Below are 72,089 nucleotides of genomic sequence, written 5' to 3'. Positions count from 1 at the left end.
CTTACACGAGCCTACTGCTTATTTAATAGGATCTACTGACAGGGAAGGCAGCGGGATGTTGAGTTTGTCATGTTTGTAGGATCATTCCTGACCAGCCGAAGCCTTGTATGTGACATTATTCTGCTATAAAAGTGAGAGATGGATTCATTACTGCAGTTAAGTTTGCAGTGGACATTACATACCCATGCCGTCACTTTGGGTGAGTCATGGCCCGTTGTTAGCTTGAAAACAATGGGCTAAATTTAAGATTTCCCACCACAAAAAGAAATGAACAAATACAGAAACAGAAAATCAGCTGATGATATCCACTCATTGTTAGCAACTTACAATAGAGCATAGTGCAGATTCTGTGCCTTGCTAAAAGATAGGGTTTTTTTTATTCAACCTTTTTATTTATATAAAAGTTGTGGATTCATTGTACGCATTATGGATAAAATAAACATTGTCATATTGCATTATAAATCGAATGATAATTTTATTGTGAAATAAACCATTTGAGCTGAATTTCTAGTTATATTTTCATTGCCTTCCACAGGAAGTATGTAGTAAGCTGCCCTTGCCTCATGAGAACCCCATTTCCTGTAAACTGCTGTGGTGGCAGCAGGAAACTGAACCACTATTTTGAGTTGTGGAAAATGTGATTATGTTTGTTTTTTTTGTACGGGCTTTTTATGCCATTTGGAAAATTCCAAATATAAAAGAAAAAAAGAATATTGATTGTTAGTGCTAAGATAATTTACTACTTCAATATATCCTGTTGTGTATACTCAATATTAACAAGGTCACAATTGTTTAGAGACACTGCAGCGTAGCAATAGTAATGGCCAGTGCTGCTGAAACATTGGAAACCACAATTGGCCTTCTTCTGCAGTGACAGAGTGGGCTTATGATGGCCACTACTGATAAAATAACCCAAGGACAAGCCCTTGGGCAGGATCTGTGTAGCATGTGCTCATAGCTTGTTTCTGGAGTGATAGAGAAGCCATGGGAAAACTATTTAACGGTGATGGTTTGTTCAAGTTCAGTGATTTAAATAGCTCTACATCACAAACAAGACAGTCGGAAAGGATGTTGCAGAAACAAGACAGGAATAGAAGAAGAAAAAGAAGAAATCGAACAAGATTCAACAAAGCAATAACACAATGCAAACTAATAGGTCTCTCTTGTGAGGTGTACTGAACACTAGGCAAGTGGGTAACCTAATCTGCAATCACTCTGCTTTCTGCCACAAAACAAAATGAAACATTTTCAAAACAAGCTTTGATAGTTTTCTGAGATCATGCACACTTGACTCCAGAAGTAGCCTGGAGGTTAGAGAAACAGCATTCCGACTGAAAATGTGTCAGTTCTGGACTGACTACAAAAAGCTGAGTTAATAGGACTCTTACCCTCAACAGCTACCATCAAAGTTCAGTTGAGCAAGGCACTGGACCATCAGTTGTTCCAGAAGAGCGGCACAGTTGTAAGCAGAGAAAAAAACAAACATGTAAGGCTACAGGGCAAGTGTGAGTGTAAAACCCTGAGTGGGTGTCACACTCTCCACCTTTCAACTGCGTGCTGTAGCTGTTTGTGTGTAAAAAATACCTTCTACATCAACTTCTACAGCTGCATCATTTGGTATAAAGTTAACATTATAAAATCTGTTTTATTTTACAAAAAAAAACACTGAGCTCTCTCCTTGGAAATGTGTCTCTGAAAATATACTGTAACCATGAAAGTAAGTTTATTATTCATTACATCAACTAGCTAGCCTCGTTTCTTTGTATCATTGTGAGAGTGGCAGAGGACTGTGAGCTGACTACTAATTTACCTTCATTTTGCATTTGAAAGTCACAGTGGTTTGTGTTATTACGGCTCTGTCAGGCTGGTGGAGGCGGGATTGATGGGGCCGCTGAGCTGTTCCCGAATGTACGTATGAGAATAGAGGTTGCAGTCTTTTTTTCTCATCAACCCCTATGACACTGTGATGAGTGGAGGCTTGTAGTTTTGACTGACAACTAAATGCGGAGGCTTGTCACACACTTATATTTGGATAAGAGGCAGAATGGGACTCTAAGTTCAGGAAGCATAGCAAGCCGTGGTTATAGAGTTGTGTGAAAAGAGGGGTTATAAAGGGAGAGAAAGGGGAGAGAAATGAGAGAGAAGTTAAAAGTTAGCAAAAGGGTGAAGTCAAGAGGAGCAGAGACAAAAAACTAACAAAAAAGGAATAGGAAGGAATAGCTTGAGCTTGTATCACCAACAATGTGGTGCATAACTCTATTAGCTTACTAGGACCAGCCTCATTTTACACAACAGCAGGCAGAGTTCTATACTGAAGTTAGTTAAGTATGTTTTTGTGCTGTTTCTTGTTTATATTGTAATTGCTTCTATTGTTTCAGTTTTTACCATGTAAAGTGTCTTTGAGTACCCTTTAAAGCGATTTACCAATAAAATGTATTATTATTATTATTATTATTATACAGAAGCAAACAAAAGCATATCAAGTAAAAGCAAGAGCAGAAAACACTCATGGAACTCTTGTTCTATGCCGGCAGAGCTTGGCTGCTCAATTGACCCTTAGGAAAAGAAGTGGTAAAAAACATTAGGTGCAGGGAAAGGTATTGTCTGTAAGAACAGGGAAGTGATGGCTCAGCAGTGAGTACCAGTTAGGGAAAATTGGACTTTAGTTGCACTAAGGAGAGCTTAATTGGGTCCAGGACACATCCAGAACATTTTGTCTGCAGTTACCATTAATGATCACTACATTGGTAGTTAACCATGTTGGTCAAAAGTTATACCATTTTTTTTGTTTTTTACAGTGGGGCCAACATAGTTCGACCTTTTCAATGCCATGCTGTTGATCTGTCGTAGCATCTGTTCGTGAACAAAACGCCAAAGAGAGAAGCAAGCATTAGGACATGTGAGGGAGACTGGTTGATTTTCTGCCCTCTCTCTCCCTCCCCCTCCGTTTTGTTTACATAGTTGATTCATGATGATCTCTAAGGTAATCAAGAGGGAGAGGTAGAGGTCACTCCTGATGGTGTTATAGGCTAAGGCTCGGTCACCCTGATCCCACCGTCTCCCCTTAAACTCTACCTTTGTCTCGGTCTCAGTCTGGTTCATTCTTTTTGCAAGAGTGCTTGTATTACAGATCCCAGTCCCCTAAAAAGCAGACACTAGTTGGCAGTTTATCTTACTTCACAGCCCTCCTTCACCACAACAGACCTCCAGCTGCCATGGCAGACATCTTTCCAGCCACCACACAGAGGGAAGAAGAGGTTCAGTCCAACAGAGCTGCTCTGCTGCCTCTCCGACTGTCAAGTCCTCCTAGGAAGTAGGAAGCATGAGCAAAGGGAGATTTTTCTCTCTCCTGTGGCTCAGTGTGCAAAGCTAGTTATTATCACCAGGAGGAGGTGAGGGAGCTCCTTATGAAGCAACAAGTTGGCGAGTGAATGCATCTCTTTCTTCCTTTCCTTATTTTTTCTTTTTCCTATCTACCCAACAGAGCTTCTCCCTCGCTGTGCTTCTTTCACCTTTCCTCTCCCCATGCCTTCCTCTCTGCTCCTATTCCATATACAACTGACACCAACACAGGTAATTCTGACTAATGTGACAAATAAACTCTTCTAATCTCAACAAAGCGGCTGTTTCTTCCGACTGTGCATTCATCTGTGTTAAATCAAAGGTTTTATGCAAATAAAGGTTTTTACAGGGTCTTACTTTTCATCAAAATAAGCAGCCATATCAGGTTGTAAGCTGGACAGCTTTGAACTTACTACGTAAACAAGTGTCAGGCTTCATGCTGAAATGCAAACCTCCCCAACATTCACCTGTCAAAAGCAGACTTTTTCTTCTAAATTACACCTTTTCTAGCGAACCAACATCTCCCGTGGAGAGGTTTAATTTTAATCAGGTGTGTCTGGTGAGTGATTCACCTGCTCTACTATTTGAAACTCCTGTGACCTTAAAGAGCTTAGCACAAAATCATCACTTCCACCGCGGAGCCGTTCTGTATATGCAAAGCTTTACGCTGTCAGCTGTGCAAACTAGATAAATAATGTCGGTAAAGACGTCAGATTTGTAGGCCTGTGCAGTCTGGTCAATCATATTCCAACTTAAATCTCCAAATAAGCTTCACATACTCAATTTTTTCATTCAGCTTGTGGGGAAGTACATTACTGTGTTTAGGCATGGCAGTAAAGGCATTTAAACAATACATCAGCATTGTAGGGCCTGTCGGGTTGTATGCTGCTTACGGCTGGAAAGCACATTGCCAAAGCACAGCTGTCTTGTAAGCGAGGGTAGGTTCAGTGCAGCAGAAAGACAAAGCATCACCCTGCAGTATTCATGAACAATTTTTAGAGGGTTGGTTCTGAGTGCTCTTCTTTGTACTCGCCAGTCTACTTATCCTGACCTACATTATCTATGTGTGACAACAAGCAGTTGTCTGTTGAGTGCTGTCTGCTCTCCAAGGGAGGGTCATGTTTTACTCACAGCATCTTTTACTCGGTTGAATGTGCCAAACAATTGATTCATTAGAACAGGTGTGAATAGTGAAATCTGCAACTGAAGTCAATTTAACCAAATCCCTATTAAACATGTTTCCCCAGCTTCTCCAAGTGGTATCTAGCCGTGCAGATAGGTATGGTTGTTCTGCCAAAGTTTTTAAATCCCTGCCAGTGAGAATGATGCTACCACCCCAATACAATGAGGGTGAATAGAATTGTGTTGTGCTTAAAGCATTGAGAATTTAAAAAAATGATCAACTGCATGCATTTCCCGACTGCATTATATTCTAAGTAGCAGGGATTGTGTTTGGAATATCTTTAGAATCTTCAAAATGTACATTTTTCATATCTTCAAGGATAATACTAAGGACATTACTGCATTTTGTGATTACAATATTTCAAACCTAAAAGAAACATGTTCACCCCATGACCAACTGCCATGCAACATAGGAGTGTTGTCCAGTAGGCTATAACAGAAGGACTAATGACATCACTTGTCTCTTGATCCAACACACCCTTCAGACTGAATTAGGGAGACCAAACATGTCAAGTAGATCATTTTTCATATTCATTTTCTTTTCTTTGACATCATTTTGTATTTACTGAGTTTCTCAGTAGTATTATTGTGTACATTTGACCTGCACGTAAGCTTATAGAAATAGTTGATACTGAATATTTTAGTTATCTGAGAAAAAATTATCACTAATTCTCCGCGCAAAATAAAAAGGATAATAAATCGTGGGCTCGGGTATATCAATAAATGTAAAAAATGCATTAGGTTATTGTTCTCTGTTTTCATGTTTTGAACTCGTGATTTAATAATCAGTATCCCCTCATGATATTTAGTAGGCATGGGCAGTTCTTCATATGACCTTGCTAGTCATCAGTGGGCATCAGTTTGTGCCCCAGTGGTCCTGAATGATGCCATCAGGAATGGACGTGGTCTAGATACCACACAGGCCTCTCGATACCATGCCAGATGCAGCTTTGCCACCCGTGGCACCATCTCAACCTTTTGAAATTTAACGGTTCATGGACATCAGGGCTGAACCATCTGGCTTTTTCCATGTAAAGATGACTTTGGAGGTGATGAAATGGACAACATGATAAGTACAAAATATGCATTTTTAATTGTTTCGATCTTTGGTTTGTTGCCACATGAAAGTAGTTTATGTGCTTTTAGCGGTGTGTCATATTGTCGACTTTGATGTATCTTGGATGTCATTTTTCATTGGTTGTTCATCATTTTCCATAGGCTAAGACAGGTCTCTGATCTCTGTTCTTATTACAATATACTTATTTTCACTGAAGTTATCTTGGTGTAGAGAACCAATCTATGCTAGCTGTTGTTCCACTATAGCCTCATCCTAATAATGTAGTTTTACGTATCTAAGATCCTGAAACATAATATTGGTCTCTGTGGTTAAGATGCAGGACAGATCACTTTCTTAGGTAAATGTGCAAGACCCTTGATCGGGAGCATTTACATTTGCCTCTCAACGGCTCTCAAGACGTCAATGGCGAGCTGTCAGCAAGATGCTCCCAGGACATCGTAATGGGAACTGTGTACATTCTGTCAGCGCATTCATGTAAAATACGAGTGTGTGCTTACTGCTGGAACATGCATGTGCATTGGCTCAGACTGCTTCTAGAACTTTGAAAGTAGCACCGGTCCGGAGACTCCTCATCGAACTTGCGGAGCAAGGTGAACGCGCTGACGAAATAAACGTCACGCTAACTTAAGTACTTGAACTACTGGATTCCAATAATGCAAACCGAAATGACCACCATCAGTATTATTTTATGTGGCTCACGTTGTGGCGCTATCATGTAAGCTCGCAGCGTACTGCAGCATGGACCAACAGTTAAAATAAACATGTGTAAGTTAATGTTGGTGACTGTCTTTCTGGGTTGTCACTGTAGTCCAACGTTATAAAATTGAGTTTTTAGGTTATTTCACATCTCAAATACACTACAGAAAGTGATTGGGGCTACAGTTGGGTTGTGGAGGAACTGAGTAAAACAAAATGATGTGCAAACAAAAGAAGGGTCAACATACAGCAGCATACAAACAATATACGGTATTATACTCCGTGATAGCTCAGTGAGCATTTTTCCTTTGAAAAGACGTTTAAAAAAACAACTGTCACCGGTGAAAAGACGTTCAAAACTGGTTCAAAAATGAATTGTTTTTAATAATAACACGACTGGCTGCTGGGTGTCTTTGACAATGGAAACGGTTGTGTTACTATGACTACATATGTAATTGCTACATATTTAACCGTAAGCATTTTTAAGTTTAAAAGAAGTTTAAAATACCGTTATGGTAAAAAGATGTTCAAAAGTGGTTCAAAAGAGAAAGTTCTTTGCACGATTATTGGAAGACGTTGATTAAACGTTCACGTTTAGACCAATTTTGAACTTCTTTTCAACAGGAAAATGCTCACTGGGGAGGGGGAACCAGAGGGTGGGTGGTCCTGTTGGTGTTGTTAATAGGTTGATGTTGTGAGTGTGTTTCACTGGGTGGAAAATTTGAAAAGTGTTTTGATTAAAACAATTAACCTTTCTCAAAGAAAACAAGTGATTGATGCATCTACCCGCAGACTTTTAACTGGTTTCCACTCATTGACCAAACAACTTTTCCTTTTTCTCCTTTTATTTTGGTGTGTTCGGCAGTTTAGTTTGTTCATCAGTCATTAGGCAGTTGGCCAATAAGCAAATTAGCCAATAAGTTGAAAAACCTTGAAATTGAAAAAACATAAAGAAAAGAAAACTCATATATAGTCACTATTACAAATGAATGTAAACAGGCAAAGCGCATGCCATTAAGTTGTTTGAGACATTAAGCACCTGTGACATATTTCGTAATTTATACATGTTCACCTATTACATGCACATAAAGATAATGCCCACTGCCATAAATCTTAACACCAGGCAAACTCACACCGTCGTTTCTGCCCCGCCTAGAGGCAGCGGGATGAGAAGATAACACTAATATGTGCTATCAGAGGTGCTTCAGCAGCTCTGATAGCACATATTAGTGTGCCACACATGTCGTTCAGGTGACACTGAAAAGCCGTGATTTCACAGAAATATCAGTATGTACAAAATGAAGACCGTTTGTGTGGAAGTCTATGAGAAAATGACCCTACTATTTACTTGATTTATTACCCATACAGTCCAATAGAGAGATGATCTGCCTGTTCCGACCATGCTTGCTCTTTTGGACTTTGGATTTTCTGCCTGCCTCTTTTGGATTTGTTTTCCTGAGTGACTGATCTCCTAGTTTTGAACCTGCCTGATCACTAAGTAAACTGAACAATCCTTGTATCTCTGTCTCTTTGTCGTGCTTTTGGGTTCCAGTTTCCAGATGTTTTGTTGCAGAATACTATTGTTACGCTGCAGTTTATGATTTTAGCATTTATGGATTTTTTTAGTCCCACTTTTTTTGAATGAACATCCATTCCAGTTCTGATATGAAATATGGATATGTCTCATTGGACACCTTTGGTGCATGATACTGGTGAGAAGTAAATAAATTATTTTATCAATAGCTTAATCTTTTGAGCAGTCAGTTGATCGATACCTTAATAACTCAATCAAATAACATCTCCAACTGACTTTCCAAAAAAAAACCTGACTAATTTGCCTGTAGCCATATTATTTGATGTACATTGTGACACCCTATTGTAAACTTGTGTCAGGCGCATTCTGACACATTTGAGACAGCACTGTCACTGTCATTTTGCCACTCAACTGACACTTGAAAACACGGTGTTTAGATGTGCACTGGGCTGTGATGTGAGCTGTAACAAAAGCCCAGATTCACAACACACACACAGTTACACACTCACTCACACATACACTGTCGTCACTCGCTGTGATAGTCTGTGTGGTCCAGGGGAAGAGACAGACAAAGAGAGGCAGAGAAGGAGCAGTATGTCTGAAGGGGGAACATTAGAAGGGTATCTCTTATGGTTTCCATTAAGGTAACAGAGATGTGATGGCAGGAATGTTGGACCAGATAAGAACAGAAAGAGACACGAATGGAAATGGTACGCTTTTTTTTTTACTGCTGGCATGATTTCACAGGGATTTTCTATATAAGGTTGTATTACTGCACCGTACAGAGGACAAGCAAAATATAATGTAATACTAATGTATAATATGTAGTACTGATTTATTTGTGTAGTGGCAACTCAAATGGAGAAAGAGCGACAGCTTGTACCATTGTTGAGTGAAATTGAGAACCCTTAAAGATAATATCCCTGATGCTGGTTAGGTAAATGTCAGATAGTTGCATTCAAACAAATCAAACACCCAAACCAGGGAGTCTTTGTGGTATGTGGCACACATCTCTGGGGAGTGCCTGTTATTTACACCCTCTCATCCTGTCTAGGTTGGTGCTTTGCGGATGCATCACATTCTCACTTTGTTGTAGATCAGCTTTAGACTGCTTTAACTGTCAGCCGCAGCACTTTAAATCCCTCCAGGCCCATTCTATTTGCACTAGCCATTAGCCGAGGAAAAGGCCTCTGTATGTCGCTCAGCTTATTTAGCAACTCTTTGTTTGTTTTTTCCTTGCTGATTCCCATTTGATTGTTTCATTCCTCACTCCTCATTGATGTGGACTGCGTATTACTGTTTCGCTAGTGTTTAAGTTTATACGTTTGGGGAACGGTTGGGGATGGTGGTGGGGGTTCAAAGCGTGAACGAATGGTCTAATCACATGCAGGCATGCTGTCTGACGCTTTAATCGCCTTTGTCAGCCATGTCTCTGAGTTCTGAGAGGGGGCCGGCATCCCTATGATACCCACTGCTGTGTTCATACTGGAGACACATAAACTTTGAAAACAAAGGGAGGAAAGCAGAGGCACAAGTCTTTGATCTGACTAAAAGCTGCCAGTTGCCGTTGCTGGACGTTGTATACAAAAGTTTGGTGCGCCCAAGACTGAGTCTTTGAGACAGACAAATGTCTCACAGACTTTCGTTGTGGTCAATTGACTCTTAAATCCCAAGCCTTCAGCCCCAAAGTGAAGTATTATTCTGGTAGAGGTATTTCAATCAAGTAGCCTCTTTATGAGCCCTCATAACTTCACTACAGCTGATAGAAAATGTCGACACTTTCACCTTAAGTGTTCAACCCTTCTCAAAAAGTCAAACCTTTCATGAGCTGCAACAAACTACAATAAGTTTTCATATCTAAGTTTCTTCTAAAGGATTAAAAATCCTATTTTTAGAGGGAGAACTAGGGGAATAAAAGGAATATCTAATGCTTCATTTTTTTTCAAAAAAACATCAACAAATTTGAACATGCGATTATAAAGCATATTTGTTCCGTTTCTTTTTTTCTTTCTTTTTTAAAGTAGCAATTTCTGGCTTTTGGAAGAAAGACTTGTGTAGAATACTATGTATTAAATTATCTACAAAAACATCCATGATAGAATCAATGCATCCTTGTCTAATGTTGTGATACAGGTGTGTTGTTCTCTACCTCACTGGACACAACCTGTTAGACGACATCAGCACTGATGATGTGAAACCTAAACAGACAGAACTCCTGGCACTGAATCACATAATTGCTTGGAAATGTAATTTATGTTCTTATTTTAACAAAGAGAGTCAATATGCCAGATAAAGAGCACAAGCTATTAAGGTAAATTCAATTATCTGCCCCTCTAATTTACTTTTCCTATCATGAGATTTATCATGCAGCAAAAGTAATTGGTGATTGTGGGGGTGCATGTCTGCCTCTGTGTGTGTCTGCCTCTGTGTGTGTGTGTGTGTGTGTGTGTGTGTTCACATTTCTGCATGCATACTGATATGAGTGAAAATTATTTTAAAATAACAACACAATACACTGTTCATATTGAGTTGCATTGACCTCAGACTGGATAATGAATCTTTCAATTTGACATGTCATGCAAAGATGTCAAACTCTGCTTTAAGGCCTGACCTTGTTACAACACTTCCACACGCTTCCCTTTTCAAATCATTTTATATAGAGAGTAGACAAAATGGGTAGCTCAGGATATATCCCAAAGAGCATTTTCATAATGACATTGTAGTATCGCTCAGTTAATTATGGCAGAGCTAATTGATATGATACGATAGGGTCAATGGAGCAGCACTGACGAAGGAGAACAGGTTCAATGTAAGAAATCTGTCCCCAAGGTCATATCTGTTTCTGTAATATTGACCTTCCTGTTCCCTCTGTCCAAATAACATCCTGTTATTGTTGCACAGCCATTTAGGTATCTGTCTTCTCTTTTACACGCTCTCTCTGTGATGGTCTCTGTGACAAGTTATCAAAGTCTAACAATGAAATCACTTGTATGTTAAAACAACTTATAGCTGATAAACTAAATAAAAATGATTATGATGTCCACAAAATTACAAATCATTAATAGAAAAGGCAATCTCTGGAGAAAATGTGGTGTGAATGCTGGTTGTGGAAAGGCTGATGCTAAACTGGATTGCTGGCTTACATTTGGATAAGGCAGCAGATGAAGGAGTATGAAGGAGTGATATGGGTGGTTCAAATTAGGAAATCTCAATCAGCTGTGGTCAAAATTTCCAAAAAGTATATATGGCTAATATAAGTCATATAAAACTCCTTATCTATGAAATATGTGGAATTTTATTGTTTGAATGGAGTATAAATCAAATAAAAATCGAATTTATGCTTTTTCATGCATTTAAGAATGCATGAAAAAGCAGCTGAAGCAGTATCAATACATGGGAAAAGTAGGAAAGGGATGAAGGATGCAAAATATAGAAAATGCAATGAAAGAAGTTCAAATAGGAGTTTTAGAGCAATGATTTAAATGAGATTAAGTGTTCAGAAATATGTTTCCGTCAACACATTTTTTAAAATCATTATATATATATATATATATATATATATATATATATATATATATATATATATTATAAATGTGAACATAATTCCCTAATACAAAAATATCACAAATATATTTCTGATGCACATAATTTTTTCTTGTAATAAATAAATACAATAGAAATCCACAAATGTATGTGTTTAAAATATTTCAAAATTTCATCAGAAACATATTTGGATTTTGTTTCGTACATGTATAAACCTTTGAACCTGCTTATCAAGGAGTTATTTTAAGAATTATCAATATGAAATCTCCCCCATTTTTTACCAATCATATGAGTGTTACAGAATAGTATGTGGAAAAAAGAATCAGGAAAATGTAATTTTATAGTATATCAAACAAAATCGGAAAGTCATGAAATAGTATGTTGGAAAAAAAGTCGTAAAAAGATCATAGTACATGTCATTAAAACGTCATACTATACTTATAATACTTATAATAATGAAAAATTCATAAAAAATTCATAAAAAGTCACAGTATAGTATGTGACAAATACAGCAGTATATAATGGCAAAAAGTCATTAAAAAGACATAATATATGTCAGTAAAAGTCATAAAAATAGTCATAGTATAGTCTTGTGTGTCAAATATAGTTATAAATATGGAATATAATATAATATAATATAAAAAGTCATAGTATATTATTTTGAAAAGAAAATGTAAAAGTCAAAGTTTGGTATGTAAACAGTCATAAAAAAGTCATTGTATATTATATCAAAGAACTCATAGTCTAGTATGTCCAATAAATGTCCAAAAAAGTCACACTATAGAATATTGAAAAATAAATATTTACAAAGGAAAAGTATAGTATGTTGAAAAGGCCATAGTATATTATTTCGAAAAAGTCATTAAAAAGTTATAGTGTAGTGTGTCAAATATAGTCATAAATATCTAATTGAATAGGAGTCAAAAAAGTCATAGGTCAGTGTGTCAAAAAAGTAATGAAAAATCATTGTATAATCTGTCTAAAAACGTCACACTATAGTATATCGAAAAAAAAAAGTCGTAAAAAAATACAAATATAGTATGTTTAAAATGATTCATGAAAATCATAATGTGTTGAATAAAGTCATTAAAAAGACATTGTATACTGTGTCGAATATAAGTACTGGAAAAGTAATTAAAAAATCCCATAGTATAGTTTTTTGAAAAAAGTCATACTTAAAAATAGTCTTATGTCCTTTTCAATAGTTTGGGGGGGGGGGGGGGGGTGTTGGACATTGCTAAAATCAAGTTTCTGATGAGCTGCTGTTTGAATTGGTTTGAATGAACATCATAAGAGGAGGGGGGAGGGAATCGGAAGAAGACTGGGAGCAACCGTGGCTTTTTCAATCAGAGGATCGGCGGTTCGATTCCCGGCTCCGCTAGTCGCATGTCGATGTATCCTTGAGCAAGACACTCAACCCCAAAAATTGCTCCCATAGCTGTGCTATTACGGTGTGATAGAATCTGAATTGTAAGTCGCTTTGGATAAAAGCATCTGCTAAATGACTGTAATGTAATGTAATGATTTCTTATCTATAAATCTAAACCATGCGTGTCAATTGTTTGTGTACCATACCCACCATGTGTTCCACAGGTTAAAGGTGAAGGCACCCAACCATTTCATCTATTTATACACTGGATGATGTCATCAGTGATGTCATTTAGCCTCTCCCACTTTCATAACCCGTGAACAGTTTGTTGTGGGAGGCATCATTGCACTCAATGAAGAGTTCCTGTTTCATTGGTGTGGGTTATCCCACATCTGTCAGTACGCACGGGAAAGTGCGAGGAACCGTTCATCGCTTCTTGAACCTTTAATTGTGATCGATTCAGCAGTGTCAGTCATCCTTGCACTTTGCCAGGGCTTCTAATTCCTGTGATGGAATTTACTGTCTATTTTTCCAGTGTTGGTTATTTACCTTTTTATTATAGCGCTATCCCTCATGGTGTGAACTGGCTCCTTCACAGAAGCTGTCTAGAACCATTATTTCGGTGCTTTCTATTCTGCTACTTGAATAGTTAACACATTGCATCTCTTAAAGGTGACTGCAGAAAGGCTTGAACGTGAAATGAAAATCACAAACTTGTTGAATGGTTCAATATAATAAGCACATGCTTATTGTGTCTTCAGATGTCCTCAAAAGCTTACAACATACAAACAGTTTCCAGTTAATACAGGCTAAAGGATAGCTATCTCTTTCAAAAGAGTCTGGATGCACATTAACATAGAGAGGCAAAACAGTTCATATCACTACGGCACATTCATAGTGCCATGCATTATTATTTAAATGCCATCATTTCTTCCTCTGTTTGATGAAAAGTGTGTGTGTGTTGGTGGTGGAGGTTGGGGGCTAGCGTCAAATCAAAATTGTCACTTGTGACTCCTGAATCCCGTTGTGAGACATACGGTACATACATATTTCCAACCTCCGTGTCTCTTACGTCTCTTTTACACAACCATACACACACACACACGTTTTCAATTTGCCTACGTTGTTGAACACAACAAGTGGAGGGAGAACCCTTGTCCTTAACTACAACATGATGAATACCTTCTCTTTGTGCTGAAAAGATCTACTCTGTTTGCCTTTTAAGCAAAGTCAACATGGAACAGTACTTGATTAAATCTCAATAGCACTGGTATTTGAGTCAAGGACCTTGATAAAAATATGCAATGTTACTCTAAAATATGTAATTCAATTTGCTTGCAACTAAACAACTAAATGAAAAGTGGACTAAAGTATCCATCAGAACTATATGCAAATTATCTTCTGCTAGGTATTTTATAATTAACATATAAGATGTTGTCATAATGATGATCACATTTGTTTCTGTTGCATAAATATGTTGTCGATTCATGCATGGTGTCAAATTTGTGTCATATTTTGCCAGTCATATACAAATCGACTTTGATTATTATGTGTTCAGGTTGTGTGTTAGATCAGGTTAGGTCCTATTATGCACTTGTTGCTGCTCTTTACCTACCACACAGTCTAAAATACCATTCATATTTCACACTTTGTGACAGTTTCCCAGCTGTGTGATCGATCTGTTATGTTCAGAGAGACTATTGAATGTGATTGACACATACAAGAGGACAGCCTGTCATTTATTTGCAGGTATGATGTAGGTTTAATGGAAAATCTTACCAGTAGGCCAAACATTTATTTTTTAAGAGAAATCCTCTGCAATCTTTTTAATTAAAATCTGCCTTCAGGCGACTAGTTAGATACAAACAGAAAAAGCCTTGGTGCATACCAGTATGGGGTAAAACATTCCCTCCATGGTCAAAATAAAAATGAATTTGATTGAGTCCTCTTCAAATAATAATTCCACAAATAAGTTATCTTGACATATTCAAATGGGTTCTTTTGGTACTACATTTTTGTACACATAAAGCACTTATAATACCATCCCAGTTGATTTTGAAAATCCAAGTGTGTAAAGACGGGGCTTGAGACAACGACAGACATGAGTTATCCATCAAGATTATTTTAGTTTTTAATATTCTTTTTCATTTTCTTAAAAACAAATCTCTTCAGCACCAATAAACTATCCAGTTGCAGGTTGTAGGACGTCTTTGTGTAATTAGGATGTGATAGTCCTGAATGAGCATTTACAAGGACTGCAGTCTGGGAAATTAATTAACTTTAATGATTAGACAGCAGTATGCCGATTGATGGGTGGAGTCACGAGAGCATACAACCATATGTACTTCTGCAATCATGATGGAATAGTTGCCTGAAATAAATGTAATGGTGTTCCATTAGCTTCCATGGTCTGTCATTTTGTATTTGAAAACACTAAAAAGGACATTAAAACCCGTTCCAAAGCACTAATACTCTAAGCAGTCGTCCAAAAGGTTTGTTCACTATTCTTCATCAGGAACTAAACACCATCAGCGAGGTCACATCTGCCACTGCCAGTGTATGTTCCACTCTGAGCATCTAACACCTAATAACCATTAATTACAAATTAAGCAAACCACATTTCACTGAGCAAATGGGAAGCATATAGTTTATCTCTCTAACCACAGGCCAGTATTGAAGAGACTTCAAATTGGTCTCTGAATGCTTATCTAGCTGAAGGGTGAAGTGCAACATCTTATCTGAGAAACATTAGTACACATATTTTCAAGCACCAAATTGTTTGCCTCTGAGCAATCAGGAGGGGAAAAAAGCCATAGCAGTAATCTTTTGTGTGGCAAAAATGTGATCTAATGTAATGAATGAAGAATAATTTGCCAAAAGCAAGATTTGAAGTGTGTCTGTGTCTGGTTGGGTTCAAGGTGGATGCACACGTCCATTTAAAACCCTAAAACACAATTGAAAAAGCCATTTTTTTTAATCTTATCCAGGCACTGTGCGAAAGTAAACAGTAGAATCCTATTTGACAAGGCAAAATGGGAAAGAACAAAAAAAATCAGGTGCCGGAGGTTATCTCTTGGGAGAAGAGAAATTAAATCAAAGCCATGACTAGCCATTTCTCAACCAACTCATACAAGGACAAGAGCAAACATTATTAGTAATTGCTTTTTTATTTGATCTTTTCATCTTTTTTTCAGATTGATCACAATGAACACAGCCTTTAGACGATAGCAGTTGAAATAATCCATACAAATGAATGTCTCTGGTCTTTAAACCAGTTGCCCATTGTAGCATGGAGCCCTATGCTATGAGTGTGGGCTTGGGGGGTGAGGGGACGACACTGACAAACATTGGGTGCTTGTTTTAACTAACCAAAATGACATGTTGATTCTATATGTGTAAAGCAGTGGCTGTCTGTGTGCACCTGCATCACTCAGAGACCAGAGGCGGATAGCCACATTCAGCAAGGCCCTGTCCTAATCACTTGGTAAAATCAACAGTCTCAAGTGGGCAAAAATAACCAACTCTAGATTTGAGTAATGCACTGCAAACAGTGTATGATGCCAACAGTGTGTAATTAGACAATAATGAGAGGCCTTGCATTATGCTCAATCTCCAACTATGTGTTGACATGTTAGACAGCAAATAGCCTGAGAGAGGGGCCATGGCTTTAAAGAATACCTTCCATCCACTGGAACCAGCTCATTTCCTGCCCACAGTTTGCGAGGGTAGACAGCAGCTAGGCCAGGGGATCTCCATTCAAGGGGACAGCACTTTAAATGTGCCTGAAGTGTGACAGTGGCTGTTTGTGGCAGCCAGACTGAGCAAAAGACACAGTCCTGGGGTGACCGCTGCACTTTGTTTTAATTAATGGCCAAATAAGCCATGGCAATATCATTTCTGTGTGAGTTGGAATTGAATCTACAGTACATGTGTAACAGAATTTAAATAAGAAAAGAATCGTGTAGTCAAACAATAAGGGGCATGAAAGCGCATCAAGCACAAACACACACACACACACACAGTAGAGAATGCTTGATCCAGCATGAAGACTAAGCGCAATGAGATAAAAAAGAAAATAAACCATGAAGAAAAGTGTGTAAGTGTCACATTTGTTTGGGTAGTGTTTTGACCTCTCTTTCAGCCTTCACATTACCTTTAAGGGGCTATGCATTTAAATGAAAGGCAGTGTGCTGCTGAAGTGCCCAAGTGTTTGTGTGCATGTGCGTGTGCATGTGCACACATATAACAGCTTTGAAAAGCACATTTAAACTGATTGTATGACGTGAATGTCAGTCTTCCTTGATTTATCCAGATATTTGAGAGAGATAATAAAAAAAAAGTCGAATTCAAAAATTACCATAAATATTTTACTCCTCTGTCAATTGTTCCAAAGCCCTCTCTAAAAACAGCCTCTGCCATCTCCCAGGAAAAGAGCAAGGGTAAACCGAAACCAAATGCTTTGCAGACGGAAGAGAAGAGAAAAGCTAACAGTTGGCTTTGCTCCCTTAGAGGCGAGAAAGCAAACAGCAAAAGTAAGCAAATGAATAGTGAAATGAAAAAAAGATGGCAAGTAGGCAAAAGATACAGAAGAATGGCAGAATGACAGGAGAATGTCCAAACATGTATCTCGATTAAGAAAAAGAAGCGAGAACAGAAATACCAAAATACTCAGATGTGACATGTCTGCAAGATAGAATGCGTTCTATCTGCCGTCAGGATTCCAACTCAGCTCAGAAACACTGTACGATAAACACACCAGGGCCATATGAATGCTAGTCACTGTTCCCTCTCATGGCTGCATCTAACCATAGATTTGGTGATTGTAGTCATATTTTCCAAAACACATCTAGTCTAATAGCCTACTGTTCTGCTTTTTTTTTTTTTACTATCAGAGTATATTAGAAAAAGCACCTCCCTTATTTCAGAGAGTGGCCGAAATGTGCCAAAATTTTCAAAAATAAATGTCTGTATCATTTCTTTTAAGAAAGCCTGAATGTGAAGACACTTGGTTGTATAAACCGTGTACCTAAACAGCTAAGACATCAAATCCAAAGTAACTTTTGATTTTCAGATGTCAAGTTTCTCTGCAAAATATGAGAATTCTAACATGTATCGAGAAGGAAGGAGTACATACATAAACAACACAGACTACTGAAAAAGAACCTCTTTTAGTCCTTAATAGAAAATGCACATTCTGGTGGACCAGGGCTTTATAAGCAGTCACAAGCTCCACAGATACAACAAGCTCTCCGCAGAGACAGTAAGGCAGTTTTATGATCACCAAGGAAACCACTCCACTTTCAATATGGCAGGTTTCTTTTTTGGAAAAAAAAAAAGTAAAAACATATGGGACACAAGAGATACGCACACTAGTTATTGTTAAAGAAAATAGCTGCCCTGTAAAAATCTGCTCAGTAAAAATATTCAAACTGTTATGTTGCGTTTGTTGCTTTTTGTTGTTGGTTTGAATTGTATTCTAAATCAGCTGGCTCATTAAGCTTCAACAGTTATTGTATTCGATCCAGCTGGACCTTCGGGTAAAAAGAGGCGACATCTCAAAAGCACTGAAGCCAGCCTGCAAAGACGCAGAATAGAGAGGAAAAGAAACACCAACAGAAACCCAAACGAAAGCAAACTCACAGAGTTCGACAGCTACTAAGGCAACGTTTGCCAAATACAATATAAGCCCATGTATATTGCAACACAACTATATATTAATTTAATAAAATACACAATATAGCTTTTGTACACATAACAATTTGGCTCAAATGCACAGAAATTGCAGTAAAATCAATAAAAATATGTCAGTTTTTTGATGTAAACACATCTAAATTGAATACATTTACACATATAATGATATTATGTATAGTGATAATGTGAAGGGACAATTTCTTGTTATTTATATTTTTGGATATTTGTCTTCAAAACAATGGCAGTGTCCTTTGCAGTTCTTTGAGTTAATACCCCCCACTTGACCTTAACTCAAGGACACTTTTTACTGAGATTCCTCATTTATTTTTTTTCTTATAAAATGTATAAATATGTAGTTAATATTTGGACACTATACATGAATTCATACATATAGTCATCTATATAATCATATAGATTTCATCTTTTCACAGTTCAGGAAAGAATGTCCCTATTTATACAACCTGTGATTGCCTTAAGGCAGAGTCACACACATGATAATTCACTGTACACAAGGGACAGAAAGCTGATGATGTCCATGTATAAGACAATTACACAGATGGCCAGTTGTGTGTAAGCATTAGTGTGTGTGTGTGTGTCTGTAGGGCCATCAGTGCATGTGAGTGTGTCAGCATGTGTATGAGCAAAGTGTAGTGCACATGTGTAAAATGTGTGTACAATTGGTGAATGCAACTACACCAGTCAGCAACATGAATGTTTAAATAGAGGCGTGAGACAGACACAGCTTACACGTGTGGCTACAAATGACAAGTGAAACATGGTTACACTGTTAATAATTCTCCTTCAGCGTAACAATTAAGCCCCTCCGTCTCCAAGTCCATAACCAATCCCTGCGAACGCACACCTGATTAACCAATCATGTTCATGTTCAGATACAGTATCCATCACATATTAAACACCTATATTTAAGTCAAGGGAGATAAGGTTGTTTTGTGTATTTAGGTCTTTCGTTGTCCAAAACGGATTCAAATTTGTTTCACTGTTTTCGCATCGATTGTCATGTCTGACCATAAATAGTCCTTTTTCATTCAGTTTCTATGGCCATCACACATAACAGAAATCCACCTACACACACTTAGATATGTAGGATTTCACGAGAGACCATGAACAACACACTTATGAGCTGGTGGGCACTTAGATAATAGCTTGCGAGGTGCCAGAGGCATAAGCCTCTGCAATTTGCTTAAGAATCCAAAACAAAAAGAGTCTATAAATTCAGCAGAATTCAGATGTTTGTCACCCAGTTCCTTTTTGTTGGTAGGGATCCCAGCACCAAACTGGTGCCAAATGACCGACATAATAAATGTTCCCATCGTCCATCCAAAGTTGGTATTTTTCAACAACAAATACAGTGAAAAGAGCTCCTAACAGAAGAGCCGTTTAACCTTTTTCATTTGTTTTGGTAACAGTTTTGGCATGAGAGTTTTTAGAATAGCATTATATTCCTCTCTCTACCTCCATAATTATTTTTTTGCAGTCCTTTGTGTCACTTCCTGAGTGTTCCAGTGGCCTCACTTCCTCTGCAGTCCTGCAATAGTTTGTCGATGTCTCTCACCACCTGGTCAGCGTCCATTCTATCACGGCTCGCGTCGGGCTCGACCTGCTCCAGAACACGCTCCATTTCCCCTGTGGCCTCTTGGCTGATCCGAGAGCGGGCCTCTGCGAGCACCTTGGCCACTGGGTCTGAGGGAGGCAAGGGTGGGTAGACCCCCTGGTCTCTGCTTTGTTTGGTTGGTGACAGGTACTGACCATCGGGAGGCCCGTAGTGGCCGGAGCAGGTGGCAGGAGGCGGTTTGCCTTCAGCTCCGTCAGCTGGGCTTTTGACTGAAGAGCAGGGAGACATGGTGGAGCAGCCCTTGGTAGGACTGCTGGAGGCTGAAGGTACCTCTTGCAGCAGTGGACTGAGGGCTCGTTTCGCCTTCAAGTAGGGCTTGACATTGGCGACCAGGATGGTGTGGTCACGCCTCTCTTTTCCAAATGTACAGAACGTCTTCTTGCCATTGGGGTTGACGGTCTCGTAGGTCTCTGTCTCAGGCACAGTCTCCATGCCCGCTGGCACGAACATATTGTTGCGGTAGTCAACACCTTCTGCCTGGTTTCCTCCAGCGGGGAACTGGGGCATCCAGCAGCGGTCAGAATGACCCAGTACCCGGCACTCCTCCGTACAATTCACACAGTCCTCATCTGCAGATAGACAGAAAGGGAGGGGATGGATGGAGAAGAAAGAGATATTTAGGTCAGCAGTGTAGAATAGGAAAGTGTAAAACCACACAGCGAGAGGGTAATACAATCATAGTGCCATGATGAAACTGAACTGTACAAAGAGTTGGAGCCCAAAGTTAAGCGGAGCCAAATCTAATGAAATGATATAAAAAGGGAAGAGCCAGCTAAGGATGTCTCATTCCAAACACACATGCAAATGCATACACATGTACACGCACGCACACATACACACACACACCTTTCCAATGGACTGGGGGACACCTGCTAGCATTTTTCAAAGCTCTGATCAAGGGGATGGCAGAGCATACAGAAGGGTTGGGGAGGGAGCGAGAGAAAAACAACAACAGTTGAGGTTTGGCAAAGGCATAGTGGCGTTATCATAAATTCATGTCAGTGGGCTTTGAAGACCTCCCTAGACAGAGAGCCTGTGCCAAATGGCTTGTGCTTCCTCCCCATGTGTTTGTGCCTGTTTATTTGTGTGCTCCTGTTGTTGTTGTGTGTGCATGCATGTGTGTATAAGTGTGTGTTTGTGTTCCCCTCTTTCATCTCTATTCAGAGAGATGCAAACTCTGGCTGATTATTGGAGTGTTCATGCCTGTGTCAAACCGATCCCAAACTTGGATTAAAAAATTATAATTTAAAAAAAAAAAGAGAGTCGCCCGTTTATTTTCTCCTCTTGGGCGTGAAGTGAAGAAAAGAGAAAAGAAAAGGAGCATCTGTTGTCCCACAAATGGAATTCTTCCATCGGCCAGGTGGGATGAAACCAAGAAAAGAAAACCAAGAGAGCCCAAATAGACGGGATTCTAACAGTTGGGACTATACTAATGAAATTGCAACTAGTTCCTTGTTTCTCATTCTCATCCACATATCAGAGAGCGTGTTTGGCTCTGCAGTGGCGTGTGAGCATTTCAGTATGAAGCCTTTACAAACCTCCATCAATCATTCCTTCAAGTTAAAAAAAAAGTGTAAACTCAACAAGGTACAGGCTAGACAAACCCAAGAATGAAAGAAAACAGCAGCATTCAACAATGTTTTTTAGTAAAATCCAAAGGTTGCTTGCACAGTCTTCTAAACAAATGCAGCAGCTCAGGCCAATTTGCCTATTGGTTCTGAGATATGCTATGCAGATATGCCAGTTTGTGAAGACAAACACTTGTTTGTTTGCTAGAATACACTCTTTGGAACATTAACTGAGAGAAAACTGAGGCAGCTTTCTTTGTTAAGAGGAATTACGCAAGTCTATTCATAGGAGCTTAAATCTGGCATTGTCGATTTTCGACAGTAATATTTGAGCTAAAACAAAGTCGTATGTTTCGCAATTGCATGTTTTGTAATGAACAGAAAACAGCTTGTCACCTTTCTTCTCCCCTGCTGGTAATAGTTTAAACCTAGCTTCCTCATGATGAATCTTTGTCCTCGTGTATTGAGTGTAAGACCAACACCACATTTTAAATCAGTCTAATTTGTCTTCCTGTAACAAGCCTGTTTGAAGCCTGAAACCAAAGTCAGTGGGTGAAATTGTGAGTGGTATATTAATGCAAGGATTGAGGAATGAGGCTACTCAAAGCTGTATCCTCCAACTAAATGTGAGAAGACAACGACACGACTGGACCTTTACAGTATGGCGGGTGTGCCGCTGTAACGACCACAAACGCGGGACTAATACAATCTTTCATTGATGCAAATAAGCGGGCAGAGTGGTCCGTGCTTGAGTGCACTTGGCTCGGCTGTCTTTGCTGTGCTGCGGGTCGGCAGCCCAGATTCCTGAGAGACTGCCCTCCTAAGCTGTAGAGATGAGCTTAACACTTCACAAATGTTTGAAGAAGCCACACAGCGCCGGCAAAAGAGAGCCTGACATTTCCTATGTCGAGGCAGTCATCTGAAGAGGAAATAAGGTGAGCTGGAAAAGCGGACGCCGAACCACTTTGAGATGGACTACATTTCAATCTGCACACACTCAGAAGCACATTTGCGTGTGTGTGCCTGTGTTTGCGCACAAGTGATTCGAGATTTGAGTGAGAAAGAACGAACATGTCAAAAGCACAAAGATCGATGATTGGGAAGGAAGCTTGTACATGAATAATGCAAACCTGAATACACTTTCCGACCAGAGCACGCCATAATCCATCACCAAGCCACAAAATATAGACCCTACGTGTAACCAAGCTTAACAGCTCGACAACCACCGCCCCTCACACACCCATCTCGCATGCATTCCAGACACACACAATTAACTTGGCCCCAACAATGTCTTCATGCTCTCAGAGGTGATTGTCCATTCACCGTGTGCATATTAAAGCATAAATAATCCATGCAGACATATTTCCCTCTATTTAGTCGGAGGAAACCTCTGATAGATTATTTATGTCTCTGCTGCACGTTCAACCTTGAGGCGTTCTCGTATCTACGGTTAACAATATGACATATGAGAGCAAGGGTGACATTCATCTCCCTCCGTCCCTCCCTTTCTCTTTCTCTCTCTCCCTCCCTGTCTTTCTTCACAATGGTTCCACCAGCTCTCCGGGACGGGCAACAGAAGCTTCCACCAAGGACACATTTGCCTGTGATAATTTGGCTACCAGGGACGGGGCTCAGTTGCTTTGCTGTCCAGTTTCCCTTTCAGCTCTGTGTATGGTCCAAGATAAATTACACCGATGGCTACACTCAAATATGCAATCACGGTCAATGATTTGATATGGAACAATGATGAAGCACACTAATAATCAGCTTTATTCATTATATCTGAATAAGCAATAAATCATTGAGAAAAATAATCATATTACCATATAAACTATTGTCAAATAAGCATTACTATTTCTCCATCAGCTAAGAACTGCTTATACTGCAAATCTATTTCATGTTTGATGTTGATATCCTTTTAGTAGAAGCCCTCAATTTATCATTGCATTATTTTTTTACGACATTATTGCTTCTCATTTTTCACGTGAAATTATTTGTTCGTACTTGTTGTAAAATCAAAACATCAAGATACCTTGAACCACAAGATATCCATCTGTGTTTACAACAGACACGCAGTATTTGTTTTTTATCTTTCAGTGGTCACTTTTCTTTTTTTTTGAAATCATGTTTGCGATCTTGGGCAGTGATATTATACGGCGAAAGAAAAAGTTCTGCTTAAATCTATTCTTCCAAACAAGGCTTGAAAAGGACAGCACATATTTTAAGCACATTGGCCCTGGACCAAATAGGAACAAATGTAAACAACAGGGTAAGATGCAATGATATGCAGCAAGAATTTTGAATTAATCCATACAAATTGTGATCAAAACATCCGAGGCAAGATTCTGCTTCATTTACAAGTCGAGTGTCACTGAAATTCTGACTGAATTGCCCGGTCAGGAGTTTGTATCGTTGAATTTCTATTGCAGACACTTGACCTGGACCCCTGATTAAAATCAGATATTTATTACACCTCTACTGACAACCAAAAAGTGTAATTAACTCCACACACTCTTTTGTACTTATAGATACTTCTTTTCAGCGAGCAACCCGAGATATCTTACCACCTCTCTGGCAGGGTTAATTGCCTTGCTTTAGGGCAGAATAGCAAGACTGGGTAACAATGAGTTAGATAGCATGGCTATGTAGCTGCCAGTTATCTTTACTGCTAAGAGCACATGAAACAGATATATAAAAGTAGTTACACTGCTCTAAGAAGTCTGTGCGAAATAGCAAAAGGACACACGGTTTCAAAGAAATCTTGACAGATCCAGAAAGTCCCTTAATACAGCAACATTGCAAAAAGAAGGACAAAAAGTAAATGATCTGGGTTCACCGTGTTATTTGTCAACATCAGATGCTGCCGCACCTCGTAACAGCACCCGGGGTGAGATAGACTAGTGAAAACTAAAGATAGATGAATGAAGGATTTGTTAATTACTTTCTGAACCAATGAGGTGCCTCATTAAAATGCAAAAAAAAAAAACAGCCCCGACATGTATCTCTTTTAAGTGACTATGACATTTTTAGAGGTAGTTCTTGCAGAATAAACTCTGCATAATTTGAATAAAGAATTTGAATAAAGAATTCCATTTCAAAGCAGAGTAGAGCATCTAACATGTAGTGTGAGATGGCTTTCCCAAGGCAAAGACTAAACAACAGAAAGCTACATCTATTGTGAATTTAAATTGTATCTGTAAGCATGACACCGGATGTGTATGTATGAGTTAATTTATGGAAATATATATAGTTTTTCTTTTGTTTAAAAAAAAAAGAAGGTCAGATTCACAATGTTGTCGTCTCCGCTTTCTCTTAGTTGAATGCCCTGATCTTTAGCACCTGGAGCAGTGAGCCTTTGTTATAGTTGGTTGATTTACAAGAACAGGAATCCCATGCAAGTGCAGATGCAAGAGAAAAATGCACAACACACACACACACACACACACACACACACACAGATACACACACTCAATATCCACTATCACAACTCCACTTGATATGAGTCAAAACCCAGCGTCCACTGTAAAATGTCAAGATGGAATGAGGTTGATATTAAAAAACTCCAATAACCCAAAGAGGTCAGGAATAAATGCTGAAAAAAACCCAAACACTTAATACAGTTAAACCCAGCAGACCACTACATTGTGTGTGCTGCTGTCATTTAGCTCATACTCATGTACAAACAGCCACATTTTTATTTCATCTCATATCATGAGTTATCAGTATCATGAAAAGCTCCCGCAGCCATCTCAACAAGATGCTTCTTTTACTGAGCCATAAAATGCCTCTCATCTCTTTCCACATTCTGAAAAAAAATGCCCCTCTGTTATCCTTCCAAAAAAAGGCTTTTACTAAATTAGCACTTAATTAACGAGGGCCACGGGCCACGTAGAATCACACACAGGTGGGAAAGAAGGCACGAGGCTCTCCCTCAACACATATTAATAGAAAGCAACTGGTCACCATTCCTTGAATCCCGAGTTGTTTTTTTTCCTCCTCTCCTAGATTGAATTTTTCAAACTTCCAGGGTGGAAGCTTTCAGTACAGTGCATGAAGGATGTGCACCTAAACCTGTAAGTGTAAAAATGTGCCTGTGTATCAGCGTGTGTCATAAAGCACGGTGTGATTTCCCTAAACACCCTTTTCTCCCCCCAGACGCCTGCCCCCCTGGCCCTGCATGCCCATCCCTCCTCGCTTTATTACCCAGCCCTGTGATTAATGTCCCTCTGTCACACACTGTGGTTCCTGTGGTGGGAGGGAGAGAGACACCAAGAGAGAGCTGTACACACAGGGTATTGCTAGCAAAGCAGCAGCAGCGAGCTGAACACACAAACCCCCGTAGTGTGGTAGAGTGTTCAGTAAGTTTAAAAAGAAGGTGCAGGAAAGCTATAAACACATAATAATAATGTATCACTCATCACAGTGGTGGTGATTCCTTTTACCATCATGCACACCTGGCCTATAAGAATGGGGAATGACCCAAGATAACGTGTCTGTGTGTGTGTACTTGTGTGTCGAGGTTGTGTTGTCGTGAATATCCCCCAACCCAGCCACGGTGGACAGGAGGAAAGGCAGCTGACGAATTGCGCAGAGCATCTGTGACAGACCATGACTGCACCTGTTCACCTGAGGGAGCTCACAGTGTGTGTTTGTGTGTGCATGCATGTGTGTGTTATTGTGTTTTTAATTTCCTCGCCTACTGCCATCTAGCCCAGCTGATCCATGCAACCCCCCCCCCCCCCCCCACAATCAGGGTAACTAAATATTTGAACTCCACAGACGAGAGAGTCTCCACTCTGACTGAGCCTAATGCCAAGTAAATATCTTATGGCTTCTCAGGTTGCCAGTCTTCAGGTGGGGGTAAACGGAGTGTGCGTTGGAAATTTCAGATTTTGTTTTCTAAGCAATAAGTTTAAGACGGGAGGGACACATTTTCCCGGTCGAAATACAAAAAAACAAATGTTATATTCTCTGTTAATGCATTTTACAGTTGCCGCTTTTTCGAATTTTTGAATAAAAGAGCTGCGGATTTATTATGAAACTCAATATTTATTCTGCTGTGAATTTAGTTTTACCTTGACACAGACCCAAAGAAATCAAAATGTTATATTTCTCATCAAGTCAGATATCGAGCGAGCTATTTTACAGGTCTTTCTCCTTGCGCAGCATTGCTGCGGTGAAATTGAGCACATTACTCTGGTGCATTGCTGAATCTGATATTGTTATGATTCTAGAGCAGAGCGGTGCGGGGAAAGCAGGTTGTTCTCTACAGTTGGCAAGTCTGTTTTGTCAACATTATTTCAAGAAATTACAATACAATAGTATTTCCATGAAAATGCTGTTTCGGTGTATTCACCATACTTTGCTGTGAGACCTGCAACTTATACTGGCCTACTGCTCGGCATGAAATCAGTAAACAGCAGTTACTGGTGCCCATGATGTGATATTAAAGGCTAATTTGGAGTAAAGTGCATTTTTAAATGCATTAATAGTTTTTTTTCTGGTAATATAGCTGTATTCTGTATGCTCTGACAATGTAGCTGTATCCAAGATAAAACAATTCCATAATATAATGTGATTAATTGTTGGTCAGCGTCCGATTCAGTGATTCAAAGTTCTACTGTGAGTGTAGCTGTTCGTTCAGGGAACAGGTTTGGATTGTTTTGTGCAGTGGGTGGCTTAGCACAATGAGAAGGATACTTCTCTCCAGTGTAGTAGCTTTTATCACAGTGGGAGGCAAGAGAATACCGACGCATGGCAGGAAAAGCTTGGCAGCAGCGGTGGGAGTGCCCGGTGGCTGGCAATGCCGAGACTGAAACAAGGACATGTATCGCAGGATCAAACACGTCCTCTCTTCAGGCGTTCCCTCACAAACTGCAGGCCTCTCCGTCAACTAATGCCTGGCTAAGTTGTTCAAAGAACACCCTGAGGAGAGAGTATTTATGCATAGGAGAGTGAGGGATAAAAAAAACCCAAGAGGAGGAGGAAGAGGAGCATAAGCTCATATTCAAACAAAAACAAACACACAAAGCCTAATCAATGATGAGCAAGCAGAGCTGTGTGCTGTGGGTGACGAGAAAGGTCTGTGGGTTGTAGAGATGAAGGGCATCTGGAAAGCCGCGTGGATGTTGTCAAACAGCACTTTCCCTTTTACACAAAGCAGCAATGAGGGCCCTAAAATGCACAATGTGGTCCTTATAAATACAAATTAGTTTGCAAGTGACCCACGTGGTTATATAAAGGCCGCCGCATGCGTGTACACGTGTACGAATATAGTGGTGTGTTTGCCTGTTTCTGTCTGAATACAGCAGAACATAATGTGCACGTAAACTCTGCCAGGGTCTGCAACTTCAGGGCATATTGATTTTTTTTTTTTTATGAAGTTCATTTAAAGATACTGCATTAAAATATGAATGGCTTTTCATTGCATTGCGTGTGTTTTCACTACATGCTACAGACTTGTCATTCACAGTTTAGCCATGTGTTGCTTGCTATAATCTCAATCATCAAAGGGTTTCTTTGAGCTTTAATTGATGGTGAAGGTCGGCCTTGAGGCAACTGTGTGAAAAACAAAAAGGTGTGGAGGGGGATCTCACCGTTTCTCTGTTATCTGTTAACAATCAGACCTCACACTCACCTCAACAAACAGGTTTAACTGTAATGAACGGCCATGGGAACCTATCCAAGGCCAAAAAAGTGCTGAGAACAGGCAAACCAATGTTTATCTGTAACCACATCTGTGACATGTGACAACACTCTTTAGAAAATTCCCACTGCTGTGTTGAAGCAGCCTATTCAACCACGTTCCAAGCGTTCTTCATTGAGTCGGTTTTATCGCTGGCGACAGAAAAACAGAACCAACACGGAAAGTAACTTTTTTTTGTTCTTTTTTCCTCGTTGTGTTTTCAGAAAACTCGGATCATTCACTGTTCACAGTAGTCAGAGACACTCAATAAATAATGCAAGGTCAGTCAAAGAAGATCCTTGCTTCAGCCAATCCAAAACCCTCTTTTCCAACCTGTGACTTAAGACCTTGTATAATTCACATTTCCTCTGGCTACAGCTCACTCTTCAACCCCACTTTCTTTCACTCCTTAAGTGTTCTAATGGTGGAGCGATTGCAGCAGAGCAGCCACAGGCAAGCTATTAGATATAGATGTCTGAGAGGAACAAGCCTTACATCATCCTGCTAAAATCAAGCTATTTATACCTATCAAACACTTAACATGGAAAAGCTATAACCTGGAAGAAAATAAATATCAAGCGGTATACTGCATATGTTGTATGATTGACATTTAGAACAGTCCGCTACAATACATTCTGACCATATCTGTAAATCATATCCTGCACTTTGCCATAAAGACATGAAACTAATATGAAAGCTGAACTAAACCAACACGATTAATCCAGGTTAATTTGGATTAATTCAACAAAGTATAAAAGCTGCTAAGAACCCAAAATACAGGAAAAATTACACAAGAGCAAATATAAAATGTACCAATCTTCACAGATAATCACTCAAAAATAATTATAGACAGGTTTAAGTTTACAGAAAATATTGTTCCCCAGCAGAAAACTGTAAGAAATACAGCCATAATACACTCTATTTACGTGTCAATTTGATCCCAACGAATTGTGTGCCTTTTACATTTAAAGTATATGCCATTGTAAAAACATATACGGGGAGATATCGCGTGGAAGCCCAATATCAGAAATGCCAACTGGTTTCCTCCGATCGTGTGTAAATAATAATTAAATATAGTTATTGTGCTGTTAACAAAATGTGCTCAGTGTATTCACCAATGACTAGACAGACTTCAGTGGGTACATTTAGCTAAAGATGGCCGGTAAAAAAAAGTGAAGAAATAAAAGCAAAAAACACATTCATCCTATAATTAACAGGCGCACTGTACACAGTGCCAACACCTGCACTGGCACATGGAAACGCATACGTACAAAATAAAGCATGTACACATAAGAAGGTGAGCCTCTATACAGTATATCACTGATGCAAAAAAAAACAAAAAAAACGTTCTATATCCAAATATTGAACATAAAGTGAGGAGAGGCGCTAACAAAACAAGCCTGCTGCACAGCCTACTTTTAAAATGGGATTAGGTGGTGTTGTTTGAGGCAGACATGTAAGCAAGAAGGAACAAAGGGACGCAAAAAGCTATTGGTCAATCGTATCTTGCTACCTTTACCTGGAGAGAGACATGGAGGATGGCACGAAGGAGGGCGAGGAGACAAGAAGGGGACTTATTAGAAGATGAGGAGAGAGAGCAGCATGCTGAATCAGTCGCTAATCCTCCGTTTCCTCTAAGCCTGTGTAATTAGGACATGGGGGATTGCACCGTGACAGGGGATGCTTCTGGACCGCCTTGCTTTTTTCCCCTTCTCTTTTGTTTATTTCTTCTCTCTTTAGCTTGGGTTTATGGCAGTTTGTCATCTAAATATAGCCTTATTGTGTCTTTATTGTGTGTGCATCGCAGCATGCTCACTCATAAGCAACATAAACAGACGCAGCATGCCTGCGCCATGTTTTATTTCTACTCACTACCACTTACTGTTTGGAGATGTGAACGAGAGTGCACTTTTTTTTTTGTGCTGCTTTGGTCGCTGTGTGACACCCTTAGATTATATTTGCGGAAATCAAAATGGGCTGTTTCAGTCAAACAACACTCCACCACATGCACACATACACACACAAATACAAACACACCATGTTCAAAGGGTGGCTATAACTGAAGAGCCGGAGGAGAGGCAGCACAGTATGGACCAGAGTTGAGACCAGAAAGGCTGATCAGCATCCTTGTGCGTGTTAACAGCCTTAATCTACTTCCTTCCCCCAGTAGACGGCAAGGAAAGTTGCCTTGGCCCATTTAGAGAAACACTGCTCACAATAAGTGAAGTGAGAAAGAGGAGGAAAGAGAGAGTAAAGTGAATAAAAAGAGGAAGAAAAGAAAAAAAAATCAGCCGAGAGAATCTATGACTCACTAGCTCATTACAGAAATCCTGTTTCTATCCAAGGAGAAAACAGGTTTAAAACACCCTATTAATTAAGGAAAGAATGAAGGGGAACCTTTTGTTGCTAATTGGGTCATCTTTTGAAGTGCTTCACTCCAGCAATTTCTTTCCACATTCTGGCCATATTACTTCAATGATGCTATTTCCAATACTCTAGATTTGAGAGATCTCTTCTTTAACTGATTTAGCGCCTACAATCAGGCGCTTTCCTGATAGCTGGCCTCAAGCAACGAGGACAAACAAATCCAACATTGCGGGGGCTTCATTCGGACGATCCATCATACAACGCTTTCACGTTTGTTGAGTTAAATCCCTTTCTTTTATTGTCTCTTTCCCTCTATGTCTGCGTCACTGTTTGTCGCTCTCTTTTGAACAAAAGGGATTTGAACAATTTAGGGTGTCATGGCTTTGTGCAAGTAATCATTCCCACGTGTGCTGCTTTAGCAGGATTAGGGAAAGTGTTTCTGACTCTCCGTCTCAACAGAGCGATCAGTGTGATACAACAATACATACACTTACAGTATACAGTGGCATCGTATTGTCCTCACTATTGCATCAGGGTTCTGCGGTATCACACAACCTTGGCCATTTTAGAGTTTGTATGCAGAATGAAAGTAAGCTCTGAAAATGTAAATTCATCAAGATCATGCAAAATAGATGGAAAGGCCAATTCTGAAAGCCTTATGCTTATTTGACAGCTTGCTGCCACAAGCAATAGCTTCCCTTTGCGTGAAACAGGTCAAACTCAATAAAGACAGTGTGTAGGTGAAACATGTCAAGAGCTTAATGCAATCCAAGAAGGGACCAGCCCCTAGAAGAATGAATTAGTCACGGATGGCGCTGACTTGGGGATACGTAAAATGTTTCAGACATCATAAACCAATACAGAAAATAGCAGAAATCATGTTTTCATCGCAAATACTAACCAAGTCATCGAAATTCTTATCCAGGGTTTGGGAGTAATGTGCTTTAGTAAAATAATCCAGCCTGTGGTTGGAGGAAAAGCTCGATGTGCCGAGGATTTGCAATGATACCTTTTCAGATTCAATTATGCAGATTGTGATACATACTGTACTGCACCACCACCAGAACCTCCACCAGTATTTCTCTTGAGAACAGCTGTGACACTCTCGCATTGATTCAGCTAAACTAACAGAAACATAGCTGTGTAAAAATAGTGTGAGCTTGCGCACATACCCGATGTGACACCAGTACAGTGTTTTCAAACAGACAGACCAAGGCTGATTACTAGTGTGTGCAAATATTTTTTGATTTTTATTCCACAGACTGGAGCGTATCAAGTCAGGAATTTCCACTGTGTATATTATTTGTGTGTAAATCACATGGAAACATGCACTATTTACATGTAATTTGGCAAATGAATGGGACTGTCCATGCTGGAACACGTTTTTTGGCAAAATAAATTATAAACACCGTTATCTATGTGTGAAACAGTTTTCTTTGTCCAGTTCATGTCACTGATACAGCGTGAAGTCTCGAACTATCAAGTACTAGTATCGTCACTTACTGCAATAAAATGGGAGCGCCCTCAACCTGACTACCTGTTACATCTGCCGAGAGAGGGAAAGAGGTGTGAAGACACACAACCTGTACAGCTACCTGCCGTGCCGCATATCGGCACACCACTCTAAATGAATCCTCCAGCACACTCATGAGACTAATACATGCAATAAGAAAACGGCACACTTTAGCATGTAGGCATTTGATCAATTGTGCCAACGAACAGCAGTATCCTTAGCTCCCCTAAGGATATTGGCGGGTGTTGAACAGAGGCTAAGTGGAAAGGTGGAGAGAGGTAGGTTGAGTCGATGGTGTTGGTTTTCTCAGCCCTAGGGCCTAACACATTTAGAGAGCTAACTGACACACTTTGGATGTATTAGCCACAGTGAGCTCTGCCAACCTCTCCTCCATTTCTGTTGCACCTCCTCCTCCTCCTGCTATCGCCGTCTGTCTGTCCATGCCACTCCATGCAAGACTGAGGAACAAGCCTAGTGTTTCAGCGACATTGCTTTAGCATCGATGTTCCTCTGTTCCACAGCCAAATTGATGTTTGCCGTCTAGACACTGGTTGCTTGCGTCTCTGTATGGATAAACATGCGCACACACTAACACTCTCCCTCGTCTGTTTATGAGCATGATTAGATTAAAAGAAACCGACGGAAATGCAATAACGGTCTATTAGTCTACCCGTCAGGAGGGATAATCATTTCAAATAGAAATGCGTTTTCCATCTCACTATCTAATTTACACTTTCTTTGCCGCTTCATCTGTTTCACTCCTGAGACTGGGTTATGAGCAAAAGGCTTTAAAATAGACTGGGTTAAAGTCCAGCGCACTGCAATAAAACACAAATAAATATAAATGTATAGCAATAAATACAGCGGATTGAGCTTGTGAGAACGAAACCCCAAAGGCTAGCGGACCCCAGCTCTCTCTCCCTCTCTCGCTGTCTTTGACAAATGCGTGCATTGAATTGGAAGGTGAGAAAAACAACTCAATCCACGCTGCCCCATTCTATGTGGTGTTTTAAGATTAGGGTCAAAGATTAGAAGGCTTACACAAGATAAGAATAGGATTAAAAGAGCTCAGAGATGTAGAATTACAGATCAGAGAACTGCTGAAAACACACCTGAATTGTAAACAAATTCGGCATCGGCCACAATGTCCAGGCATCATGGAGGGGGGGGGGGGGGGGGAGGGGTGAAGCAATGTATTCCTGATGAGAGGAAGGGAAGTGAATATTATGGAAGAAGCATCCAATATTCCAGAGAGGAATTCAGCACACATCACAGGATGCCTCTGCAGTATGTCTGTTAGATTTGGGATTAATGGACTCCAGAGGGGCCTGGACACACACATGCAGGCACATAGACAGACAGACAGACACACACACACACACACACACACACACACACACACACACACACACAAAATCCACTACCACAACCCCGCCTGATCAGATTCACAACCCGGGCTAGCAAAGCACTGCAGAGTATATCTATTCTGGTAACTCTCCACAGTAGACCCTCTACTGCAGCATGCCACTGTGTTACAACATGTTGTAAGTTAGTGAAGACAGTTAATGTAATTTCTTAACATTCCAGTAAATGCTGGAAAACAAAATGCTTCGACTGTCTAGTTGGTTCGAGAGCTAGATTTCCATGAAAGCCACGCAGGCTCTTTCCAGTCGTGTGTGGTAGATTGTTTGGACAAGTTCTTTATTTTGCTTGTCAAATTACAAAGCACATGCCCGGACACACACACACACACACACACACACACACACACACACACACACACAACTGCATGCATACGTGCACACACAACCGTAAGTTGCCTCCGAGCTCCAATGAGTTCATGCAAATTACAAAAATGCAAATTCGGGTGGTAAGGCTCCGCTGTCCTCTGATGCATTTGGAGGAAAACATGACAAAATGGGAGAACGCACAATGAATCTATTTCCTTTAATCTCGACAGACAGAAAGACAGCCTAATCCCAACACTGACTGTCTTTCCACCCCAATGCCCAGACTCTCCCCATTCTGCCACCCTCCTCCTGCATCCCCTGCCCTCTGGGCTAAAATCACAGGTGCAGGCAGATGCAAACCACTGGGTGGAAAATGCTCGTTGACAGCATTCTGGTGTTTGCGATTGGTCAGTGAACAATGAGGGAGTTTCCTGAACCACTTGTCGTGCTGATGGAACAGCTGGACACCAACACCAGACACGGATCAGGGTGGGAAGAGACCATGCGGAACAACAGGAAAACTAAAATGAGATTTAGCAGAGCTTAAGCTCACTGTCATTTCTCAGAAAAATTCACAAAGTACACAAACAAAGCTAAGTCTCAGTTATTTGCGAGAAATTTGCTGCATTCAAATGTTTCTGACTACATTGCAAATGGGTTTTCAAGTAAACAAGGTGCACAAAAGGAAATAAGCTTCTTTATACTGTAGGATTTGTCTAATTTTGTCGTCTTCAAATTGTTGTATTCTTATTCATAATTGTACAGCTCAAAGCTGAAAAAGGAAGATGGTGGCAATCACCTGTTTTTTGATATGTCTTGAATTCTGATGCGGTTGCCTGGATACAGCAACAGCAAAAAGGGTATTTTTTTTGCCATTGTCTGTGTGTACTAATTGACTGACTCGCTCTGCTGTCACTTGCCTCTTCTCTTTGGAGCACCAGCAGACAGACACACAAGTATACGCAAGTACGGACCCACAGCCGAACCAGCTCTCACCCACATGATCATCCTGAGCAGCATTATCACAATCTAGGGAACTAGATTATCCCCAGGCTCAAAACTCCATCCTCTCTGATCCCCACTTGGGAAGGGATGAGAGGCAGCACAGGGGACCATCAACCAGATTTCCCACTTGTTAATCAAGGGAGATTTTCATCACCTTCAGGGACAGATGGGAAACTGTTTTCAAAACATCCTCCCGGAATGGGCATTATGCTATCGAGGAAACGTCCGCCAATAGCAACAACTTCACAATGTTTCTAAGGAATCCCATAATAATCGCAGTAACTGTTTAAAAAAGCTGCCGACATTTCAATTAATGTGATGCATTGTGCGGTGCCTCCGACAAATGTATGTGCTGCATTTTATCTAAAGTGTAATAAAATTCAGCTGCAATAATGCATTGCTACACTCTAGGACGCTTTAATAAATATTTTCAACTTGCTCCCAACTAACGGCAGCAACAGAAACATGAGTGAATCGAGTGAATACTAGTGGGAGTAACATATATATAGGTTGAGTGGTGTTCTGAGTGATGTTCTCTTTAAAGCCTGTTACAGGAAAAAAAGCTGCACATCTGCAACACTTTCAAACGTCTACCTCACCGTGGTCTGAATTTCAATGAAGTGCCTGTGTGTGTAAACCAAAACACCCATAAGCTCTGTATGAGGATCCATCACACTTACTTGTTTACACTGCAAGCTTTCGAAATCTCCATAATAGATCTTTGTTGTGGTTTGGGGTGGGATGGTGAGGTTAGCTGTTAATTGGCTGCTGGTAATTACAGATGCATCTTAAGCTTGCTGACATTGTCCGTGGGGCTTTGGAGACCTGCCTTGCAGCAAATGCACTGCAGAGATTACTGCAATGCTCAGAAAATGACACATCTCCTATTCATGCATATTAAAAAAGCAATTTAAACGCCTCATCTTAAGTCAAACCTGGTTTTCACCCTGTCATGGAGCTATTGTAGACATCACATGCTCTGTGTATCATGTATTCAGTGGCTTGAATTATACTTAGGTTGAGCGGGTCCACCGTGTAGTCTTTTACACATTTAAGATCAGATCACCCTGTTTTTTTTTCCACTCCCCCCTTCTTCATTGATATGTTCAAACTCATCACTCCTTCAACTCTTCCATCCTTTGCCAGTAGCCACGAGGATGCGTTCGCCCCTCTGTGGGGCTGTTTCCCCGGGATGGGAGGTAGCGCAGGGAGAATAGCAGCCACCCAATTAAAGCTGTGTTGGCCTCACAATTCCTCAAGGTATTGCCATGTGACAGTTTAATTAACCAAGCCCCTTATCTTAATTTAGCAGGATCAAAAAGTAACAAACTGAGGTTATCTGAGAAAAACACTCCCAGTTGCCATCATCACATAATCACCATGGCACACACACACACACACACACACACACATTCTCTCTCACTCCTATTCACCGTCACTATGGTACAGTGCCACACAGTTATTTGAAGAATTCAAACAGCTAGCTTGTATTGCCATCCTCACAGATACCGCAAAGGACTATTTATGGTGCAAATGCTTCATTGCTTTACGTTATATCCAGTACAGCTGCCTGCAGGGGTTGGCCTAATGACATACTTGTACACACTGTGGCGAGTGTGTATGTATGCGACTGGGTTCAGGCGTGTCTTAGCAGGGTAGGTGTTTAGGTTGACAGTTTTTTATTTTGTTTGAACTGGTGGCTCAGTGACTGCAGGAAGCCAGGCACCATGCTCCTTAAGCCAATCTCCCATGGAGCCTGCCTGCTGTCCCGCCCCTCTTCATTAACCCATCCACGCATGAGCTCTTTCTACTCATCATCTGATCGCTCATCAACCGGTTGCAATGTTTCTTCCTTCCTTCCTTGATTTTCTTTCCTTCAATCCACCTATCGAGTTTGTATTTGTTTAATACATGCGAGCCCTATCACTATTGCTCTACATACCTTTTCATATATCCAATTTGTCTTCTTTTTCTGACATTTGTGAGCATTCCATCAACTGTAATCGCATAAACCACATTCCCCCCTGTCTTTGTTTCAGCAATTCCTCTTCTTCAAATAAATACGCCATTATCTATAGCACTGCAGGCAGTGGATGAAAGGACATTACTAGTTATGGTTGAGCAGAGAAGAAGTCCTGATGCCTTAGACAGGCCAGGCCCATTTATCTCTCTGGTTCCTGATGCAGTGCAACATGGAGAAACAATGCCCCAGGGCACCACAAATATTCATTCACATGAGAAAAGGAAATAGACTCGACAAACCGGCCCTTCGCTTGTATCTTACTGATTCAGTGGAAGTTGTGCTGAATTCACTGTCTTGGGAGACTTTTACCAGGCATTTCATTTTCACATAATCAAAGCTGAACAATCTGCCACTTGGATTTTTTTTATTAATAATGTTGCCGCGTACAATATAGCAATACTGGGCAGAATATTTGACAAACAACAGCATTGTGTGATCCAAACCTCAGAAAGAATCAGCTGATTGTAGCTGTCCCACCAAACCCATACAAAAGCATAATATAATATAACGGCATGCTTACTTATGCCACTTTCCCACTGGATCTAGGTTTGTGAATTGTACATTGTCAGTAGCAAAGATGCCACTTGTACCGAGCGTAGAGGATAGCGAACACAGCTATTGAGTAACACAAAATATACATAAGTGTACCAACCAGTTTGCTAATTCAAAGTAACTGTTTGAGTACTGAAAAAGGGCAGTAAAATGTAGAGATAAAACCCACACACACACCGACACACACACTAAATCACTCAAAAGACAAGATTCATAATAAGCACGCAGTGGGATTGCGAGGAAAATGTGTTTGGTGAGATCAGAGACAACGTTGTGTGAATAAAATATCTGTGCCACCCGAGATTTCACCTCCCACAATATTGTTATACCAGCTGATGAGAGAATTCACTTCTCTAATTGCAAGAACAGGCTACAGGTATGAATTTGTCAGATATATTACATCTGTTGAAAAGCTAAACTATTGTCTAATGGTGTAGGTGCTTGATTTGATATCATATTTTTGTTCATTAAAACACAAAAGGAATGGAGAATACTGTGCAACTCCATGTAAAATACCAGTTCCACAGCATTATACTGCAAACAAGAACATGTAAAAAACACTACATTTAAGTACCATTCACAGAGCAATAATTTGTTTTTAAAACATGGAACATAAACTTTAAACCCTAAACTGTTATGTGTCATTATCAGTTGTCATTATCAGTTGTTATGTGTCGTTATCAGCTGTTATGTGTCATTATCACTGAAATGGATCCAACTAAAGAGACAAAAACTACAGATGGCAGCACTGCTTTGACTGTTACAATACCGACAGAAGTCTGCAAGGACGGTAGAGCTGCAACTTCTTTTTATCGATTCATTTTTTTTTCTCCCATTAATCAACTCAACTTTTACTTGCCTGTGAATGATTAGCAAATAAGGACCAATTAATCAACTCATTTATTGTCATCAACATTTTTGCAATACATATAACTGTTTAAGCTATTTTATCAAGTGAAAAAACAAATCACCAAAATTTGGTAACTATTACATTTTCAAGACACATAAATCAATGCTGAAACAGATGAGAATGGTGATATTTATGGCTTAAAAATCATACGTAGGAAGTAAAAGATGCTATAAAAGCATCGGTGCAAGAGTGTGGTTACACACACACACACACACACACACACAAGCATGCACATGCACAAATGCCCGGCTGTCCATGGACAGAGGACAGATGGCCACGGAGTGGCTCTGGTCCAGGAAGTGACGATGTTCTGTATCATTATAATCTGCTCTGTAGTATTCTCCCTACTGCTGTGCCGGACAACATGCTTCCCCCACTGAGAGCAGACACTGGAACAGCTCTTCTGCTGCTCTGTCACACATTCTCTCAGAGTGGTGCTGTGACAACAAACTAACTTGCATTATGAGTGCCCTTTCATTCAAATCCAAGAAACTTGGTCATTTCCCAGCCCACAACCACCATGATTCGATGCAGCCAACAGACGTACCCAAGGACAGTGCAAATGCACAGCAGCAGCATTCTCTTCAACACATCCACTCAGCCTTTTACAAATCAGTCGTGGATTGCCCACAGGAGTTATTCATGTCAGTCTGTGAATCTAACCCACACACAGACACAAACACAAGGCCGCACGGCACTAGTTCAGATTCTGAGGCGGTTTGTTGATTTCCGTGAAAGCTCACTTGGCACCGCCCATAAGCTGAAAAACTGTCGCAACATCTCCACTCTCTGAATCCAGTGTCAGAGATTCTATCTTCAAATATCTATCACAATTTGTTATAACAACCTATTTGCCTGTGCTGTAATCACACATTCAACAAAGCTTTCCAACGAGCGGTTCATGCCTGGAAAAAAAACAACAAAAGAAGAAGAAACACGTGGGCTGCACTGCCATAGGGCTCAGGCACACAATGTTAATTAATTTCATTTATAGCACAGACCCACATCTACAAGGTTGTTGTTCATGTGATTAGAAAGAGAACAACTGGGAGCAGAAGCATATCTTTCCTGATGACGGAGCTGATAAATACACTGGATTTTCTCTCCTGCTGTCGGTCGGGGAAAATATCTTACACGTGTGTGTGTGGGAGAACTAGATTGGCAGGTTTTTAGTTTTTTTTACCTGTGTGAAAACATACACTCTGGAGGATACTGTAGGTTACTAGTGTGTTTACAGCAAGCAAGTCTGTGTGCATGTATGAACTGTAAACATGAAATATGCAAACTCATCAAACTGCCTAACCTCACTTTCTGAGTTCTATTACACACAAATGAGGCATTGAAGCAAACACATTCAAATTCCTCTGCAGGTGAGGCCTCTGACGAGAACAATGACAACAAAGCAACTCCAGCTAGATCGACAGAACGACATAAAAAAAACGTGTTAAATAATGTGAATGTAGCGTCTGTTTTTCAGAGAGGGGAGCGAGACTGACACAAAATAATTACAATATCACTGAGGGTTTACTGGACCCAACAGTGGATGAAACTTTAACAAAATGGTTGAAGAGTGATTAACTTTAAATCTCCATGACTCTGGACTAATCTTGCTAATCTCCATACTCGGTGCGCCTTCGTGTTTTAACGGGCCTTGAATAGCATTTCTACAGCATTTAATGGCGGTGTGTTTTATCAACGTCTAATATGAGTGAACACACACTTGGATTAATACCCTGTAATGTTCTCATTACAGAGCGGTGTGAGGAGAAAGGGCTGGCCAGCCGTGAGCATTTAGGGGCAGCAGCCCTCGTTGGAAGGTGCAGGAGAAAAGCGCTCTCAATGGGATCTTTTAAAGATGAAAGTCCAATCATGCTATGATGGGAGGTCGTAATAGTGCTTAGAGTGAAATAAGACATATTTTTCCATAAACATGCCATAATTATTCACTGCGGCAACCAGGGTAGAGGGATAATGCCAGAGATTTATAGCCCAATTGGTAAGAGTCCGAGATATTCATCAATCCTCTCCAACGCTGTGCTGCCACAGTGCTTGAGATAGGCTCCACTGGCTGAATGAGGATCAGGGGGTGAGCCGCCATGCAGGCGGGCCGGGGTTTAGAGCTGGAAATCACAAAACCCACAGCCAGCCTAGCCCAATATCACACACACTAAGCACATGAGGGAGCACACAAGAATGGACATTACCCTTCGTGAACCACAATCATAACAATGGGATTTAATAAAACTTTGTGTATTAAAGGAAATAGACTAATCCCTATAAATCGTCCATAATGAGAGAGAAGAAATCCAAAGACTGTGATATCCCCCCCCCCCCCCCCCCCCCAAGATTTTAGGCTTTCCACAGGATTCCACTAGCTTAGCCGCAAATCGCCTCACTGCTGTGTGATACCGCCATATCCGCTAAGAATGGGGTGAACACACGATCTGGCACACGTGTATGGGCACACAAACACACGCTCACACACACACACACACACACACACACACTCACAAATCTTATTTGACTTTGAGTGATGCTTCCTGGAGAGGTCCAGATTGCTGATGGTTCTAATTTTCCACACCAGGAAAGTAGCTGGTGATGTTGCCATGAATCAGGCTATCAGCCCGGCCAGCGGCAGGGCCATGTTGAGCCGAGAAAATGAGGCGCAGGGAAAAAGATGAAAGGCTCGGAGACAAATCCTCTCCTTCCAATGGCTAGCACAAACCGAGCATCTGGCTGCGGTTCTCAGATGCTTGTTTTTTTGTGATCTGCCGCCCAAGATCAGGCTACAGACTTTTACAGAAGGTTTACAACACAACAGACAATTCACAAAGAGAAGCCAAAAAAATGCCCCCTAATTTGGTGAATAATGATGACGGGATGAAACAAGCGGTAAAGGTTGTGGGCAAAGAGGAGCTCTGAAAGTCCAGCTCACGCCGCGATGAGAGGGTTCACAGGAACGACGCACGTGCATGTCTCCATCGGAACAACGGCTGTAAACACACTTGGATGGCCTTAATTAATCATGTTTAAACAGACAGATGTGATGGCATCACATGAAACCATGACTCCTCCATATGCTACCTGTTCGGAGTAATGTTTGTAAACTAACTAATTACAATGCTCTGAAATGAAGCCTCTCTCTCTCTCTCTCTCTCTCTCTTCGTCCATTAACCAGCAGATGTTTGTCCATTAACCTGCAGAACAATTACTTTAACATTGTGTGAAGAATCTCACGTTAACAGTGCCCTCTCTGCACCGGAGAGGACACTCCGAAAACGTAATCCATCTGGCTAACTTGCTAATAGGAGGTGTTGTATAACAAGTAATATTGGTTCTGCTTTTAACTTTGAAAATTAAAGTTCTGGCTGTACTGATTTATGGGGCGATGAAGGTACATTTTTCAACACATTTTTCATTCAAGTGTAAATCAATGAGAAATGATTGTGTTATATTTGTTGTTGTCACCAATGATATATACAGGACTGGGGGTGATTTCTGCAATAAAGCCTCTTGATCACAAGACCAAAGGGTATGGAATGATATGTATATATATATATATATACACATTATATATCTTAATATCATGTATTCTGTATATCACAGCTAAGAATAATCTGTGGGAACTTTGTCACTGATCCAGCTGTTTTAAGACAAGCATAACAGCAGGTGAAAAAATGTCTAAAAGTCAGCTTCATGATTGAGTCACATTCTGGCCGTGGCTCCATCACGTATACCTTTGGGATCCAATGCCCACTGGAAATGTTTCAGAGGAAGTGCGCCTTCAAGCAGCCTGTCTTTGCTCAGCCAGATTTTGTGTTGCTTTGTTCATTTGTTCTTGACATTCTATTGTGTCTGAACAGTGCGTTTCTCTCTTTGTCTGCCCGTCTCTGTCCTTCTCTCGCTTAAAAGGAAGACTTCCCATCGTAAACAATAAGTCACCCCTCAAGGGGAACATGGTCAGCCATGATAAAAGCACTTGATAATTTATACTTTATAAAAAATAATATCAGCAAATGACTTATACAAGCATTATCAAATGCAGCCAGAAAAGTAAGAAGTAATACATTAGTGCACTAAGGCCAGTACAGTTAATGTATTACTTACTATTTGTGAGGAAAATAATATGTCAACATTGAACTCATAACACGCTCATTGTGCTGCATGTTGAATACAAATTCAGAATGATTTGAATTCTAGGTGTAGTGCGCATCCACCTATCTATGTAAATGTGTCGGTATATATCTGTCCAGTGAAATATGAATGGCGTTGAATGGAATGCCCTTTTCCAAAAGGCAGATAAAGGTTTATTGAAGGCCAGAGTGAGCAGGATAGAGGTTGTCATGGCTACAAGTGTGAAAAGGGCATCTGATCTGACTTCTGACCAGTCAATTAATCGTGGAATTGCATTTTTGTATCAAAAGGTTCAGACGTGATTCAAAATTAATTGCTGCGAATAAAAATAAAGAAAGAGGAAAGAGATTGGAGGGACTTGAAACACTTTGAAAGAGTACAGTAATGCCAGAGTCTTAAGATTAAGACTGCCACGAGGGAAGATTGGTGAATGTTTAAGATGGATTAAAGTCTGAATATTGAGTTTGCTTGGTCTCAGTGTGGACTGGTAGAGAGAACCTAGCATTCAACAAAACAACAGATAAAGACTTCATTTTCTCAGGATTTTACGGAGGAATAGATGTTAAGTCGCAGCCTCTCCTTGCTTGGAAGTGTCACAACGCTACAATGGGGCATCAAACATCTATTTTATTGAACCACTTATATTTATTGTTTTGTCGATTGTATTTAATTGAAAATGCTCATCATAAGCATAATAGTGATGGTGAAATTCATCAGCACTATATCTTAATATAAAGTGGGCTCTCATGGGTGTTCCTTGTTCCCAGCAGGATTATTCACGTGAGATACTTACAGTAAGATATCCTGTGATGTCGTTATGTCAACAGGACTTCCATATTTGACATGTTGTAGGATAAAGAGTGACAATATTGTATGATTACCTAATGACTAGAATATCAACTGCAGCTCCAGAAAGAAATACCAAAAAAGGATTAACTACAAAACATTCAAGAGCTCTATCATGGCTAAGAAATCCTAATACATGCTAGTTATTTAAATAGAAGATATTTCTTCATTGAAACAGCTTGAAATGAAAGTGTCACATTGAACCAAGGACTTTTTAAAAAGGAGATATGAGTCAACAAGAGCTGCACAAAAGACACTGAAATATCTTAGATAATGTTTAAGATATCCTGCTACCAAAACAAACAGGCAACATGTCTTAAGAACATCATACATTCAAAATATATACTGTACAGGCCTTCAGATCCAGTGCACTCACTGACATCCTCAGCAGCATGAATTATTAAAACACCTGCAGTGAAGACCAGCCTCATATAAATATAGGAGTATAGGATTAAATATATAACACCATCTTTTATTTGTGCACAGAATATATGTCTCTGTGTGCATTTACATCAGTTTGTGTGTGTGTGTGTGTGTGTGTGTCGATAGTTTTAGTGTGCGAGAGCAATTGACAAGGCATGACACTTCACTTATTTAAGCTACTCACAAGATGAGGGATGATGTGGGTATGGGGTTTTCTATCACCCTGCCGCAAATAACGGGGAAAAGTCAATTTCACCGCCTTCTACTGCGCTGTCATATAGGAACACATCTCATGCTGTCTCCCCTCCCTGTATCCACGCTCTCCTTGTAGTATCACGTCCTTCTCTGTCCCACACATGTCTCCCTGTTAAAACAAGTCAGGCGGCTTGATTATCACACTCCAATCGCAGCTAATTGGGACAGGTCAGCTGGTACAGTCAAACTGTATCCCTGTCAGACACGGTCCCTCCGTGCTCTTCCATCATCCCTCTCTCTCCATTTCCTCAGACAGCAGTATCAGTGGGTAACATCTCCCTACACCACTGCCGCCTGTCTGTTCGTGATAGCGACTACGGCAGTCATCTCCACGGAGGCGAGCGATGTGCTGCCAGCCACTCCGCCAGAGCCAGACAAGCCCGTATCAGCGTCTGCTGCAGACGCGTTGGAGCATCAATTAATGGCCGTTTAAAAGTGGCAAAAAAAATGCATTTGATATACTTCAGCTTAATTAATACAATTTTGCAGGGCTAATTAATCAATTTGAGACCGGTCCCTCGTGCGAAGATGTCCAGATTATGTTGTCTGGAAGGAAACCGTACGGAATATCAGAGAAGAAGATGAATTACAAGTATGGACATGAGAGTTGCACGTTTGTTCTATCAATGCCTATGACCACAGGAGAGCAAGCATGAGCAAAGAAGAAGAAGAAGTCAGGAAGAAAATAGCCCGAAAAGGATGGCACAATCAAAAACAAAAAAAAAGGAGAGAGATACACAGTTGTGTTTACACTTTAGTCTACAACCTAGAGACTATAAAGGCTAAGAACTGAAACAGGGTTGGGGATTGATTGGGACTTGAACTACATGCTTTGTGCACTTGTAGTTCTGTTTATACTGAGCCAGTGAATGAGGCTGCAGAGTCCTGGCAGGCAAGCAGAGAGAGCTACAGATAGTAATTGGGAGGGCTATGCTGGGAAAGAAACAGAGGACTTAAGATGGGATGAAGGGGGGGAAAGGAGGGCGGTGGGGGTAGTAGATGATAAGTGCTGAGATGTGATGAAAATAAGCCTGCAGGAAAACAACCCCAGGGACAGTGACCAATGACAAGCTCCCTTTCCTTTTTTTTCTCCATCTGATAATAGACATACCTGTGTGCCTTCATGTGTATAGCTCATGAATGCGCATGTATGGAGCTTTTTTATGAACCATAGACATCAATACATGGAAGCAGACACCACACTTCCTCTAATAGCTCACGTTTCAGTTTCCCTCTATTCACTATTTCATTTTTTACTAAGCCTCATTAATTAGCCACAAAATTACTATAATAAATTACCTGTACATGAGCTGTACTGCTTAGACAAAGTAGCAGATGGGACTTACCAGGCACAAGGTGACCATCTTGCGATTCATCTTAAACAGCAGGAGGACGTAAAACAGACCTTTCTAAGCAGATGATATTATAATTTAAGAGGCATACAGTCACACCATAGTATTGTTTTGTCATCAATTCAAAGTGAGGGATGATTTGCTGCTTTGGATCATTCAACTGGTATCTTTGCAACTTAATAAAGACACACTGGAACACTGCCAGAGCGATGTTCACCACCCCTCACTCGTCACTGCTCTTGCACCATGCCTTGGCCTCCTGCCCCTGGCCTCCCCCACAGCTTAGCTAAGACCCCATGTTATTGGCTAAACACAGCCAGCTGCAGCCAGTTAACTGTCTAATCTCGCATCAATCGATTTCCCCAAACAAGGAGAGGTGGAGAAGTGAAACGAAAGTCGTGGAGCGGGGGTGAAAACACAGTGGAGTGTGAGAATAAATGAGAGGGCAGCGGTGAGGGAGGAACCTGCAAAAGCAGGTTGCAGCCTGAGTTTCCAGCACCACCGGGCTTGTGTGTGTGTGTGTGTGTGTGTGTGTGTGTGTGTATGTCTGTTGGTGCATGAGTACGACAGTCTCTTGGTCGAGGCCATAAAAAAGGATACTGATCGAAGACAACACACAGAAAACAGAAAGGTGGATGGACAGGCTGCGGTAGCAGTATACAGATATTGGTACAGATTTTACTGACTGACTGCTGCCGAACACACTCTTTGCTGCGTGTGTGTGTGTATACATGTGATTCTCTCACTCCCTCACGGACAATTAAATAGGAACATTTTCAAAATGAGAAACATATGGAGCCTTTTAATTGGCCAATTTCTCTTGCCAACGTGTGTGGCTTTTTTCATTCGAAAAACCAATGAAAAGGAAAAAAAAAAAAAAAAAGAGCTATCTATTCAGACATGCATATTGCAGCACAAAGTGTTGCACAAATTGTCATTGTCCTTCCGCAAAAAGAGAAAAACAGCCCTTCTGTTCCCTGGATTAATAGCACCATTACACAGAATCCATGTTCAGTATACCGCACTGTACTTCTGGATCCTGTCAGTGGGATACATACTTCTTGGTGTCAGGACTTTAGTGAGTTTGTATTTCTGTGGGAATATCTGTTTTGCCAAGCAGGTAATGGCCCACGCCGAGGTACATGACTGGATGAGGCTGCAGTGAGAAATTTACCATAGCAACTCCTGTCCTATTCCTTCCGTCAATATGTATAATCTTGGCTTTCTTGCCTCCCCTGACCCTGCACTAATCATGTGAGGTGGCTGGGGTAGGGAGGACTGCAACAACCCATATCTGGGGAGTTATTGTTCTACACATGTCATGTGTAATCTGCCCGACCCACAGCGCTTAGAATGATTATTCATATTTAATCACCACACTACGAAGCTACATCTGCTGCCGTTCACTAAGTCATTTTCCATGTTCCATTATCAAAGTTTCAGAGACGGGTGCTCAGGGAAGGGGGACTAAATGGAGAGGCTGAAGAAGTTGGGCTTATAAAAACATAATGGGCTTGTCTGCTTTGATAAACTGAGGATGTGTATAGAATGCACACTGGCTCACACCCTCACACTCACACACACACACACACACACACACACACACACACACACACACACACATTAAATGAGAAAAGTGCAGAGAACAAAGTAGCCAAGAACAAGTTCAGATTGTGAGTGTTCAGGCAAGTCAGGAGCTCAATCGCTGATACAAATAACGTCAGCACCGAAAAAGAAAAAAAAACAGATTGATAGTCATTTGATTAAAATGTGTCTGGCTCTCGCGGCAACGTTCATTCCTCATGCAGTCAAATTTGCCGTTGAGGTCTCACCTTGTTCCAAAGGTGGTGGTTTCACGCCTGTAGCCTTCAACTTGAGGGCTTCTTTTGCAGACATATCGCAGCAGGAGCCTTTGTTGGTATCCTGGTCGCTGTCAGCCTGGTCACTGTCACCATGACCACTGTCTCTGAGGCTCGCTCGCTCTGGGTCTTTGAATGTCGAACTACTATACACATGAACCACAAAAAAAAAACATGGGAGAGAAAAAAGAACATTAGTACTCTGTTTGGAAGAGAATTTCTCTCGGCCTTTTTTACCCTCAGAGAAACTTTAGACACAACATGAAACATTGATGAGCGTCCCTGAATGCTTAAGTAAAAAAAAAATATATATATATATTATAATAGGATTTAGAATGCAATGAAATGCTTCAAAAAATACTGTACCAGCAGTACTATATGCTAAAGGAGACTAAAGATGAAACTAAAAAAGCTGAGCATGTTGTGTGTGATTATATTTGATGTATTATAGAAAATACTGTTAGCGAACAATTTTAAACCTCCCTGCTATGACACAAAACTATTAATTGTCAGTTTAGTTACTGTTGCTATAGTACTGTGTTGGACTATAGGAGAAAATAAAACAACGATCTGAGATGTAGTGATTGTTATAGATCCCAACTCTTACCTTTGAACAAACTGTTGTCTACTACCCATATAATTAGGCTCAGTGGGGAAATTGTCCGTCTGTGGGGAAGGAAGAGAGAGAGAAATAAGGTATGTAGCAGACTCTAAAAGGAATGAGTGCTGCTGTGAAACAAGATCTCCCAGTGACAAATGATTAATTGTGCAGAGAAAAAAAAGAGTTAGGGGACAGAGTAGGGGCAATACAATACTGGGAATGTGAGCTCCATATTGTTTAGGTTTGAGCATTTCATTAACCACATAAAGCAGGCTAATTAGCCTGTCTAGAGTAAACCACAGAGCTGAACATCAAATCTGGCAGACATAATCAATAACTGCTTTGATTGATTGAGCATGGAAAACGTGTCAGCTAAACATCTACTAACATTACATCACTATTTGTACAGAAATTAAAATGCAATTTGCTAGTTCCTTACACGACATTACTGTGAGAATCTGTTGATTCTGAGCCACAACACTATATTTTTTTTGCTCCAGAAACTGAGAAATTGTTTGAGGAACTGGGGCCTTGTATGTGTTGAACCATGTGGTGTTAGTTCAATATGGGGCTACATACACAGGGGGCTTCATGCTATGTTGTTCGATAGAAAAAACACACATACTGTATATGCTTGTGCACACGTGTACACAGAAAGAGACACTAAGACAGTAATGTCCAACACATACATTCACACAAAGAAACCGTATAGCATGTATGACAAAATACATCACTATAATGGAATGCTGGTACAAAGCCTATACTACGTAAACTGCACAAACACAGCTCAATCTTCAGCACAGTATGCAGCAGTGCATCACAAACTGTATCAATCACATTGGCACTGGAATGTACTGTCTCTCTCAAAATACAGAGGGTTTTTAATCATGTCAATTGATCGAAAAGGTCACAGAGATCCCAGTTTCTTCCTGGCATTTACAGAAGTGCCTGTCAACCTAACTAATAATGAAAACAACTAATGTAAAAGCAATCATGTGTATAGACTTTGCTGTAAACCACAAAGAACTTTTGTAGAAAGAAAGTAATGTTTGTCTTTTGTTCAAATGATTCCAGGAATATTTCAAAGTCCCTGTTGAGTAGAGATCGCGTGGGCGATATGGAGAAAAATCAAATATCACGATATGTTTGACCAAATACCTCGATATTGATATTGCAACGATATTGTAGGGTTGACATTTGGTGCTTTTACAAAATATTTACAGAATGAGATTTTTGATAGATAATCATCAGTCATGTGAACATAATGACTAAGTGGGTAAAGGCAACTAATAGAACAGCTAGACGAGTCTACTAGTTCAGAAAATTACACATGCATGTGAACCACGGATTAATTACACAGTTTAACGTTAACCATCACAGTGTGAAATAAAGTTTTACTGACAATCGTTATCCGCCAATATTTAGTAAAATATGCGACCAGGACATCAGCATTCATGCTTTTCTAGTCGTCAATCTCTGATAATGTTTCATTATAAACAATTCGTGTTTACGTTTATCGGAGGAGAGCCAACGATGGCAGCACCACTAATGTCAACGAACAAAGGTTCTGTTCAGTTACATTATGATGCGTTCCGGCTCTGTTTAGTGAACATTTGTATCGGGGCAAAGGCAAATTATAACATTATCCTGATGTGTTCACATGTCATTTCGTAAAACGTACTATAACAAAGTAAAAGGATAACATTTTGAATTTGTGATGGTTTACACTGACTTCAGAGATGTTGGCAAAAAAAAAAACGAGTTTGGATCCTTGTAGACCAGCTGCTATAATCAAACAACAAAGAGATCTGTATCTGCCAATATGGATTATCAATGATCGGCAATTAGTATTGGTGGCAAAATAACGTGATCGGGGATCTCTAAAAGTTATATTTGCCCCCTTTTTTCTTTTGTGCTGATCCGACCTGTGACTCTGATCCGTGATACTTACTGTAGTACAGCCTTTAAGAAAAACAAAAAGGCAGGAAAAGACAACACATGCCATATTACATTACCAAGATATCCAAAATCGAAGACGATATCTCGTCTCAAATGACGATATCGATATAATATTGATATATTACCCAGCCCTAATAGGAAAGGTGAAAACAATTGGCTTCCTGAATTGATGGCAGTAAAATGTCATGTTTAGTGAGTAATGTGTCCCTGAGCCAAGCTTTTTCACATGCACAGCTTGACTCAGTCAATAGAGTATTTCAATGTCATCCGTGCTCTGCGGTGGGTCAGTATGAAAGAGTGTGTGAAGGTTAGACATGGCACCTCAGTACTTTGACCTTCCATGCTTTTGCCAACCCCTTTATCACTATCTAAACACTCTATTCCAACTCAGCCTTCACCAAGATTAAAAAAAAAATACACCCACTGACTATATCAAAGGCTGGAATCTGACCACGGAGAAAGAGAAGAATGGATGTTCGAAATTGTTTGGCATTGAAATGATAACAGCCTTTCTCAAAAAGGGGAAATGGAAGTCTTTATAATAATGTGCCCCTTCTGTACTTGTATGACCAGGGACTCGTCCTTGGACACACTTTTCAATCAACTCAGCACTGTTGGCAAGGAATGAAAGAACATTAGCAGAAAAAAAGGTTTGATTGTGACAGGATTTAATTTATTTTCCGCAGCTGTACACATAGAGCAAATATCAAAATGATATAATGTACACAAACTAAAAACGTTCTATTTTTTTACCCACCGTAGTGGGTAGTGATGAACTAAATTTCAAATGGCAATGGTCTACTGTACTTTGATAGTGTTAAATTAATATACACCTCTATATCCTGTAGCATGGTATTCACAGCTGTAGTTCTTTTCTTACCAAAAGAGGAAAAAAAAGTAAAGCAGCATGTGCTCTACATCCATCTACCGCCCACCAGCTCTACAAGCCAATAAAAAGCACATTACGCCACTTCATAGAAACCTCTTTCCTGCCAATTAGAGTCCAGGCTGATCTTAAGCCTCCATCTCTTCCTTTCTGTCTATAACTGCCCAGCCCTTTGACTACAATGGGCCACTTTCCAATTAATGGATCGATAATGGCCAGTATGCGCTGCTTTGTACTTAGCCAGTCAGAGCCAACAATGAATACAGGATAATTTGAGAGGGGAATGATATGTACATCCTGGCTAGATATCCAGTAGTTTTGATATTAATATCAGACACTGAATTATACAGTACATAAATTCATTTTGCATCGCAAGTATCATTGAGTATTTCATGTTGCATGCTTGCACTACTGGCCTTCTAATTTCCCCTTGTGGGACTTGTTGAAATGAACTGAACAGAATTAAACCAGAGTGAAATGAATTGAGCTGAATTAAACTGACCTAAATTGAATGGACTTGAACTGTGGAATCTGTGTTTTTGGCCTCCGAGGCTTTAGAGTCTGACTTGCATATGGACCGACAATATGAGACTTTGACCTTAGAGCTTCAGAGAAGCACGGGACCTATTCATCACAAGATGAGTCCAGCAGTTCGGGGTCAATGCACTTTGTGTAGATATCAGCAGAGGTCAGTTTCATTGGTAGTGTGGATGAAAAGTGCAAACGCCTGTTGTTGAATTGTAGGCCAAATGAATGATATGTTGTGTTTAAGTCCACGCAGCAAGGCCACAAAGGTCAGAGAGATACTGAGTACAATGAGGCTGAGTAAGTGTAAAAAGCTGCACTCTATTCTGTATTCCCATTGAGGCCCTAAGACTGACCGGGCAGACAGAAGCCCGATTGAGACAAATGGGAAGAGCATATCGGAGTGCTATTCTACTCTCACGCCTTGCTGGTGCATTTTGGGGCATTGGCCGTTTCTACGAGGCTATGTTTGTGTGTATCTGCTTGTGTGTTATGTGTACATGTGTGTTCGATATTTATTAGGTATGGGTTGTGAAAGAGGACAAATTGCAGCGTCTCTTTCACACATCATTGGACAGCTCTCTTTTATTCACAAGAACAAGAGCACACCCCCTCCCTCTACTTACTCTGCTAGGCATGATATATGCATTTGTCATTTACGGTCTTCCAAAAACACACATAGCACCACTCACTCCGTGTCGGAAGGTGTGAGCCGTTCCAAATCCACCATAACCTTGTCAGTAAGCCAAAGAGATCTGGACTGCAGTTTTTAATTTGATAAACTATGTCTCTGTTGTGTTTGTGTGTGCAATGTTACCACCAATGGAGCTCTAGATTATTCCTCTTGGAAAACTGTTAAAGTAGCTCAGCAACAGCCAAATGGGAAGGGTGGGTAAAGGATAAAACAAAGCGACATTGAGCTTAAATGGAAAGAAATGCCACCAGTGAAGTGGGATGCCGCATGAGCAGGAAATAAGAAAACAGAAAAAAAGGTGAGCAAAACGGCAAACAGAGGATTATAAAGGAAGTAAGGGAAAAGGGGTGGAGAAACTAGACAATAATTAGACTGCATTGATTGCCTAGTGGCTGAGTAGCAATTATAAGTGATCAAATCTAATTAGCTGGTCCTATACATCTTCCTGGAGATAACAGACCAATCAATCAATGGGCTTAAGTGAACTTAAAGCCATCACAGTCTACTGCCTGCTAAATATCCTCCACTATCTTCCAAATAACTTACAAGAGGTCAGGTCCAAATGAATTCCTGAGAAGTAAGGAAGTGCCACTGATGCCGGTAAATGGAGACGAGACAGATTTCAGTCACGGTGAGGTCTTATCAGTCCAGATGGACACCGTGCTAATGATTCTGGACGGTACTTAAATCGTAAACGAGCGTTAGACTTGATTTGAAGACAAGTTTGGATTTCAAGGCGACATTGGATGATTTGGGAATTGTTTAATATTTATGTAATTGAAGTATTTTATAATGCCTTTATCATATTCATATGAGGAGGAAGTGGTTTGTCTGAGGGAAAAGAACATCCCTTGTTGTCAATGAGATGGTGTACTGCACTTTGACTTATGTGTCATCCACCAAAAATATAAAAAAATGTATTTGTCTCAAAAAGTCTGATTTATTTAGAGGATAAATATAAATGGCTAATATTGGATAATTTGTATTTGAACCACATCATTCGCACACTATTTGCAAATTATCCTGCAAAGAAAGATGTGGTAAGACAGGTACAAAAAGTGCAACCTGTGCTCCAATTCGTTCAAAAAATGTCCACCGACAAATAACAAATTAAAAAGAAAAATTAACTTTTTACAAGGTTCCCTGATGAGCTGTGTTGTGGACAAAGGTACAAATGGTAGTTAAACCGGCATCTCCCAAGTGTGACCAAGTGCAGCTATATAAATGGAACTGAGCATGCATGCTCTGGATAAAGTTAAGAAAAAGACTATAAAAGATTTGGTTTTGCAGTCCAGAGAATTTACCAGCAAAGGATCACACCTTTGCTGGCTTTGTCTATTGGGTTACTCAACTGAACCATACAGCTTTCTATTTTTTAGTTCTCTTAGTTTCAGCTGGAGATCTTAGACCCATCCATTTATTTTACTTTGAGAGCAGGATTTATGGCCCATAGGCCGATATTTAGTGTTTTCTTCAATGAATTAAAAGAAATTCTGTGTTTTGTTTTCCTAGCTGTACGGAAAAACATACTGGAACCTGACCCTGAAACCTGCGTATTCAACTGGTATTTTATGTTGAGTTACAGCCCTCGTTAATGGAACATTTTGAGATAAAGAATTAATCATCTCCTGTTGCTTGGTATCTATAAAGCCCAGTGGTTGCCTTGACTGACTTCAAATGCTCTTCACTGGTCTCACCACAACAGAAGATGAAAAAGCCCTTGCCGCAGGGTTTTGTGCAGAATGATTGGCTACAGTGTACACCTGCATACGTTTTGTTGATTTTCCTCTACACCACAATGTTTGTCACAGGATGGCTGGTAACCATAACTGTCACATGAATGAGTGAGCTGACACTCCATGTGACTGATGGCCCTAAATGGACTTAATACATGTACAATGTCTGGCATTATGAAAAGGTTGCTTTTTATTTTTAATAGATAGGACACTATCTACCATGGAATATTTCAGAAATGTCTGCAGGAAAGGAAGAACGTACCTCAGTAAGGCAAGAGATCATGCTGAGGAATTAGTGCCAGTGTAATAATAACATATCACTGCAGACTGTACCAGACTGCATCGATTATTTGTCCCATCCCTGGTGATAAGTCATTTAAAGTATCTCTCTTAGTGTCAGGTCTCTCTCCTCTCCTCCCCATCTCTAATGCTGAACTAGACTTCAGTACCACAAATCTAAATACCACTCAAGCTGAATAAAGAAGCCCCCATCCACACATGCGTTAGACTTGCCACTGAGTTGACATATTGTGACAGTTTATTGTAGAAGTACTATGGGCTGTTTGTAAGAATTGCCGGCTTATTATGAAGCAGTCAGCTCTAATCCAACTTCATAGTCTCATCTTGTTAATCATTTTGCAAAGATTCATAGCCACATTCTTTTCATTTTGCTATGTTCATTTGGTTAGGAATGAGGTTATTGTTTCCCTTTATTAAATAGGGCTAAGTAGCACTTTGGAGGCTTTTACAGACAGTTGTATAAAAAGCATGACCTCTAACTTGCGTATTCACTGCTCAACAGCAAAGACACAATATTCATAATTAATATGGACCCACTCACAATGATTGCCTATTATTTTGCCTGACCATACAGTGTCATTACAGATGTCTATTAGCAGCCTAGTGGAAAGCATCAAGTTGTCTTTGTGGCACAACTATTCTGTTTTTTCATCACCCTCAGTCTCAAAATAGCCACTTCATATAGTGAGAAAAAGGCACACAAATGAAATAGTTGACATTCTAACCACACACTCGGTAGGGGACTGAAATCCTCGATAGGTGAAATACAAAAGAGAAAAGACAGAAAAAGGGATGCACAGGGCAGGGGGAGAGCTGAGGTGGTTGTGCTTGCCTCTTTTCATCAAGAGAGACGAGACACTATACTTCAAAGCTGATTTCTTTCAACCTGTGCGGTTACTGCTACTTTAGTATTCCTTTTTAAGGAAGACCCAGAGCAAGCATAGTTATAATTTTCTCTTTTTGTCTACAAATGACTACTTTGGTCAAATTTCTAAGGTAGTTACATTATGTACAAGTGGGATAGCTAGAGTTGCCTTTAAAGTACCAGTGTGTTAGATTTAGTGGCATCTAGTGGTGAAGTTGCAAATTGCAGCCAACTGAATACCCCTCCTTTTCCAAAGGTGTCGGGGAACTACGGTGGCCTTCAGTTAACGTAAAAAAAAACGGGAAAGGCCCTCGCTAGAGCACAGTGTTTGGTTTGTCCGTTCTGGGCTACAGTAGAAACCTGGCGGTGCAACATGGCTATATGACTATGACTCTATGGAAGGGACCCACTCGCTATGTATTTAGACGGCTCAAACAAGTTAATTCTTAGTATTAAGTAATGATCCACTGATGAAAACATAGTTATGAATATTATATTCAGTCTCTACCAGTAAGGCCCCCTAAATCCTGCACACTGTTCCTTAAACAGCTATGAAAGAGTCTGTCTGTGTGGGTTTTTGGGGGGTTTGCAAAAAGAACTACATTTATCTTTTGTAATAATGTGTCATTGTGTCGGAGAGGAGAGCTGGTCAACAAAGCGTTGTTAAAATGCAAAACAAGATGCAAACCTCATGAGAGTGTGCATATCCTTGAACATGTTTTTCTCTCTCACTTACACAGTCCACACACACACACACACACACACATAGCTTTACAGGTGCTGGATATCATACAGTCTAGCCTATTTCATGATGCATGAGGAATCAAATGACGGGCTGAACTGAATCCTGCATAAACACAATGGCTCAGAAGGCTTGTCTTAATAAGCATAAACTAAAACAGCATAATCGGTTTAGGACAAATTATAAAAAATATATAGTAATCCGTTTTTCTGACTCACATCCATGTAATTGATTTATTAATGGACTGATTAAGCTATTATTGAATGTATCATCCTTATCTAACTAAAAAAGGACGACATTATCCATAGAGCGTTATGATGTTGACCAACATCCCCTCGGGTAAAGATTACAATAAGCTGCGACATTGGAAACACACAGGCTCTATAGTACAGCACGCTGGCCAACTGAATCTTTTTCATTCTTTTTTGCTAAATTGGAAGTAAACAAAACCAATTTGACTGTGACCCTTTTTACAATGAACCTGTGGTTAGAAATCAAATAAACTGAATTCAAGTGTTTCAGTCGAGGAACCCGAACCTTTGTGACAGAATACGTATAAGACCCATTGTTTTTAACCAGAACAAACGTATTTTCAGCTGGATAGAGAGAGGATTCAAATGATCTAATGGGTATATGCTACAATCCCCCAATCTATGTCAACAATTATACAGTTTCACTGTCTTTGTGTCATCCAGAGGTTAGGGTGTTTGTTTTAAGGCTGCTCTATTGTCCGATATACAGCAGTTTTGGATTTGCAACAAGTAATAGGGATGTGGTGCTCGTGTCTTCGTGACCTTTACTTTGCCAATCTCCACCAGTTCTAAATATATCTAAATAAGGGGTGACAGTGGAAAACAGGTCAATGATGCCATATCTCCCAGTAATGAAGAGGTTCTGTGTTGTAAATTACAGCTTTATAAACAGATTATCTCTTGGCATGTTTCTCCATCAAAAACAAAAATAAACAATATTTTCAGATCTTGCTTTTTAAATAAGAAAGGAAAATAATAAAGAGTAATAATTTTCACCGGCAGGACACAATGGAGAACAGCACACATGTATATTTAATGACATGAATTAACTGGTGTCTGGGACTGTGTGTATGTGTGTTACTCCTGAGCCATTACTATGAGGTGCAGTCACATATGTATGTATGCAGTGCAATATAATGAGGCAGCCTGTTCAGGCCTTGGCAGTCAACAGTACACCAGACAAAAAAAACATTAGACATAAAAAACACATTCTAAGTCACAGTGTACTAGACACAAAGAGTCTGACTGGAAGAGGTTGTGACCCCCATCTTTATCCCCCCCACTGGTCTGCAGTTGAAAAGGGCAGGAAGCACTCCTCTTTCTAATATAACTCAAGTGTTACAGGCCCAGTTCTATTTGCAATTATCTTCTGCAATATTACTTCTGTATGTCTGTAGTTCCGAGCAGCATTATCTTTTGAAAATACAACAACACTGACTATTCAGCAGTAGGTCTCAGAGAAAAAATACTTTTCTGCTCTGAAGAGAAAGGGCAACACAAGACTGCACATTTGTACTCCTATCAACGCAATCCACTTCTGTGGCAGTTTAGCCCCAGGAGTAAAAGATAAATGTGGCTTTTGGCATATATATTTATCCAAATACAAAAAAAAAACCTAACACAGCAGTTTGGTAGCTCTCTTAAAATAGCAGTATTGTTTTCCCTCACTACTTGGGAAGTTTTGTGTAGACACATATAACCAGCTGGTCTGGGTATACGCTTAGAAATAAGGGCTCTTCCTGAAGGGCTGAGGTACTACCAAGAACCATTTGCTTCTGAAGTACACTGCTTTGCTTTTCTTTTCAGGGTTCTTTGTAAGACTAATGTTTCCATTACGAACCATTTTCATTCAAAGAACCCCTTTGGAAGATAGAGATCATCAACGATTATTGAAAGCATTAGTTGTTATAGATCCTCCCCGTCGACACAGCCCGAAAAATGATGATTGTGAAGTGTGATTGTTGTGGATTGCCCTGGCCCATTAGGAGTATCATAAGGAAACCTGGGTGTGTTCTAGATGAAAGTATAACCTCTTATGCTGGGTTCTAGTTAGAATCCCCTAAAAGGGCTGCAGGTGGAACTAAAAAGGGTTATCCGATAAGAACAAGACAAAGAAACCTATATGGTTGTAGTCAACACATGTATTTCTAAAACTTTCTTATGATAATTGATAAAGGGAAAGAAAGTGAATAAGGAGTGGGAGAGAGAGGACTTTTCTTGAATTATTGTTGAATTATGCTGAAACTGTTGAAACTGTGGGGAAAGGAGTAAAAAGAAAGGAAAAGGTGCAGCATGTTAACTCGGTGTGTAAGCTACTATTCATTCAGTACTTGCTCATCGATAGTTACAACAACTTTGCTGTTAACTGAAGTCTTGAGTCAGCAATGACCTTGCTTCACCCTCATTAATCCAAAGCCAACTCAGCCCAAAAATCCAAAGCTGTTACAGAGGTAGCAGGCGCTCTGTACATTTTAAGACAGACATGCATGAATGCAAACAAACAAGCACAGATGTAGTATGCTTATTGAGCAAGAAGCCTATAACAACATTTAAAGGGAGAATGACCCTGCCTGATTCCTGTATTTTTAGCTGTGTTCCGGACATTTCTGGGGAAATATGGCAAGACGAAACACCAAGCGGACAAAACTCGTTCCAAAGCGAGAGTGAATCTGGGGTTTGCGTTCACCCACTGGTGAGCAACTTAAACCGAATTAAGGGGGCGTGTGCTTCTGGTGTTGTTGAGCTCAGGAGGAGGGACCAGCTTTTAATGTTGCGTTTACAAACCGCAACTTAAATCCTACTCATTCTGCTTTTAAAAGCAATACTCAGACATTCAGAGTGTTTGCAACCTTGCATCCTAAATAGGGAGTGCCATCAACTTGTTTTTCTGGCTGTTAAAAGCACATCTTTAACAAACTTTCATACTGATATTTTAAAGCTCTCTTATCCAGCATTTATATCAAATTTGACTACTGAAACAAGAATTTTACAATGTAGTGTTGAAACAAACAATCCATAAATGTGGTCTGGTTTGCAGGTTTATAAGACAGAAGCTGAGGGCTTGTGAACAAAAACAATAAAAGATAAAAAATGATTCCATTTGAATTGATGGAAGAAAAAAAAAGCCGTTCCGTGGATGAAAGGATTTTAGATAGTTCCCCCAAGCCCAGAACCGAGGCCAGACGCAGATATATAAACACACAAACATAGACACACAGAATGCAAGTGCACATATTGTATGTCTAATATCAATAAGGGCACAAGGGCACACACACACACACACACACACCTGGGTTCTCCCTCTGTGTCTCTCCAAGCGAACGCACACACACACACACATGGACTATGTGTAGTTTCACTTCAAGGTGACCTATCTGCTGTATATGTATGAGGTCAGAGGTATAGAGGCAAAGCAGGGGGTGGGAAAGGGAGGAATAGGAGACAGGAAGGATAGTGTCCACACACCTGGGTAAAAACTGACAGTCAAGGCTTCAGGATAATGCTCCGTTGTCAAAGTGTTGGACGCCAGTTGCACCGAGTCTCTTTTAAGTGTGTCTGTGGTGCATTAAGTATCTGTCAGAACAGCTTTAGCATTAATCAGCTAGCCCAGAGAAGAAACAACCACATGTAATCTCAAGCTCTAAACCCTGCTGACCTTCTCTTCAATGCACTGATAAACCCCCCTTCAAACCAAAGTAATTTTTAAGACACACACAGGCCCAAGCTCCGGCGCTAGTAATTTTTTCCACCCCGCTCTCCCTCCCCTGTAGTCTATCTGATTGGCTCCCCCCACAGCAGCACCCATGTCTCTCCACCTGGGAGTACATTGACTAAGCATGTCAACTTGACCTCAACGAGGACGAATTTCAGACAATGTGTGTGGGGAGAGGGGCTGTTTTACCCCATCAATCTGGAACTAGGAGAGGAGAGCAGAGCAGAGGAAGAGATTAGAAGGGAAGAAATACGAGAAGGGCAGAATACACAAGTTTCATTCATCATCTTAGCAGTGTTGAGTGTGTACAAATTGCAAGATCTGTTCAGTGTTATCATTGAGCCAATGCTTCCATCCTGGTAGTTCATTTATTAAGACTGTGCGCAGATCAATATGGCAGACATGTACACTCTGTACTGTTGACAAGATAATCTCATCGTTATGAATTTGGCTTGGGTCGTCAGTAACATGAGCAATTGCATCGCTTATCTGAGATGACAAGACCAGAGAGAAAGAAAGGGAATCCGAAAATGGGAGAGAGACAGAGCAAGAGCAGGAGGAAGCAAGGAAGAAAGCGAGCGAGCCCTAGCTCTCTTTATTTTTTACTAAACAATGCTCAGAGCGATAGATAATGAAATACAGTATTGCAGTACCAAAGAGAGGAAAAATCAATAAGGAACGGAGCAAACCAGCAATTGATCTGAATGCTAAAGGCCGCAAAAAGATTTCTCCTCTAAGACATAAACCCAGCGAGGGGCCAATTGAGTACATCTGTGTAGTACAATAGAAAAAGATGCAATCGGCCAAATATACCATTTTCATTATGCCATCAGCACTCTGAAGAGCAGACAAAGTCAAACTGGTGACAAATGTTGTGTGCCCGCCACTTAGTGGGCCTTTTGTTTAGGCAATAACATCGGAGAGTGCCGACTCATTCGCCTCCGTTGCCACAAACACATAACAGCCACTGCAGAACACAGTGGCTGTCAATTCCCCTCAGACACGCACAGGGCTTTAGACACGGGAGTCCGATTTCAAACTGCGCTACAGATAGAAGCAGGAACAGTGGAGACAGTGGGATCTCTCCTATTAGAGTGGCGGATCTTCTCACACACAAACACACAAACATACACTGGCAGGATTACATTGTTTGGGATGGCAAAGCAAACCGTTGCTTCCGGATTAGGCGACTGCAATGTATGGGGAAAGAGAAGTCCGTTTAACAGCGGCTTTGTTTTGACATGTAGTTAGGTGAAATGAGAGAAAATGAGATGGTTTTCATGGTACTGTATGACCCTCCAATCAATTAATCACATTACTGACGAAGCTGAAGAAGTGCTGAACTGTAGAAGGCAAGGACAAGGAGAGAGAGACTCGGGGAGAAAGGGATAAATCATTTCTCTTATACTAATGAGATGGAAGGTGAGAACAGATTCACATAACTCATTCTTTGAGCAGCGTGTTGTTTCTACCGCACATGCCTAGGGGGCACAGTGAAGGAAGATGTGGCGGAAATAAAAGCTCTCGCAGGTTGGACTGGCGCCAAGACACAGCAGAGTGAGTTCCAGTTTGTTTGACTTTGAAAGTGTTTGATATACAGCAAGGAGACCCAGCTGCTGGCGCTTCAAAGAATACATCGCCATGCCATGTATGCCAATGTGGCCCTCTGTGTGCTGCGCATCGCAGTGCACATTACTCTGAGGTCACTCCTACACACACACACACACACACACATTAATATATATATATATATATATATATATATATATATATATATATATAGCCCCATCTATTGCCACAGCTCCGGCACCCTGCTGCTCAAAACCTTAAGTCTAAAAGACCCCAGGAGGGATCTAACAGCCCTCAGGGGGCAGGCGGACCCCACAGGGAAGCCCATTCCAATCTGAGAGAACCAGCGAGACCGGTGCTTCAGAGCACAGCTGGAGCACAGGTGCGTGTGTGTGCGCGTGCACGTACATGAGCGCGCGCACAGACATGGCAGCTGAATCTTAGATTCCTCTACTGTGAAGGTTATGTTTTGTTCTCTTGTTTTTGTGACCTCTGTTGATGCTAGGTTGGCTCCTTGTGCCTGAGTTGTTTGAGCACAATGCCAGCAGCACCAAGGTAAATGCTTCAAAATGTACCGGGGGCCATGCACAGAATTTTTGGCACAATCGTCTTTTTCCTCTACAGAAATGCTGTGTGTATTGGAGGAATTTATATGAAAGAGAAAACAGTAAAAGGATTGGGTATACAATGCACAGATTCAACTAATGTAGGCGTGCACTTGAAATGCAACAGTATCAGCGGGGTCACGAAAACAAGAAAACACTGTCACACAAACAGACACAAATGACTGGCAAAGTACACAAGTCAGGCTCCAGAGAGCCGTGTTAGAACACAATAGAAAAGTAATTACTAAGTCTGATAGGACTTGATCTGAAACCACTTTAAATGCCAGTCCGTCTATGGAAGCTAAAGTATGCCTAACAATGGCACTTGCTACTCAACTAAATGACATGACAGCATGACATGATATTTTGAAGCTCTGGTGCCAGTGAATTATTGCAAGTTGTAATCATCCACTTCCTAGCGATCACAAACAGACTCATGCACACGCAAACGCACAATAACTCGAGAGCGAAGGTCCAATGACAATATAGTATTGTGCCCGTGTCATCTCCAATAGGCTGCTTCTTATTGAATGAAGCAAATTGGTTTAATGTGTCCGGCCAATCTGGATAGTATCACAGAGGTCCACTTCTCATATCCTGTCTCTTTTACTACACTTGGGAAAAAAAAAAAAAAAAAAAAAAAAAAAAAAAAAATCGCTTTGTTTCCCTGCATTGCCAGATAGGGAAGTCTGTTAAAATAATGAAATTATGCCGCAGAGATAAGTGCTGTTTCCAAATGAATGCACAACAGCTGGCTGAAAGGACCTCTAGTAGCTGGGCAATAAGACCATTGTAATGTATACATACATGATTGCGTTCAGTTTATCAATCTATTTATTTATCTATATTTTGATCCTATTGAATTTATTTATAAGTTAAATTGGGAACTTGTGTTTAGTGGTGGGCATAGTCGTGATTATATATATATTTATATATTTAGCAGGGTTAGTAGGATTTTTGAGAACCTGCTATAAATAAAACATTCACTTCCACAGCTGCCCCCGATCTCAAACACATTTCCCCGGTACTCGTAATATGTTTCTGCAAATGAACTATTACTTGTGTAAATCTTTGAAGAATTTCCAGCCTGGCTCCGTTTAATGTTTTTCATGGAAACGGTGACCAAATAAAACATTAAAAGTGAGGTTAAAGATTACATATTAACATATCAGTGGGTTTTATTCCTACCAGAGAAGATTTCTACCGTTTTTCTTGAAAATGCCAATGTTAAGAGAGGAGAATGGTCTCCTTGACATTAGTACAGTCATCCCCACTTTCTCTCATGCATCATCAAAGTGCAAACAGACCCTGGAAAAGTACATGAATACTCAAATGCTGCTCATATTAGAAAGTAGATAGCTTCTGTTTCCCACTTACCCTGTGTACTCCCCTCCCCCCCCCCCCCCCCCCCCCCCCCCCCCCCCCCCCATGTTCACAAATGTGGAGCGAGAGACCTCTGATGTTTATCGTGACATCTTCCGCTTCCCTCTGATTTGTTAAATGTTATGATTTATTAATGAAGGAGGATGCAAATATAGCTGCTGTTTTGTGCTGCGAGTTACACTTCTGCTACAGCTTCAAGACACACTGACGCATCTGCACTGAAACAAGCCCCTCTGCAAACTCAAATAGCGCTAATAGCAGCTAATAAAGTAAACATTCATTGACAAAATGTCTATATTTTGGTTGAACAGGGGTCACTTAATTTACTGTTCACCCCCAGTGCAACATTCTGTGGTCTGACTGCGCCTCCTCTCAGTGGTTTCTATCACATGAGCTTGCGGGAGACAAAGAATGAAACTGCCTATTAATAATTCAGAATTTCAGCATGTAGTGTTATGTACAGTAGCAACAGATTTATTTGTGGAAATTTGAAGATACACCCTAAGGCAAGTTGATAATTCTAATTTTTTTATGTACTGGCATGCTCAACTAAAACAAATCTGGCCTCGTGGCTCAGGAGAGCTCAACTGGGGGACAAAAGTTCACAAATTACTAATTCCTATAAATAACTGTTGAGACTGATTTTGCTGAGCTGCTCAATCCTGTGAGCAAGCGGGCTTCAGTGCATACAGGTTTACCAAACTCATTCGATAGAAAGCTCTAGAGGAAAGCAGTTATCTAAAGATGAAGGGAGAGGGAGAGAAATGAAATAAAGAGCGCTTTCCTATTCATTGCCTCAGTGGCCACTGAAGTGTGGGAGCAATTTCAATACAATATACAGCGGAGGCTTTGATAAGACTTGTCATTGGAATCCTTAAAAACAACCCAAGCCCGGTTACATGTGCGCGCGTGTGTGTGTGTGTGTGTGTGTCTGTGTGTGTGTGTGTGTGTGTGTGTGTCTTGGAGGAAGGGTGTTTCAAGGTTCGGACAAATGCAAGATTGTCCCGCTCATAAAAGAGAGGGGCTCTGTCACGGAGCCTGCCAGCTAAAGGCTTAAATCACATGCCTGGAATACACAATGACATTACATCCACACACACACACACACACACACACACACACACACACACACACACACAATCTCCCTAAATTATGCAGAGTATGACCATTCCTGGAAGCACCCATTTTCAACATCTGCTCCAGCTACATTGTTGGCATGCACATGCTCAACCTAAACAGATCAAAAGGAGTGAACATTTTATCTCTCAGATTGTATACGCACCACTTAAATCATCAAGGTCACGCCTCTTAACTGCTTTTTTCGGCATTCTTTAAAGTCACTCAATATGATATGGCATATATTTTCAGAACGCCATCAAAGACCTTGGTTTGTTATCAATTGTTACAAGACAAATCCGCCTTGCTTTTCTAATTCATATGTAGAAATGTGTGCACATTCTACATATCAAGGATTTACATGTCAGCTTCAGTAATTGTCATTAAAAATCTTTCGAACGAAATAGTGTCATGCAGGCAAATCCAGAAATGTAGTCTATATTCCACGTATTCTTGTCTGACATTTTTCATTAGAGCAGCAGCAGCTTCCTTACCAAGTGACAATGTCAAGTCAGCAGAGACGAGAGCCCCTTTTCTCCTTGACACCCTCATCTCAATGCCACCCAACACAAGGCAGAATGCCGCCACCTAAAGGCAGCTTTTATAGCCTTTCCCCCTCTGTCTCTGTACCACTTGCACCTTATTAACACGGATGGTCTCCCACCGAGACAGGATTCAGTTTAATTAGAGTTTCGTGGTGATTCAAATTACCACACTCAAAACTTATCAAAACAAATCAATATGATAAATTATGGGCCATTTAAAAGTAATGACACAGGAGTCTGTGAATGTTTGGTAACAATGAGGGCAGCGTCTTGAAAAAAGGTGGGAAGGAAAGCGACAGAGTAACTTATGAACCAGTCGGTGGGCTACAGCCTGGCACAGCTGCTGGAGCTAAACATAATGTGGGACAAAATCCTAAAAAGTATTCAAGACAGAGTGGGCGCAGGCTCGCTCTTTGGAGCAATTTACTGAAATCCCTTCTTCCTGAGCATTGAGGATTTTTGCAGCAGATTGGTTTTAACCTTGATTCCACACTAAGTAATTCCCTTAGCCAACGCCTTAAGCAGAATTAGGCATCATTACGTATCATCCTTCCCCTTATCCCAGGAACTCTCTTAAGAGATGAAATGAAGCTCACCACCGGGCCGGGTGCTAGCACGGTGGTGACAATGATAAGGCCAGCAGAGCTCTGCTGATATGCTCATATCATTCCCCTCTCCCAGCTCGAGACCAAGCCCAGACTGTCCGCCAGTGCACCACTATAAAACATCATTAGAGGCCAGCAGCAGTGTGCAGAGAGTCTGGGAGTTGCTGGCAGCTACAGTAGCCCCACTAGATGCAGATGAAGACAGCAGCGCTAAGGTGCCCTTGTGAGACTGACTGGGCAGGCGATATGCTCTCCCTCTTTATCCATCTCTTTATTTATTTTTCCTATTCAGCCTCTCCTCCTCGTGGCAACTGTAGTGACAGATGGGCTGAGAGGCCTTGGAATCGATGGATGGGGAATTCTGTCTTTGTTTCCTGACATTTTTCCCATAGCCACTCTCCTCTGACTCAGGTTACTTACTGTCGACACGAACAGAGAGAGGAGGCAAAAGCATGGGGGGGGGGGGGGGGAAAGTGATATGCCTCTGTTCAGATTCTGAGGAAACTTAATGCCTCAGGCCATCTCCCTCTACACGGGTTTCTGTTGAATAATACAATAGAGCACCCTGCACGCCTGATGCGTCAAGGGGTCCCTCTGTAAACAAGACACTAAGGGATGTGTTGTTGCTGCTCTTGCTTGTTTTCCCTTTGACAGTCTGACAGGCGGGTGAGAAAAGTAAGTGCACAAAATGGATGTGCAACAGCCTCACACAGCATAAGGCATCATCACTGCATTAGCAGGGAAACAGCCTGCAGAATAGGACAGCAATTAAATTGTCCCTCTGATTAGGAAGCCTTAACGGTCTTTGTTTTGACCCTTGCCCTTTGCAACTGGCTCATAATAATAGAAGCACGGCTGAGACCGTGAGTGGGAACAACAGACAGTGGCCTTCCTCCATGGTGGGAACACGTCACATCTGATCACAGTCATCGTCACATCCACATCCAGCGCAAAATGTGGGATAGAGATCACAGCAGAGAGCCTAATGGAGAGACTAATAGTTACGGTCCATTGGGATGTAACGGAAAGGAATGTCATTCTCCAATTGTGCCGAATAGTTAAAGGCCATATGCAGAACCTAATGATAATTAAAAAAACGTAGTGTTTCATATTTCTAGCAAATATAGTTGGAACATATATTTTTACATGTGAACAATAGGTAAACATCAGCTGCCCATTATCCCTAGTGTAACATACCACTGTCTTAAGCAGGCCTTAATCCTTGTCTGACACGACAGACTTTTAATGGGCTTAAGGCTAAAGACACAGAAGTCATCACGTTAGAGGCTTAGACAGCCAAGTACTCCACACAAAGACACGTAAAGTAGCTGTGAAAATAGGTACAATCTGCTAATCTCTGGGATTAAAAAAAAATCGGCAGAATTAACCAGGAGGAGCTCTAGACTTCGATGATGAAATGAGTTTGAATGGTGGCTTCATACAGTAAACACGCATCTGTCACTGTTTGTGTTTATACGAGTATGCCAGCAGGTTGTACTGCCGTCTCTATGAGGTCAACAAAATATACCAAGTAGTTTAATTTTGTGGGAACATGTTTTATATTTGTTATTCTAAATGCCATTTTACGGATGGGCATTTGAAATCAGCAGTAGCTATAAATGCTGTGAAACATTGCATTGGATAACTGTTGTGCAAATCTATCTGAATATTGTATTAGTTCCTATCACATTAACATTAAATATAATTCATAAATATAATTATGTGGGCTTTTTAATGTAGTTTAAAATGGAAATGGTCCGAAAAAAAACAACTTGTACCTGATTATAACTAAGCCACAGGCTAAACTCTTTGTTCCTCAAGACTGAAACGACAGTGATTGAGTGATTAATGAAAAATTTCTACATGAAAACGGATTTCAAAAGCCTGCCGTGACATATTTCAAGCACAACTGATTTGTGTCGATGTCACTGGCTCTGTTCTATGAGAGCACCAGAATGACGGTTTAATCCTTCTAATGCTCACCCCTCCCTCCCTTCTTTTCCCTCTATGCTCTTGGGCCTCTCTGCCTGTCCTTATCTTCTTTTTCTTTCATTTTACAAAACAGGGGGCAAATGTTGACATAGAAAATGGGAGCTTTCTGAGGGTTGTGACGTGGAAATGGTGGCATAACGGTGAAGGAGAGGAGTGCAATTTATCTTACCTGTATGATGGACATGCGGTTAGTAGGTGTGTCTGTAGTGCTGGTGACTGGGCCTGTGAAGCTGGTGTGGCATCCCACGTGGCCTTGGGGCACGCTGAGGTTATTGGCAGTGGGCTTGAGGTACATAACCTCTGACCTTGGTGAGCTGAGTGGCAGGCGTGTCTGGTAGTCAAAGTACATAGGAGAGGTGGCCAAGGAAGGGCTGCTTACCACGTTCATCACATTCATGGCATCCCGCTCCTCCACTTCGCTCTGCACCAGCATGATGTCGTTCTTGTTAATCTTCTTCTTCTTGCCTTTCCCGAGCTGAGGGTGCGAGTACTCTGCAATGCGACAATTGTAGGTACGGATCTCCTTGTTTTCTCGCTTGCACTTGATTGCTATGGTCACCATGGCTGCCAGAAGCATGATGGATATGATGCTTAGAGTTACAATAAGAGGAAGGGACATGTCCCAGTTCTGATTGTCCTTTGTGCGAGGCAGTCCATCTGGAGGACGTCCGTTGGACGCCTTGATGAAGAGCCTGGCGGCGGCTGTGAGCGTTGGCTTGCCATGGTCAGATACTCGGATGATCAGCTCCACAATGGGGTTCACATCATCCCAGAATGGGTGGGCTGTTCGCACCTCCCCGGTCACTGGATCAATCTCAAAGAGGTGCTCCTCATTACCATCAGAGATCTCATATGTGAGCCTCCCACTCTCGCCATAGTCATTATCCACCGCCCTCACTGTGGTGACAATGTAGCCAACACCAACGTTGCGCGGCACATGGATTTCAGCGGTGTCGTTTAGGAGCAGGGGCAGAACTATAACGGGGATGTTGTCATTGACATCCAGAACACTGATGCGTACTGTAGCGTTGCTCTCCAGGTGTGGAGATCCTGCATCTCTAGCAAGAACCTTAAAGTCAAAATATTTGATTTGCTCATAGTTAAAAGATCTCACTGCATAGATGGCTCCATTAGCAGCATTCACATTAACATAGGTGTTGACATCACCCCCACTCACATTAGAGTTGACTATGCTGTAGTACACTGTGCCGTTCTGACCGAGGTCTGGGTCATGTGCCAGAACTGAACCGAGGTACTCCCCAGGGATGTTGTTCTCAGGTATTTGAAGAAGGTAAACGGACTTGGTAAAGCGAGGAACGTTGTCATTCTCATCCAGAATCTTTACAGTGAAGGACTTTGTGGAGTTTAGAGGAGGAATGCCGTTGTCTTTTGCCACAATAGTGACATTGAACTCATCCTGCACCTCTCTGTCCAACGGTCTGTCTGTCACCACAGTATAGATGTTTTCATAATTCTCCTCAAGTTTAAAAGGGACATTACCCAGTACTCTGCACTGAAGCTGCCCATTCCTGCCTGAGTCCTTGTCTGTGACACGGACCAGAGCAATGACAGTGGCTGGAAGTGCTGCCTCGCTGATGGCTCCCTGTCTCACAGACACAAAGCCTATAGACGGCCAGTTATCATTCCTGTCCAGCACTTTAACAGTGACTTTACAATGGCCTGGGATTGGATTGGGACCTAGATCCTTTGCCTGGACGTCAATCTCAATAACTGGGCTCTCTTCGTAGTCGATTTCACCTTGAATCTTTATGACCCCTGTTCTGGAATCTATGGAAAAGAGCTCCCGGATTCTCTCAGGGGCATAGCCACTAAAAGAATAGACTACTTGTCCATTGTTGCCCTCATCAGGATCAGTGGCGTTTAAATCGATCACCACTTTACCTGGAGGTGAATTTTCAGGAATTTCCACAATATACGAGGGCTGATCAAACATAGGGCTGTTATCATTGGAATCAATAACTTTAACATTTATCTGCATGGTACCTGACCGAGGATATTCCCCCCCATCTGTGGCTGACAAAATAAGGGTGTGATGGTTTCGTTCTTCTCGGTCCAATGGCCGTTGAATAACTAATTCTGGGAATTTAGTCCCGTCCCCACGGGACTTTACCTCCAAGGAAAAGAGATTGTAGTCATCGCGTGTTATTTGATAGGTTTTCAGGCCGTTCTCCCCTGCATCTGGGTCATGGGCGCTGGTCAGGGGAAAGCGTGTCCCTGGCACTGCGTTTTCAGAAATCTCAATATCAATCTGATCCGAGGGGAAGATGGGTGAGTTGTCGTTAATGTCCTGAATATCTATTTTGATCATGCAGATCTCCTTGTCATTGGCAAACACCTCCATGGAGAGCTGGCACTTGTGGTTTGTCTTACACAAGATTTCCCTGTCGATGCGCTGCTTTGTGTACAGCAGTCCGCTTTGGGGGTCCACGTCGATGAAATGCGGAGCTGAGTTCTCCAGCACCCTGAAGTTGGCTTTCTTACCCTGTCCTCCCGGCCCAACCTGATCGAGTCCGAGTCTGGCATCTTTGGCAATGTTCCCAATCACTGTCCCCGGACCCTGTTCCTCCGGGACAGAGTAATTCAAGTTTTTCAATGTCAGGGCTTGAGCCCATAACAGGAGGAAAAAGAAAATAGAAAGATACATCCCCACTCCGTAAAAGCTGCTGTAATCTGTGTTGTGTTTACGCCTCCTTTGACCTGTTGATATTTTGTTCAAACTTGGTGTTTCTATTAATCGGGATCAAATAAAGAGTTCTGTTCATCATGTGAGGCCTTGGCATTTGTCTTTGTGGATTGTCTTTGCTCTGTCTCTCTCTTCCAGCAATCTGTGGTGCTGAACACCTAATTTATATTCAGCTGAGCGCCCAGACTCATCTGAGCAATAAACGCGATCCAGTCTCCAAACAGAATAGTCATTGTAAGTGTTCAGTCATGCCACCTAAGAAGGAAAACAGAAAAAAATATATATTTGTTATAATATATATATATATATATTTATATATATGTGTGTCAATTAGTCACCCAAATAAAAACACACTAAAAAAGGTACACCAACCATACTGTCAGTGAGAAATCAGATCCACCGCTGAGTCAAAAATGAAACAGTGCTCATGTGTAATTCATCTCCACAATTATGGGGGAAGCTTGTCAATTAGTTAACCTTGGGAAGACACTCGGCGCGGAAAAGATCAGGGAAATAATGCTTCCCCTTGTAGATTATTTACACCATACCATTATAGACAGGATGCAGTTTTAAAAAGCTATCTCTGATGTGCAATGCACGACCTGACCCTGTCTTGATGACGGCACATTAAGAGAATGCCGACTGAAAATGTAATAGAGCAACTTTAATAATGTGGTCACACTGCAGGCGTACGACTGAAGACGGCCTATCGCGGCGGCTATTTGAATAAGTGTGTATAAAATGAGCCTCTTACACGCATTAACAAATCCGCATAATCCGGATATTTACATTGAGCCTTGTAAAAAAAAAATCGTAAATGAGCTGCCAGCATCTCAGCACAGCCGTGTAATTCTCGCCACTGATGCCCTCCGTGTCTCTCTCTCTCTCGCTCTCTCTGCAAGATTCAACTGTCCTTGGAAGAAGCTGTTGCTTCCGCATGCACAGGGATGCGAAATAACAACCGTTTGGAAATGAGCAACAGACGGAGGGGCTTCGAGTGAAGAATCGCACAGCACATAAAGAACATAAAGGACAAAACGAAAACTTACCAAAAGAAACTGCCGCGTGCCAAATAGTCCAAAATAAAAAAAAAAAAGATATGACGTTAACTGTCAAAACCCAAAACACTCAGTTGCAGCCGGGGCTCAGGGAGAGTTTCATCCCATATAACCACTTCAGTGGGGCTGCCGCCCGTTTCCTCTTTCCCTTCGCCGTGCAGGAGGAAAAAGCGACAAGCCTCCGCTGCTGCACGCACAGGCTACAGTGCGGCGCAGTGGAAATAAAAAAAAGTGCTCCAGAAAAGTATGACTGTAATGTCAATGAGCTGAAGTCCTCTCCGCTGTCTGATTAGGATGCAGCGGCTCGCCTTCTGCCTGCAGTGAGTCACCGTTCTTCAGGAAAGGAAAACTGTACTCTATGAGGAGGAGAAGAAGAAGAAGGGGAAAAATCCAGATGTGTAGAAAGGTAGATCCAAAGTGGATATTTTAAAAAGGCGGACAGTGTTTTTCTACCCTGTCCCGAAACACCGCTGAGTGACTGACTCCCGTAGTGGCATTTTGTCCTTGTCCGCCGTCCTCCAGTCAAAGTCCTCACGGAGAGACAGCTGCTGAGGAGGTGGTCAGCAAACAGCCCCGCATTCAGGCACAAGTCTCTCTGTAGCTGTCAGAATAAAAAGGGTGATTTTCTTCAATATATACGCACAGTCGCTATTTAGTATTCCGTGCACGTAACACAGCCCTAAGCACACAGAACGCTTCCTCTCACTGACTGAAGTCCGTACACCGCATGGTGCATTAAACATTGTCGCTGCTCCTCTGGCAGCCAATGAATTTGAAGAGGTGGGATGAGAAGGAGGGATTCAAAAGCCGCTTCGGGTACAGACTACAAATGATTGGTGGCTCGCAGTTCACCGGTGGTGCATCTGTGTTTTTTCAAATATCACACTTCATTGTTGTTTACAATAAAGGGAAACCGTGCGTTGGGCAGCTTTGTCAGAGACTTAAAGGGGCCAGGCTGGAGACGTTTGAAATGTCGGTTAGGTCATTTATCCCAAACAGACAGCACGGTTTGAATTCAACGGAAATGAATTCATTTCGGTTAAACGAAATAAAGGTGTGCGTTCTCAACCTTTTAATCTGGACTTCATTCAACTGTGCTCAGAGCAGAGGCAAATGTAAAAGAGGAGCACAGATTTAATATTATTCTTAGATATATAATTGTAGGTAATT

At 40.9% G+C, this 72,089-nt stretch overlaps 1 protein-coding gene across 2 annotated transcripts; it reads right to left on the bottom strand.

Annotated features, from left to right (window-relative positions):
- Positions 1 to 15,892: 15,892 nt before the first annotated feature.
- pcdh17 (protocadherin 17) lies at positions 15,893 to 71,663 on the bottom strand. 2 transcript variants are annotated; one of them, XM_031846074.1, is made up of 5 exons: positions 70,911 to 71,663; positions 67,537 to 70,116; positions 47,898 to 47,956; positions 47,264 to 47,436; positions 15,893 to 20,637 (listed from the first exon to the last, which is right to left on the bottom strand). In XM_031846074.1, exons 2-5 carry the CDS (start codon positions 69,820 to 69,822, stop codon positions 19,940 to 19,942), a joined length of 3,216 nt encoding a protein of 1,071 aa, XP_031701934.1. In that variant the 5' UTR covers positions 69,823 to 70,116; positions 70,911 to 71,663; the 3' UTR covers positions 15,893 to 19,939. The 2 variants fall into 2 exon arrangements, with proteins under 2 accessions (XP_031701934.1, XP_031701933.1); XM_031846073.1 differs by having other exon boundaries at positions 67,327 to 70,116; positions 70,911 to 71,662.
- Between the last annotated feature and the right edge of the window lie 426 nt (positions 71,664 to 72,089).

This window comes from Anarrhichthys ocellatus, unplaced genomic scaffold (genome assembly GCF_004355925.1).
Source record: "Anarrhichthys ocellatus isolate YVR2014 unplaced genomic scaffold, GSC_Weel_1.0 scaffold6, whole genome shotgun sequence".
NCBI lineage: Eukaryota > Metazoa > Chordata > Actinopteri > Perciformes > Anarhichadidae > Anarrhichthys > Anarrhichthys ocellatus.
This window is presented reverse-complemented; position numbering and strand designations above follow the sequence as displayed.

Coding starts and splice junctions, on each gene's coding strand:
- pcdh17 (XM_031846073.1), bottom strand. CDS start 69,822: ATGTATCTTTCTATTTTCTTTTTCCTCCTGTTATGGGCTCAAGCCCTG. Junction 47,957..67,326: donor ACCGCATGTCCATCATACAG/GTAAGATAAATT, acceptor CCTTCCCCACAG/ACGGACAATTTCCCCACTGA. Junction 47,437..47,897: donor AGACAACAGTTTGTTCAAAG/GTAAGAGTTGGG, acceptor TCATGTGTATAG/TAGTTCGACATTCAAAGACC.